This window comes from Phoenix dactylifera, unplaced genomic scaffold, assembly GCF_009389715.1.
Source record: "Phoenix dactylifera cultivar Barhee BC4 unplaced genomic scaffold, palm_55x_up_171113_PBpolish2nd_filt_p 000176F, whole genome shotgun sequence".
Lineage (NCBI taxonomy): Eukaryota > Viridiplantae > Streptophyta > Magnoliopsida > Arecales > Arecaceae > Phoenix > Phoenix dactylifera.
The window spans coordinates 386353-458441 of record NW_024067710.1 but is presented as its reverse complement, the minus strand read 5'-3'; the positions used below and the strand labels follow the sequence as shown (position 1 = coordinate 458441).

Below are 72089 nucleotides of genomic sequence, written 5' to 3'. Positions count from 1 at the left end.
CTATTCATGAGTGCCCCTCAGCACCCCAATTTTCCGAACTCGTGCAAGAACACATCAATACTGCTCAAACACAACCAGACCGGGTAATGACCCATTTTTCAATACATATAACCCGGGATGGCGGAATCATCCAAATTTTTCTTGGAGGCAGCAAGCTTTGAATACTACCCAACCCTACTTCCAAAATTTTCAAAATCCTCAGAATTTTCATCTCTACCATCCCTCAACTCAATTTCAATACCCTCCTCCGCCAACCTAAAGAAATACAGCCTTTGAGGAGAAAGTGTTAACTGCCCTTCAAGGTTTGGAGGCAAACACAAAACTATTGCACTCTCACACGCAATCAATTGCTAAGCTAGAATCCCAAATGGGTCAACTAGCTAATGCATTAAACAAGCGAGAGGAAGGCAAGCTTCCAAGTCAACCAATGAGTAATCCAAGGGGACAATATGTGGCTCAAGAAACTCGACTAAATCATGAGCAAGCCAATGCTTTGACTACCCTTAGGAGTGAACGTGTAATAGATAATAAGGTTGGAGAGGGTAACAAATGTAGGGTTTTAGCATGTTATAATGCGCAGCGAAAGCTAGAAATTTTAAAAAATTTCTTAATAAAGTCCCTATGCATGAAATCCTTTTAAGCCTAGATCACTTAATGATTACAATCAAATGATATAAAATAAATGCAGAATTAGTAGAATACCTCAAACGCTAATCCAAAGTGTACAATCTCCACGAGGCGTCCAAGTGGTCCGCCCTCCAATGGTGATCCACACGAAAACTTGATCAAGACTTTAGCTCCAAAGACTTTTGATCCTTAATGCAGAATTCTTCTAAAGAACTCTAATGGCTTGCTTTCCTTCCTTTCTATTTTCCTTTAGCCTTCTAAAATCACTTCTAATCCTTTTGTCCTAAAGAAGACCACCTTGTCTTGACTTAGGACACACTAGAAGCAATGCTAGAAAGAAAGAAACTAATGTAAGAAAGAAAGAAAAGAGGAGTGGGGTGGAATTGGAATGATGAAACCCATGGAGTGCTAACCTATTTATAATAGGTGTAGGGATGCATCTCCAAGGGATGCATCCCATCCACACATCCTCTCATGAAAGGGCATCATCTAAAGGGCCATATCAAATAAGAGGAGGTGCAGATCAAGTGAGGAGGTGTATCAAATGATATGTCCTTTCATGTGGTGCCATATTTTGACCAAGTCAACATCACATGCTAATCACATGTCCATCACGCCTCACCTCTTGATCTTTCATGATGATGATCCAAGGGCTCCAATGCAAGGCGCCATTCACTTGACCCATTATGTCTTCATCCAATGGTGGGATTAAGATCCAATGGTCAATTATGGTAGCCATCCTCTAACCCAATCCAATTGGGTTAAACCAACTCTCCATTATGTCTTCATCCAACGGTAGATCAAGATCTAACGGTCTAGATTGAATGATTTATTAAATCTAATCCAATTAGACTCAAACCAAGCCAATTAGGTGCCAACTCTTGGCTAACCCATATTAGAATATGATCTAATCAAATTAGATCAATTAAGAATCAGATTCGAATCCAATTCGAATCAGATTCGAATCCAATTCGAATTAGGAGCTAAGGTTTGCAACACCTGCTAGGATGTTTATCTTGCAAACATGATCTAATCCAATTAGACCCTTGATAAGTTTTCTTGTGTGTGACCCAGCAATAGGTGTGAGTGCGAGTTGACCCAACTTGATTAGAACTCTTCTAATCGATTTAAGTCCAAACTACGCGAACCCGAACTTAACAATTAGAATCCTTTCTAATTGGTGATCGAATTAACTCTTTAATTTGATCAAACCTATAAAACAAGATTGACGTCTAGCAACGTGTCATGTCTACCCGAAAAATATGGAATTTGGTGGAAATACCAAAAATACCCTTCAGTGGCAAGTTACCATGCAATTCAATCCTTTAATCAAACTGCATCCCAAAAATGCATATGAGTATGAATATATGTCAATCTCAATTTCATATTCATATTTTTCTCAATCTTTTAATGATAATTCAAATAATGAAACATTAGAAACTCTTTCTAATTTTCATTCTACTTTGATCAAAGGTTTCCTGAATTATCATATGATTAGAATAAATAGGATGCTATCTTCTCTTACTAGAAGTGATTAATTCCTTGTTGACCTACTCATAATCTTCGTACACAATTCACCATATCCAGAAGACCTCGTACATAACTTATTGTCATGAATGAGTGTAAACCAAATTATGGATTCATGTGCACAAGATACCATGGTGATCTCAGGTCATAGGATCAGTTGCACAACTCCCACTAAGAGAATCATCTTTTGACATGTAAGTAAGACTTCATAAGATTTCTCTTTGCAGGTCAATTCAGTGAACTCATTCCTCTAATGAGCACCCACATCTTTGTATTAGTGTCTCCACACAAATGATTGTGAGATCAATCATCCTCTGCATCGAGCATACATAAGACATGCCAGTCTTTCCGGTAATCATTGATCCCCGACTCAATGTACCAATGACTGGGAATATTTAAGATTAGGATTTTAGGATTTTAAGTCTCACTAGTATGATCTCATCATAGTCTTAAAACCATTGCCCTAATCTAAGGAGTTTATCATAAATATAATCAACAGCATATAATAAAACATAACGCCTTTATTCATATTTAAATGTCATGTACATGATTTGGACAAATCAAAAGAAAAAAACCTTTCGCAATACATATTGCGATTGGCTTGTAGGGCATCTACTCTTTCAATCTCCCACTTGCACTAAAGCCAATCGCTCTTATATTTTATCCCCATACAATCGAGGTGGCGATCGAACTGCTGTTGTGGTAGAGCTTTAGTGAACGGGTCTGCTAAGTTGTTCTTTGTGTCTACTCGTTCAATGACTATGTCTTGTCTCTCAACGATCTCTCGAACGAGGTGGAAGCGTCTTAGAATGTGCTTGGATTTGTGATGAGATCTTGGTTCCTTTGCTTGAGCAACAGCTCTAGTGTTGTCACAATAAACTGAAACTGGTCCAGCAATCTCAGGAACTACTCCCAACTCAGCGATGAACTTCTTCATCCAGACAGCTTCCTTAGCGGCTTCACTTACAGCGATGTATTCTGCCTCAGTAGTTGAGTCAGCTACAGTTTGCTGCTTGGAACTCTTCCAACTCACTGCACCACCATTTAGGGTAAAGACATACCCTGAAGTGGACTTGCTATCATCTGGATCTGATTGAAAACTAGAATCAGAAAATTCTTCTAGTTTCAACTCAGATCCTCCATAAACTAGAAAAATATCTTTAGTCCTTCTTAAGTACTTAAGAATATTTTTCACAGCTATCCAATGATTTTCTCCTGGATCAGCCTGGAATCTGCTTGTTATGCCTAAGGCATAAGCAACATCAGGCCTAGTACATAGCATAGCATACATAATTGATCCTACTGCCGAAGCATAGGGAATAGAATTCATTCTATTCCTCTCTTCAGATGTCTTAGGAGACATCTTCTTAGAGAGACGTATGCCATGACTCATAGGTAAGTAACCTCTTTTACTTCCTTCCATGCTGAATCTTTTTAGCACACGATCTATGTACTTAGACTGGGACAAGCCTAGCATCCTTTTAGATCTATCCCTATAGATCTTTATACCAAGTATATAGGATGCTTCTCCCAAGTCTTTCATGGAAAAGCTTTTTGATAGCCAAGTCTTGACCGATTGTAACATTGGAATATCATTTCCAATGATTAGTATGTCATCTACATACAATATTAAGAAGACAACGGCACTCCCACTAGTCTTCTTGTACACACATGGTTCATCCACATTTTTGATAAAACCAAACTCTTTGACTGTTGTATCAAAACGGATGTTCCAACTCCTCGATGCTTGCTTTAATCCATAAATGGATCTCTTAAGCTTGCATACTTGATTTGCTCTCCCACTTGAGACAAATCCTTCTGGCTGTGTCATGTAAACCTCTTCTTCAAGATAACCATTAAGGAAGGCGGTTTTGACATCCATCTGCCAAATTTCATAATCATAGTATGCAGCTATTGCAAGCAAAATCTAAATAGATTTAAGCATGGCAACTGGTGAAAAAGTTTCATCATAGTCAATTCCTTGCTTTTGCCTGAAACCTTTTGCCACCAATCTAGCCTTGTAGGTTTCTACTTGGCCATCTGCTCCAATCTTCTTCTTATAGACCCATTTGCAACCTATAGGGTTAACACCTTCTGGTGCATCAACCAAAGTCCATACTTGGTTGGTATACATAGAGTCTATTTCGGATTTCATAGCTTCTAACCATTTGTTAGAGTCATTACTCATGATAACTTCCGAATAGGTCAGAGGATCATCATTTTCGATGATGTGGGCTTCATCATTCTCAATGATAAACCCATACCTCTTAGGTGCATTTCGCACTCTATCTGACCTTTGGAGAGGAGATGTGTGTTGTGGTTGTACTTCATCAATGGGTACATCTGGTTGAAGAATTTCTTGTGTTTCTATTTGTAGGTCTTGAACTTCATTAAGTTCAATTCTTCTTTCACTGCCCTTTTCTAAGATAAACTCTTTTTCTAAGAAAGTGGCATGCCTACTAACAAATACCTTTTGTTCAGTAGGGTGATAGAAGAGATATCCAATACTTTCTTTGGAATAACCTATAAATGTACATTTATCTGATTTAGCACTTAGCTTATGTCCAAAATTTCTTTTGACATATGCTTGGCAGCCCCAAATTTTAAAATATTTAAGATTGGGCTTTCTACCTCTCCATATCTCATATGGAGTACTAGATACAGATTTTGAAGGTATCCTGTTTAGCACATATGTAGCAGTTTCTAAGGCATAACCCCAGAAGGAAATAGGAAGATCTGTAAAGCACATCATGGACCTTACCATATCTAATAGAGTACGATTCCTCCGTTCAGCTACACCATTTAGTTGTGGCGTATACGGAGGTGTCCATTCAGAGAGAATGCCCTTTTCTTTAAGATGATTTAAAAATTCACTAGAAAGGTATTCACCTCCTCGATCAGATCGAAGGATTTTAATACACTTTCCGGTTTGTTTTTCAACCATACTTTGATACTCTTTAAACTTATCAAAGGCTTCGTATTTATGTTTCATAAGATACACAAATCCGAACCTTGATAAATCATCAGTGAATGTGATGAAGTAAGAGTATCCACCTCTAGCTGGAGTTGTCATAGGACCACATACATCTGTATGTATAAGTCCTAATAACTCACTTGCCCTTTCTCCATGTCCAGTGAATGGAGACTTGGTCATTTTTCCCATAAGACAAGATTCACAAGTTCCTAATGATTCATAATCATAAGGATCAAAGAACTCTTCTTTGTATAACTTGTTGATTCTTGATTCACTTATGTGACCAAGTCGGCAATGCCAAAGGAGGGTATTATTCACTTCCTCTCTCTTTCTTTTATTGCTTTTATTAATATGAAAGACATTGTCATTAAGTAATAAAACTAGAAGACCATTTTCCATAATGCCATTGCAAAGATGCTTATTAGAAAAATAAATAGAGCAACCATTGCCCTTTCCATTAATTTCAAAATCTTTCTTTAACAACAAAGGAATGGAAATTACATTTCTAATAATTTTGGGCATATAATAACAATCTTCTAATTGTAGGAGCTTTCCCGAAGGCAATTCCAAGTTGTAGGTTCCAACAGCTTCAGCCTGGATGGACTCTCCTCCAACGCCATACAGCTCGAAGTCACCTTTCTTCAAAATTTTAATTTTCTGTAGTCCATGCAAAGATTTGCAAATGTGAAAACCACAGCCGGTATCTAATACCCATGAATTTGAATTTGAAGAACTTAATGACAAGTTGGCATGTAACATAAACATACCTTTTGATGCAACTCTTGCATCGGTCTTCATACTTGCAAGAAAAGTCTTGCAATTCCTTTTCCAGTGGCCAGCTTTGCCGCAATGAAAACAGGTACTTGATCTGGAGTTTTTCTTTCCTTTTTTCTTTTTGATGCTACTCTTGGGGTTCAATCGTTTCTTAGAACCCTTATTTCCCGATTTCCTCATAGAGGTGCTATTTATAAGAAGGAGTGGACCTTTATCCTTCTTAATATGCCCTTCAGCTGTTTTGAGCATATTTAACAGCTCGGGCAGGGAGGTGTTTAGCTTGTTCATGTGAAAGTTCACAACAAACTGAGAGAATGAATCAGGCAGTGATTGCAGGATCAAATCCTGACTGAGCTCACTATCCATAGCAAAACCTAATTGACTTAATCTGGTGATCAAGTCTATAACCATAAGAACATGGTTTTGCACTGGAGTTCCTTCATTCATTCTAGCACGGAACAACTGCTTAGATATCTCATACCTAGCAGTCCTGCTTTGTTCTCCATACAACTCTTTTAAATTGAGAAGTATGGATTGAGTGTCCATGCCTTCATGTTGCCTCTATAATTCATTGTTCATAGAGGCAAGTATGATACATTTGACAGTCACACTGTCATTTTTCCACATCTTATGTGTGGCAACCTCCTCTTCTGTAGCATCATCCCCTAGATCTCCAAGATCAGGGGTTTCAAGTATATAGAAAATTTTCTCCTGAGTGAGTACTATCTTTAAATTCCTCAACCAGTCCACATAGTTTGGTCCGGTCAACTTGTTGGCATCTAAGATGCCTCTTAGTGAAAGTGAAGAAGCCATTTAATAATTCTACATATGCAAGAACAAAACTAATATAAGCAGACCAATCATGATGACATGTTTGCAACTAGATAAGGACTTTAATCTAATTTGTCTCCTACTATTTTATCGAATATCATAGCCCTCCCCTATGATAAACGTGAAAATATAATTTTTCTTAGTAGGGTTGAGATCCTAATTCATCATAAAAAGCCTTGTGTTTACACAACAAACTCTTATGAGTTCAAAGGTAGGAAACTCTTTCCAATTGCATCTCATGCAATTCTCAACTTTATCTTGTCCTCTTAAAATACTTATTGCCTTGTGTTAGCACAACAAACAATAATATTTTAGTTAAGTCAAACCCTTCATTTCCATATAGTCATATTCGAATAATATTGCCCTTGTGGTTGCACAACAAGGCAATATATTAAAATATGCCATAAGCATCTTAATGCACCAAGACAGTATAACATCAGTCCCCATTGCAAGTCTTGTGTTAGCACAACAAACTAGCATGGATCTTGACATAATAATATCGAGACATGAAGGAAGGCTATCAATAGTGTTATATCAATATTAAGCTTATCCATAATAGGCAATCAAACAATTGGCCAGGTAAGCAGGTGGGAGGCTCCCCTTACTCAGAGAGTAAGGTCCTAATTAAGTAACCACCTTTAGTGCTTTCCTTAGAGACCAATTAGATTAATTGTTCTAGAATGGGTTAGCTCAAAGTTTTTCAACACTATGACTTAATATAATTTTTATTGAGGGCTTACTAGTCTCTAGCACATTCTTTAATTGTAACATACATTTAACATGTCTAAAATAAACTATTATGCATCATGGCTATCTCATAGCATGTATAAATCATAAGCAATTAATTAACATGCTTCAACATATTTTCATATGGAAAATTTCATATCATGATATTTTATTACATAACATATCATATATTAATCATACATTTCAGCATTTCTCTAAGCATATGACATTACTATCTCATAGTAAATTAATAATCATACATCATACATAATTATTTGATTGAACCAATTAAGGATGGCTCTTAATGATTACAATGCGCAGCGAAAGCTAGGAATTTTAAAAATTTCTTAATAAAGTCCCTATGCATGACACCCTTTTAAGCCTAGATCACCTTAATGATTACAATCAAATGATATAAAATAAATGCAGAATTAGTAGAATACCTCAAACGCTAATCCAAAGTGTACAATCTCCACGAGGCGTCCAAGTGTCCGCCCTCCAATGGTGATCCACACGAAAACTTGATCAAGACTTTAGCTCCAAAGACTTTTGATCCTTAATGCAGAATTCTTCTAAAGAACTCTAATGGCTTGCTTTCCTTCCTTTCTATTTTCCTTTAGCCTTCTAAAATCACTTCTAATCCTTTTGTCCTAAAGAAGACCACCTTGTCTTGGCTTAGGACACACTAGAAGCAATGCTAGAAAGAAAGAAACTAATGTAAGAAAGAAAGAAAAGAGGAGTGGGGTGGAATTGGAATGATGAAACCCATGGAGTGCTAACCTATTTATAATAGGTGTAGGGATGCATCTCCAAGGGATGCATCCCATCCACACATCCTCTCATGAAAGGGCATCATCTAAAGGGCCATATCAAATAAGAGGAGGTGCAGATCAAGTGAGGAGGTGTATCAAATGATATGTCCTTTCATGTGGTGCCATATTTTGACCAAGTCAACATCACATGCTAATCACATGTCCATCACGCCTCACCTCTTGATCTTTCATGATGATGATCCAAGGGCTCCAATGCAAGGCGCCCATTCACTTGACCCATTATGTCTTCATCCAATGGTGGGATTAAGATCCAATGGTCAATTATGGTAGCCATCCTCTAACCCAATCCAATTGGGTTAAACCAACTCTCCATTATGTCTTCATCCAACGGTAGATCAAGATCTAACGGTCTAGATTGAATGATTTATTAAATCTAATCCAATTAGACTCAAACCAAGCCAATTAGGTGCCAACTCTTGGCTAACCCATATTAGAATATGATCTAATCAAATTAGATCAATTAAGAATCAGATTCGAATCCAATTCGAATCAGATTCGAATCCAATTCGAATTAGGAGCTAAGGTTTGCAACACCTGCTAGGATGTTTATCTTGCAAACATGATCTAATCCACTTAGACCCTTGATAAGTTTTCTTGTGTGTGACCCATTGAGTTCCATACTTAGCCAGCAATAGGTGTGAGTGCGAGTTGACCCAACTTGATTAGAACTCTTCTAATCGATTTAAGTCCAAACTGCGCGAACCCGAACTTAACAATTAGAATCCTTTCTAATTGGTGATCGAATTAACTCTTTAATTTGATCAAACCTATAAAACAAGATTGACGTCTAGCAACGTGTCATGTCTACCCGAAAAATATGGAATTTGGTAGAAATACCAAAAATACCCTTCAGTGGCAAGTTACCATGCAATTCAATCCTTTAATCAAACTGCATCCCAAAAATGCATATGAGTATGAATATATGTCAAACTCAATTTCATATTCATATTTTTCTCAATCTTTTAATGATAATTCAAATAATGAAACATTAGAAACTCTTTCTAATTTTCATTCTACTTTGATCAAAGATTTCCTGAATTATCATATGATTAGAATAAATAGGATGCTATCTTCTCTTACTAGAAGTGATTAATTTCTTGTTGACCTACTCATAATCTTCGTACACAATTCACCATATCCAGAAGACCTCGTACATAACTTATTGTCATGAATAAGTGTAAACCAAATTATGGGTTCATGTGCACAAGATACCATGGTGATCTCAGGTCATAGGATCAGTTGCACAACTCCCACTAAGAGAATCATCTTTTGACATGTAAGTAAGACTTCATAAGATTTCTCTTTGTAGGTCAATTCAGTGAACTCATTCCTCTAATGAGCACCCACATCTTTGTATTAGTGTCTCCACACAAATGATTGTGAGATCAATCATCCTCTGCATCGAGCATACATAAGACATGCCAGTCTTTCCGGTAATCATTGATCCCCGACTCAATGTACCAATGACTGGGAATATTTAAGATTAGGATTTTAGGATTTTAAGTCTCACTAGTATGATCTCATCATAGTCTTAAAACCATTGCCCTAATCTAAGGAGTTTATCATAAATATAATCAACAGCATATGATAAAACATAACGCCTTTATTCATATTTAAATGTCATGTACATGATTTGGACAAATCAAAAGAAAAAACCTTTCGCAATACATATTGCGATTGGCTTGTAGGGCATCTACTCTTTCAACAAAAAGGAAGGAGAAGAAGAGGAGAGGAATGTATCACATGAAAACCCAAAATTTTCTTCAGCTAGTCCACCATCTGCCACAACCCACATTCCAAAGGCCCCATTCCCTGAAGCACTTAATGCACCCACTCCCTTTGGCAAGAAGGGAACTTCACTAGAAGAGATGATGGAGGTTTTCAAACAAGTTAAAATCAACCTCCCACTCCTTGATGTCATCAAACAAGTTCCATCCTATGCCAGATTTCTCAAAGACCTTTGCACCCAAAAGCGAAAATCTAGGACTTATGTGCCTAAAAAGGTCCTCCTAACTGAGCAGGTAAGTTTCATTCTCCAACACAATACCCCTCCAAAATTCAAAGATCCTGGCGCTCCCACTATTTTCTATGTCATAGGAGATAACTCCATTGACCGAGCACTTTTAGATCTAGGGGCAAGTGTGAATCTTCTACCCTATTCAGTCTATGAGAAATTTGAGTTTGGTGAATTAAAACCCACCTCAGTATCTTTACAATTGGCTGATCGATCTGTGAAGATGCCATGGGGGATGATTGAAGATGTTCTTGTCAAGGTAGACAAATTCTATTTTTCAGTAGATTTTATCGTCCTTGATATGGAACATGTGCCCAAACTAAAAAAACAAATCCCTGTGATTCTTGGTCGTCCCTTTTTTGCGATAGCCAATGCATGTATCAACTGTAGAACTGGAGCAATGGACATATCATTTGGGAACATGAAAATTAAGTGGAATGTGTTTCATGCTGCTGACCAACATGTGAGGAAGACGAGTGTTGCCTGATTGATGAAATGGATGATCTTGTAGAGAAAGCCCTTCCCTATATCTTAGCGGATGACCCCCTAGAGGCATGCTTGGCCCATTTTGACATCGACAACTTTGATATAAATAAGGCCATAGAAGAAATCAACATCTTACTCGACAACCAATCTCCCATGAGTTTCCTTCCTTGGAAGATCCGACCTGAACCTCTTCCCCCCATTGCTAGCACACCACTTTGTCCTTTCATTGATTCTCCACCTAAACTTGAGTTGAAGCCACTTCCGACAACTCTTAAGTATGCTTTTCTAGGACCAGAAGATACTCTCCCTGTAATCATCGCGGCTAACTTATCTACGGAACAGAAAGTTAAACTTTTAAGGGTGCTTGAAGAGAATAAACATGCCATAGGATAATCTGTAGCCGATTTGAAAGGGGTTGACCCCTCCATTTGCATGCATCGAATTCACCTCGAAGATGATGTTTGCCCACCCGAGAAATGCAAAGAAGACTCAATCCTAACATGAAGGAGGTAGTCAAGAAAGAAGTGGTGAAGTTATTAGATGCCGGAATCATTTATCCAATTTCTGATAGTAAGTGGGTAAGTCCGACACAAGTGGTACCCAAAAAATCAGGTATCACTGTGGTTGAAAATACGGAAGGAGAATTGATACAAACACGCACAACCACGGGTTGGCGCGTGTGCATTGACTACAGAAAACTCAACTCAATGACTAGGAAGGACCATTTTCCTCTATCTTTCATAGATCAAATTTTGGAACAGTTGGCTGGTCAAGGTTTCTACTGCTTCTTAGATGGTTATTCTGGGTATAATCAAGTACCTGTCTATCAGGACGATCAAGAGAAAACCACCTTTACCTGTCCATTTGGGATATTTGCATATAGGAGGATGCCTTTTGGACTATGCAATGCACCCGCAACTTTTCAACGATGTATGATGGTCATTTTTTTAGATATGGTGGAAAACTTTCTAGAAGTATTCATTGATGATTTCTCCGTTTCTAGCTTATCTTTTGACAATTGTCTGGATAATTTAACTCTAGTTCTGAAAAGATGTAAGGAGACCAACCTAGTATTAAGTTGGAAAAAGAGCCATTTCATGGTTCAAGAAGGCATAGTCTTGGGACACGTCGTGTCCAAGAGGGGTATTGAAGTAGATAAAGCCAAAGTCGATCTTATTTCCAATCTCCCTCCACCCAAAACTATGAAACAAATCCGTTCATTCCTTGGCCATGCTGGTTTCTACCGTCGCTTCATTCAGAATTTCAGTAAGATTTCCAAACCCTTATGCAATCTTCTTGCCAAGGACACTCTCTTTGTCTTTGATGAAGCATGCGAGGAGGCATTTGAAAATCTTCGCTCGAAATTGACCACTGCACCTATCATACGGCCCCCTAATTGGACCCTTCCATTTGAACTGATATGTGACACATCCGACTATGCCATTGGGGCAGTTTTAGGGCAACGACTAGAAAAGGTACCTCATGTCATCTATTACGATAGTAAAGCACTCCCAGATGCACAATTGATCTACACCACCACTGAGAAAGAGTTACTAGCTGTAGTATTCGCGCTAGACAAGTTTCGATCTTACCTTTTAGGATCCAAGGTTACCGTATTCACTGATCATGCTGTCCTTCGACACCTTCTTGCAAAGAAAGACACCAAACCCCGTCTTATTCGATGGATTCTTTTACTACAAGAATTTGACCTAGAAATTCGTGACAGAAAAGGTACTGCAAATGTCGTAGCGGACCACTTATCTAGAATTCTTCTTGAGCCCTCTCAAAATACCTCACCCTTACACAATTCTTTTCCAGATGAACAATTATTTGAGGTACAAAGAATAAAAACGCCATGATTTGCAAACATAGTGAATTACCTTGCCATAGGACGAATTCCTGATGATTGGTCAACTCAAGACAAGAACCGATTCTTTTCACAAGTGAAGTTCTATTATTGGGATGATCCCGATTTATTCAAGTATTGTCCCGATCAAGTAATCTGTCGATGTGTCCCCGAATGCAAATTTCAAAGTATTCTTTCATTCTACCATTCACAAGCTTGTGGGGGATATTTTGGGGGTAGAAAAACTGCAGCAAAAGTTTTATAGAGTGGATTTTATTGGCCCACACTTTTCAAAGATGCTCATAACTTTTGCCAAACTTGTGAACAGTGCCAACAGATGGGAACCATCTTCCGTAGAGATATGATGCCTCTCAATCCTATTTTAATTGTAGAAATCTTTGATGTCTGGGGTATTGACTGTTCGTCCTTTCCTACCTACCTAAAAATACGCTAGACAGATCGTTGTTAGAACCGACGAACAAAGTTTAAATTTAAATTTACTCTTACCTGTTCTACTCGAAGAATAGTGGTCGTAAGAGGTCGATCCACAGGGAGGCGATTGGAGTTGCTTAAAAATAAAAATGTTCACTCGGATTCAAAAGCGATTTTTGAATATCAAAAGAAAAACATTACGTCGGGGATGTTGATAGATTCTCTAGTCTACCGGAGAATGATTTTTAATTAAAATTAACTAGAAGATATGTACTTAGATTCAAAAAGCATTTATATATTTAATGGAAAAGAAGAGTTTTTTTGCATAAATTAAAATGGATGACAACAGTGCTTAGGGAGATTGAAGCCTGGAACATAGACTGCATGAAAGAAGATTTCATAAATTGCAACTAAAACGAGAATTTTTGAATGCATAAAACAAACTGTAGGAATTAAACTTAACCTAAAACATGAATTGCATAAAAGAAAAATTAATGGATTGCATTAAAAGATTTCATAAAAAGAAAACAGAAATTAACTTGAACCTAGAACAGGGTTTGCATGAAAGAAATTTTGCTAGATTTCATAAAAATAAATTGATTACAAAGGTAGAAATGAAGATTGGTGGCTTGATGCTGCCTTTCTTCTGCAAATAAAATAAAAAAAAGAAATAACAAAAAATCAAAAAGAACACTTCTCCCTTTCTCTCCCACGGTGGAACAACATAAAATATTATTTTTTTTTTCTTTCTTTCTTCTCCAAAAGAACAGAGCAATGCTCTGTTTCTTTTTTCTTTCTTCTCTCCCACCGAGCTCTCTTTTGGTTCCCACCCCCACAACCGAGCACTCCCCCTGCCAATGGCCTCTCTCCCCTTCTTATAGCCCTTGGAGACGTGGAAGAGGCGGGATCAGTGGGATAGGCTGGGCGGATTGCGGAAGGTGGAATGCTGGCTGCGTGATGCTGGGGATCCGACGGGAGCTGGCACGGTGGCTGGCACGGAAGATATCTTGGAAGCTTCACGGCTGGCCACGGGATCAACAGGAGGACGTGGAAGAGACGCTGGGATGGAGCGGAAGAGGGGCTGCTGGCACGGGCTGAAACGCATGGATGGAAGGTTCACCGCGTGATACACTAGGGATCTGATCGCAAGATCCTTGGGAAATAGCTGCCGGTTGATTCGGTTGGGACGCGCTGGTGGCGGAATATCCGGGGAAGATGCTGGGATGCTGCGATTGCGGAGGATCTTCTCTGCTTCGGCTGGGCGATGCTGGGATGGAAGTTACATGTATGGAACGTGGGATGCTTGGCTGCATCGCTGTTTGAATCTCCATGCATGCGGGCTGAAATGGTGGGACTCTGCTGATGGCAAAATATCCGGAATGGCTGAAGGAAGAAGAGGCGTTGGGATTGACGGCTTAAGATGAAGACACTGATTTGGAAGGTGCAAGCGGACAGGATTGGAAGGAGTTGGGAATCCGGAAGAGGAACACGGATGGGATGAATCCTTTCTTCTCCCCTTCTTTCGCACGGGATGAAGCTGGGCGCTGTGCTATTGAGGTGCGCTGATTGCGCATTGGGGACGAGCTGGCGGCGACGCGGATGGAAGGTGGGGACGCGGGCTGAAGAGGAAGGATGTGGCCTTGCTTGGATTACGGGAAGGAAGGAGACCCGGGCGTTGCGGACGAAGCAGGGACGCGGGAAGGCTGATCCGGCGGGAACACTGCGGGCGGCTGGAGTGGAAGATGAATCGAGAGCTGGAAGACACCAAGTTCCGTCCAATTAGTCATATATAAAAAAATAGTATGATATGAAATTTGGCTTGTAGACGGGTCATCTATTCTGGCTCGAGGTCAAGTGCAATTCTTTCAAGTCATGGGTCACCCAGCACCTTATAGTTATAATATAGCCAATTTAGATTTTGCCCAAAATTAATTTCCAAAAGCACAAAAGAAATGGACCCGATTTGGACCCAAACCCGACTCGGATCCGAACCCGACTCGGACCCGATTTGAAGTTAAATTTGTACTCAATGTGCATTTTATCTCTAATTTATACTAATCTATGTTAAACCTAAATATAATATTAATCCAATGAATTTATTATTATCGGTTAACAATAACACTAATTTTAGTAACATATAGGTCGCACTTTTGTGCTCTCATCACAACCCCCAACTAGCTTATTGCTAGTCTCTAGCAATTCAGTGCGAAAATGATAAAATGAGAGAGCAAAAGTGTTATTTATTATATAAATATCCTAAGATAAATACTCACTTTCGTAGAGCATTACGATTGCACTTAGCATGTGCAACAAGCCGTTAAACCCCTAGGTTACCCTAGTGGACGAGTGTTGTCTCGTGAGGATTTGTAGTGAAGTTACCCACAAACTTCAATCCCAAAATAAAAGTTGGTTTGTGGAATTAAAGTCTTATTTCAAGTACATAACTGATAATTTCAAAAGCACACAAGGTTTTAATTACTAAGTAGCCCAAATTCTAGGTTAGTATGCAATTTAAGTTGAAGTCATTAAGTTTTCCGTTAGGGAGTTGTAAAACTTATTTATACTTGAGTGCTCAGTGAAGTTTGGACCATGCACAAGCTAAGGTTTTGGATCTCCAAAATATCGCTAATATTAGTAGTTTCCAAGAATTGGTCGGACAAGACCTATTTGCTGATTCAAAATCATCTTTTCTGCAGGATTTCGAGAGTTGTGGATGTTTACTTTAATACCTCATGGGCTTTATCTGTAATATTCCAGTTTACTCGAATTTTTACAACGACGGCTTTCACACTATTGTCTTTCTTAAGGTCAATATACTTTTTTTTTCTTTTTTTTTTCTTTTTTTTTTTGTTAAAGAGAAATGATAATGTATATATTGTGCACTTTTACTCCTGTGATGATTCCTCCATGTAGCGAGCAATTAGTCGACAATTCTCACACTAGTTGGCATGAGGTGTCGGGCATCAAGACTCCCCTATGGACCTATGCTCGGGTTCCTCATCACAAGCCTGCTGACCTTTGACAATAGGTAGCCCTTTTCGATGTACCTGACTAAATCCACCATTTTTTTTATTTTATTTTTTTTAACTTTTTTTTTTGGATCAGAAAAAGATGGTTCTTTAGGATTCGAGGTTGCTACCATATTCTCAACACAATGTCGAACCTATACCTTAGAAAATGCAGGCCAGATGTGTTGTGAAATTCAAAGCACTAATTAGCTTACAACTCACTAAAAGGAACTTAATAAAAAGAACTCACTTTGCACTACTTCCAACTAGTCATTGGGCTCTTAGATTTTATATACCTTGTGTGTTGTATATTTTTTTTTTCAAAAATTTTAACTCAAAAATTTTAACTAAAAACTTTTTTTTTTTAATAAAATTTCAAATTCAAATGCGTAAAAATACCCCCAAACCTAAATCTAACATTGTCCTCAATGTTAAAGAAAATTTAAAGCAGTAAGAGGACAGAGGAGAAGTATCTGATATGGGTGGGTTAATTGAAAGTTGGGGCAAAATCCCCCAAACCTGCATGTTAGTATATTTTTTTTTTATAGAAGATATTTATATGTTGGGTTGCCTCCCAAGAGCGCTAAGTTTTATGTCTTCAGCCAGACAATTCTAATTCATTCATGATAAACAGGGTCGGTCAGAAGTGTCTCCTCAACTTCTGGACTCAGATACTCAAGGTATGGTTTTAAACGATGTCCATTGACTTGAAAGGACCTACCATCCTTGGTATTGCATATTACTACTGCACCATGCGGGTGCACTTTCTCTACTGTGTATGGGCCAGTCCAGCGAGATTTAAGTTTTTCAGGGAATAGATGTAATCGAGAATCATATAAGAGAACTTTTTGTCCTTGGTAAAACTCTTTACGAGTAATCATTTTATCATGCATGACTTTCATGCGATCCTTGTACTTCTTAACACACTCGTAAGCATCGTTCCTAATTTCTTCAAGCTCGTCAAGCTGAAGCTTTCTATGTTCTCCCGCCTTGTCGAGATCGAAATTTAAGCGTTTGATTGCCCAATAGGCCTTGTGTTCTAACTCGACAGGTAAATGGCAAGCCTTGCCATAGACAATCCTGTATGGGGACATTCCAATTGGTGTTTTGTAGGCCGTACGATATGCCCACAATGCATCTGTTAACCTAAGGGACCAATCCTTTCGAGATGGATTGACAGTTTTCTCAAGGATGGTCTTGATTTCTCTGTTGGAAATCTCAACTTGTCCACTCGTTTGTGGATGATATGGTGTACCGACCTTATGGGTGATGTTGTACTTCCTAGCAAGGGCTTTAAAAATTCTATTGCAAAAATGTTCCCCCCATCACTAATGATAGCACGAGGGGTGCCAAAGCGAGCGAAGACAGACTCCTTAAGAAACTTGATCACTACTTTGTGATCATTGGTCTTACACGCGATAGCCTCAATCCACTTAGATACATAGTCAACAGCTAGGAGTATGTACTGGTGCCCAAATGACATAGGAAAAGGACCCATAAAATCAATACCCCAAACATCAAAGATTTCTATAATTAAGATTGGGTTTAGGGGCATCTCATTTTTTTCTTGAAATTTTTCCTAGTCTTTGACATCGGTCACATGCTTTGCAATACTCGTGTGAGTCATGAAATAGTGTGGGCCAATAGAATCCGCACTGCAAAACCTTTGCAGCCGTCTTTTTACCACTGAAATGACCACCACAAGCGTGGTCATGACAAAAGAAAAGGACATTCCTTTGATCGTGTTCAGGGATGCATCGTCTGATGATTTGATCAGGACAGTATTTGAACAGGTATGGTTCATCCCAAAAATACCATTTTACACGAGCTAGGAAGCGAAATTTCTCTTGTTTGGTCCAAGAGCTGGGCATTTGTTCAGTAACAAGGTAGTTGACTACATCAGCATACCATGGAACATTAGTATGGAAAATCATCATTAATTGTTCATCAGGGAAGGTCTCGGACACAGGCATGGATTCTCCAGATGATTCAATAATTAGTCTGGACAAGTGGTCAGCTACTACATTTTCAGATCCCTTTTTGTCTCGAATTTCGATATCAAATTCCTGGAGCAATAGGATCCAACGAATGAGCCTTGCCTTAGCATCCTTCTTTGTGAGAAGGTACTTAAGGGCGGCATGATCAGAATAAATAAGAACCTTAGATCCTATCAGGTAGGGGCGGAATTTATCTAGAGCAAAAACAACTGCCAACAATTCTTTTTCAGTGGTGGAATAGTTGAGTTGGGCGTCATTTAGAGTTTTGCTTGCATAATGAATAACATGGGGAAGCTTCTCTACTCGCTGACCTAAGACAGCACCTATGGCATAATCAGATGCATCACACATGATTTCAAAAGGACGACTCCAATCAGGACTCCTTATGATGGGTGCTGAAGTTAGTTCAGACTTTAGTCTTTCGAAAGCAGTTATACAAATTGGCGAAAAATTAAAAGTAGCATCTTTCGCCAACAAATCGCATAAGGGTTTCGACAATTTACTGAAATCCTTGATAAAGCGGCGGTAAAAACCCGCATGCCCTAAAAAGGATCTGACTTCCCTAACAGTTTTGGGAGGTGGCAATTTAGCAATTAATTCTACTTTGGCCTTATCCACCTCAATTCCCCTTTGTGACACAATGTGTCCTAAAACAATACCTGATTCTACCATGAAATGACACTTCTCCCAGTTAAGAACTAAGTTTTTCTGTTTGCAGCGTTCTACCACAAGTGTCAAGTGGTGTAGACATTCCTCAAAATTGGATCCAAATACAGAAAAATCATCCATGAAAACTTCTAAAAATTTCTCTACCATGTCGGAGAAAATACTCATCATACACCGTTGGAATGTAGCTGGTGCATTGCATAGCCCAAAAGGCATGCGACGATAAGCAAAAGTGCCATAAGGACAGGTGAATGTGGTTTTCTCTTGATCCTCACGTGCGATAGGGACTTGGTTATATCCAGAATAACCATCGAGGAAACAGTAATGGGAGTGGCCAGCTAGACGTTCTAACATTTGGTCAATGAAGGGTAGTGGGAAGTGGTCTTTCCTAGTCATGGCGTTCAGCTTTCTGTAGTCGATGCACACTCGCCATCCAGTTTGGATTCGAGTTGGGACTAACTCATTTTGGTCATTCTTGATCACAGTAACTCCAGATTTCTTGGGTACGACTTGAACTGGGCTCACCCACTGGCTATCAGAAATAGGATATATAATCCCTGCATCTAAGAGTTTAATGATTTCAGCTAGAACCACATTCTTCATGACTGGGTTAAGTCGCCTTTGTGGTTCTCTAGAGGTTTTTGCATTCTCTTCTAAATGGATTTTATGTTGGACCACAGAAGGGCTAATCCCCTTAATATCAGCTATAGACCAGCCGATTGCTTCTTCATTTTTCTGAAGGATATTTAACAACTTCTTTTCCTGTTCTTCAGTTAAATTTGATGCAATAATAACAGGTAAGGTGTTGTTGTCCCCTAGAAATGCATATTTTAAGTTTTCGGGTAGATCTTTAAGTTCAAGCTGGGGAGGTTTGACACTTGAAGGTACTAGCTGGGATTCAGGTATAGGTAATGATTCAAATTTGGTAGCCCATCTGCTAGTATCCATTACAGGAATGGAATCTAATAATGCATTAACTTCCTGATTCGACTCTTCTTTCTCACAATCTTGACTGAATTGGGCCAAACATCTTTCTAGTGGATCAGAATAACTTGATTCCTCGAAGGATTTACTGATTATGTTTTCAATCATGTGAATTTCTTCTAAATCGTCCATCTCAGATGGTTGATTACTACTGTGAAAGACATTGAGTTGGATGGTCAAGTTTCCAAATGCTAAGGTCATTATCCCATTTCGGCAACTGATCACAGCATTTGAAGTGGCCAAAAATGGTCTACCAAGGATTACCGGGATGTGACTACCTGGGTTTTTCACTGGTTCAGTTTCGAGGACTACAAAATCCACAGGGTAATAAAACTCATTTACCTTTACAATTACATCCTCTACAATTCCCTTAGGATACTTCACAGTCCTATCTGCTAATGACAAAGTAATGTTTGTGGGCTTTAATTCCCCCAAACCTAGTTCGGTGTAGACAGAATAGGGTAATAGGTTCACACTTGCTCCTAAGTCTAATAGGGCTCTCCGAATGATGGTTTCTCCTATTTTAATTTCAACAGTGGGGCAACCAGGGTCCTTGTATTTTGGGGCAATCTGTTGTTGAATAAGAGATGAGGCTTGTGCAGCCATCACAGCTTGCCTAGGAATACTGGTTTTTCTTTTCACCGTGGTTAAGTCTTTTAAGAATTTTGTATAGGAGGGGATCTGTCTGATGGCATCTAGGAAGGGTAAATTTATTTGGACATTTTTAAAGACTTCCATGATTTCATCGTACTGAGATTTTTTCTTTGAGTCTTGTAGTCTACTAGGAAAGGGAGCCTTAGGTGTGTAAGTTTCTATTGGTTTCTCCTCCATTCCTTGTGTTCCCTGTTCTTGTGTCTTTTTCTGGGTAGGGTTTGGCTCATGCTTTTCTTCTTTTTCTTGCACAGGAAGTTGGACCTTGTTGTCCACTTGCTTGCCAGACCGTAAAGTGGTAATTGCCTGAACTTCATGGGTAGGGTTTCCATTAGAATCAATATGAAACTGGCCTCTCGGCCCTTGATTCTGTTGCCTACTAGGGTTAGGCACTGGCTGACTGGGCAATTCACCTTTCTTCCTATCCCCTAGAGAGTTGGCTATTTGGCTCAGACTAACCTCAAGTTTTGCAATCGCTTGCGCATGGAATTGATTAGTCTGGGTTTGAGCCATGTTGGTCTGTTGTTGTTGTTGGATGAAGTCTTGTTGCTGCTTCATCATGTTAGCCATCATGGCTTCCAATGATGTAGTTTGCTGAGGGATAGGGGCACTATAAGTAGGAATAGGTAGAGCCAATGATTGGTTTATTTGTGATGGACCTATCCTGGAAAAATTCTTCTGAAAACCTGGTGGACCACCTTGATGCTGAATAGGTTCATTTTGCTTGTATGAGAAATTTGGGTGGAACCTATTATCAGGGTGGTAGACTGGGCTGAATGAATTGGGAGTGGGCTTCTTGAAGGCACTATATGAGTTTAGAGCATTTGCCTGCTCAGCCTTAATGTTGGGTAAACTAGGACAATACTCCACTAGATGCTCAGAACTATTACACAAGATACATAAACTATGTGGCTCGTGATCCACTTTCATGATGGGATTTAACTCTTTGTATGAACTCGAGCTTGTAGAAACAGTGAAAGCATCAAACTTTTTGCTTAAGTTGTTCATTCCAGTCACCAGATTGGACATGACATTTTTGAGTTCTGGGTCTGCCTTCATTTCATAATTACCTGGTTTTCTAGACCCAAACTCATCTCTATTTACTTCCTCACCATAGCTACTCCAATTTTGGGCGTTCTCGGCTAAGTCAACAAAAAATTCATAGGCTTGATCCGGGGTTTGGTTCATGAACCTACCCTTATGCATGGACTCAATCATGTTTCTATGTGCTGGAGGTAGTCCTTTGTAAAAGAAATGTACTAGATCAGCCTTGTCAAGCCCATGGTGCGGGCACTTGACCAAAAGATCATGGAATCTTTCCCAAAGTTGAGAAAATTCCTCCTTAGATTTTCCTCTAAAAGTTCTGATGGCATCCTTAATTTTTTCAGTCTTCACCATGGGATAGAACTTAGCCATGAACTTCCTAGATAGTTGTTCCCATGATGTGATGAAATTTGAAGCTAGGGAATACAGCCATGCAGCAGCACGATCCTCTAAAGTCATGGGAAATAACCTTAATTTAATACCCTCTTCATCTAAATTTTGATTTCTAAACGTTTGACAGATTGTCAAAAATTTGTTTAGATGAATGTAGGGTTGTTCACTCTCGAACCCATGAAACTTGGGTAACATGTTTATTGTTGCAGCCCGAATCTCGAATTGGGCTGCATTATTAATTGGTAATACTATGCAAGTAGGGGGACTAGCGGATGCGGGTGCAAACAATTCATTCAGGGTTCTAATATGTTCACCCATTGTAGAGATCGACGGTTGGTTTACAGTTCGCAGGTTATGATGAAAAGTTCTGTCAATCTCAGGATCAAATGGGGTTAGCTTATCCCTTAATGACCTTCTACCATGCATACATTATCAACACTTCATTATATTTGACTCCTAAAATGAACGAAATCCTAAGAGAAGAGAAGGGCTAGACACAGATGACCACAACCAACACCACACAACAATTTGACCCTATTAGTCTTAGAACTAAGTGAGGTTTAGCAGCTTCTTAAATCTAGTTGCATAGAGATGTATCAGGTTAAAAAGTTCCTGAAATTCTCTCCTAGATTAGACAGCTCCTAATCTCCCTTTCAGATTAAGCTTGAGCTTACCAGTTAAGCAATCCAGTAATCAGTGACCAGAAAAGTCCCGGGGTGTGTGGTGGTGCCAGAAGGGATACACCGATACCACAATACCCGTAACAGTTCTCACTGTTGTAAAACTTTCCTAGACATCACCAATTACTAAATTCTCACTGGAGTGGCTTTCAGCCGCTTCTTTCCAAGAGCCTAATTGAGCTCGAAAACCCTAAGGCCAACGTCTAATTTGATTTTAATTTAATTTGGCTTAGGATAAGTATGCAAGGTGGTGATTTTTGGGCTAAGGACAGGTAATGACTTCCCGACCTTATCTTTTTAATGGGTTTTGCCCTTAATTACTTTATGCAAATGCTTAATACTAAATGCAGCAAATAATCAATATTTTTTTTTTTTAAAGTTTATGCAATGTCATTAGGTTGTACTGATTAAATGAGCAAGCAATTTTTTTATTTTTTTTATTTTTTTAAATTTTATGTTGTTTTTTTTAATTTTAATTTTTTTTTTAATTTTTTTTTATAGCAATAACTTGAATGTAAACTAAACACAATCCTTATGCGTCAGTCAATCTCCGAATGCCCGTTGAATAAGCTCTGGAGATTACTCCGTGAGGAGTCCCAATAGAGGTATGATCACCTCGGGGGATTGCACCCTATCAATTACTAGCAAAAATAATATATATATATATATATATATATATTTTTGAATTTTTTTTTTAATTAATTTTTTTTTAACTTTTTTTTTAAATTTAAATTTCAAATTTCGAATCACAGAATTCAAATTTTGAATTTAAATTTTTGAATTTTTGAATTTTGGAAATTTTTTTCAATTTTTTTTTACTTTCTTAGAAAACTTTAAATTTCGAATTTCAAATTTCAGAATAACTAATAAAAAAAACTTATAATAACTAATAATAACTACAAAATTACTAACTAAAAATAATCAAAATAAGAAAAATTAATAAAAATAAAAACTTACTACCGGAGTGCGTTCACTCCGGGTATCCAAAATCCGATTTGATCTTCGTGATCGTTCTTGCTTCTCGATTTGCCTCCCCGGCAACGGCGCCAAAATTCTGTTCGTCCTTTCCTGCCTACCTAAAAATACGCTAGACAGATCGTTGTTAGAACCGACGAACAAAGTTTAAATTTAAATTTACTCTTACCTGTTCTACTCGAAGAATAGTGGTCGTAAGAGGTCGATCCACAGGGAGGCGATTGGAGTTGCTTAAAAATAAAAATGTTCACTCGGATTCAAAAGCGATTTTTGAATATCAAAAGAAAAACATTACGTCGGGGATGTTGATAGATTCTCTAGTCTACCGGAGAATGATTTTTAATTAAAATTAACTAGAAGATATGTACTTAGATTCAAAAAGCATTTATATATTTAATGGAAAAGAAGAGTTTTTTTGCATAAATTAAAATGGATGACAACAGTGCTTAGGGAGATTGAAGCCTGGAACATAGACTGCATGAAAGAAGATTTCATAAATTGCAACTAAAACGAGAATTTTTGAATGCATAAAACAAACTGCAGGAATTAAACTTAACCTAAAACATGAATTGCATAAAAGAAAAATTAATGGATTGCATTAAAAGATTTCATAAAAAGAAAACAGAAATTAACTTGAACCTAGAACAGGGATTGCATGAAAGAAATTTTGCTAGATTTCATAAAAATAAATTGATTACAAAGGTAGAAATGAAGATTGGTGGCTTGATGCTGCCTTTCTTCTGCAAATAAAATAAAAAAAAGAAATAACAAAAAATCAAAAAGAACACTTCTCCCTTTCTCTCCCACGGTGGAACAACATAAAATATAATTTTTTTCTTTCTTTCTTTCTTCTCCAAAAGAACAGAGCAATGCTCTGTTTCTTTTTTCTTTCTTCTCTCCCACCGAGCTCTCTTTTGGTTCCCACCCCCACAACCGAGCACTCCCCCTGCCAATGGCCTCTCTCCCCTTCTTATAGCCCTTGGAGACGTGGAAGAGGCGGGATCAGTGGGATAGGCTGGGCGGATTGCGGAAGGTGGGCTGTTGGCTGCGTGATGCTGGGGATCCGACGGGAGCTGGCACGGTGGCTGGCACGGAAGATATCTTGGAAGCTTCACGGCTGGCCACGGGATCAACGGGAGGACGTGGAAGAGACGCTGGGATGGAGCGGAAGAGGGGCTGCTGGCACGGGCTGAAACGCATGGATGGAAGGTTCACCGCGTGATACACTAGGGATCTGATCGCAAGATCCTTGGGAAATAGCTGCCGGTTGATTCGGTTGGGACGCGCTGGTGGCGGAATATCCGGGGAAGATGCTGGGATGCTGCGATTGCGGAGGATCTTCTCTGCTTCGGCTGGGCGATGCTGGGATGGAAGTTACATGTATGGAACGTGGGATGCTTGGCTGCATCGCTGTTTGAATCTCCATGCATGCGGGTTGAAATGGTGGGACTCTGCTGATGGCAAAATATCTGGAATGGCTGAAGGAAGAAGAGGCGTTGGGATTGACGGCTTAAGATGAAGACACTGATTTGGAAGGTGCAAGCGGACAGGATTGGAAGGAGTTGGGAATCCGGAAGAGGAACACGGATGGGATGAATCCTTTCTTCTCCCCTTCTTTCGCACGGGATGAAGCTGGGCGCTGTGCTATTGAGGTGCGCTGATTGCGCGTTGGGGACGAGCTAGCGGCGACGCGGATGGAAGGTGGGGACGCGGGCTGAAGAGGAAGGATGTGGCCTTGCTTGGATTACGGGAAGGAAGGAGACGCGGGCGTTGCGGACGAAGCAGGGACGCGGGAAGGCTGATCCGGCGGGAACACTGCGGGCGGCTGGAGTGGAAGATGAATCGGGAGCTGGAAGACACCAAGTTCCGTCCAATTAGTCATATATAAAAAAATAGTATGATATGAAATTTGGCTTGTAGACGGGTCATCTATTCTGGCTCGAGGTCAAGTGCAATTCTTTCAAGTCATGGGTCACCCAGCACCTTATAGTTATAATATAGCCAATTTAGATTTTGCCCAAAATTAATTTCCAAAAGCACAAAAGAAATGGACCCGATTTGGACCCAAACCCGACTCGGATCCGAACCCGACTCGGACCCGATTTGAAGTTAAATTTGTACTCAATGTGCATTTTATCTCTAATTTATACTAATCTATGTTAAACCCAAATATAATATTAATCCAATGAATTTATTATTATCGGTTAACAATAACACTAATTTTAGTAGCATATAGGTCGCACTTTTGTGCTCTCATCATTGACTTTATGGGCCCTTTCCCACCATCTTTTGGTTTCGAATATATTCTGGTAGGGGTTGATAATGTTTCAAAATGGGTAGAAGCTGTCGCTACTAAAACTAATGACCACAAGGTTGTGGTTAAATTTTTACATGTAAATATTTTTTGTCGTTTTGGCACACCCCGAGCCATCATCAGTGATGGGGGATCTCATTTTTGCAACCGATCTTTCGAGACTTTGGCTCGCAAATATAACATCACCCACAAAGTTGCTACCCCATACCATCCCCAAACGAGTGGACAAGTTGAGGTGTCCAATAGGGAGTTAAAACACATCTTAGAGAAAACGGTACGTTCCGATAGGAAAGATTGGTCTCAAAGAATAAATGATGCTCTCTGAGCCTACCGTACTGCCTACAAAACTCCTATTGGCATGTCTCCCTACCGATTAGTTTTTGGAAAAGCTTGTCACTTACTAGTAGAACTTGAAACATAGAGCTTTCTGGGCTATCAAAAAGTTTAACTTAGACATGGCAGCAGCTGGTCCTAACCGAAAACTCGAAGTAAGTAAACTTGAAGAGTTGCGCAATGAGGCCTATGAAAATGCTAAAATTTATAAAGCAAGGACTAAAGCTTTTCCTGATAAAACCATTAACCGTAAGTCCTTCGAACCTAGTAAACTTCGTTCTAGGTGGGATGGACCATTCGTAGTGAAAAAGGTTTCTCCTTATGGTGCAATAGAGATCCAACACCTCAATGGTGGACATGTTTTAAAAGTCAATGGCCAAAGGTTAAAACCTTATGTGGACTGTGTTGCCGACGGACAATTGATCGAATCCCTTAATTTGACGAACTCTGTTTATCAAAATAATTAAGGATCCACTGTGTCTGGCTGAAGACAATAAACTTAACGCTTGTTGAAAGGCAACCCAATTCTCTTAGATTTCTTTAACATTGAGGACAATGTTAGGTTTAGGTTTGGAGGTATTTTTAAGTATGTTTAAGCATTTTTATTTTGTTTGCATCTCTTGCATTCGTTCTCACTTCACAATGTCAGGTTTAGGTTTGGGGGTCTTCATCTGAATTTTCATTGCATTCGTTCTTACTTCACAATGTCAGGTTTAGGTTTGGAGGTCTTCATCTGGATTTTCATCATTAAAAAAAAAATTGTGTTCATTTTCATAAATTAAATAAAAAAAGATAATAATAAAAAAAAGAAGGGGGTTTTAAAACCTAATTTCTATACATTAATGCGAGAATGATAAACACACAAGGTATATAAAATCTAAAAAGCCCAATGACTAGTCAAAAGTAATGCAAAATTGAGTTCTTTTTATTAAGTCTCTCTTAGTGAGTTGTAAGCTAATTTCATTACACACTGGCCGACACTTCTAAGGTCTAGGCTCGACATTATACTGATAGTATAGTAGCAACCTTGGACCCTGATGAATCATACTTATCTAATCCCAAAAAAAAAAAATATTCATCAATAAAAATGAATTTAGCCAGGAACATCGAAAAGGGCTATTGTCAAAGGTCAAGTGGGTTTGTGATGAGGACTCCGAGCATAAGTCCGTAGGGGAGTCTTAATGCCTGACACCTTATGCCAACTGGTGTGAGAGTTGTCGACTGATTGCTCGTTACACGGAGAAATCACCACAAGAGTAAAAGTGCACAATTTATACATATTTTATTAATTAAAAAAAAAATCTGTATTGATCTTGAAAAAGACAATAGTGTGAAAGCCGTCGTTGTAAAAATTCAAGTAAACTAGAATATTACAGATAAAGCCTGTGAGGTACTAAAGTAAACATCCACGACTCTCGAAATCTTGCAGATAAGATGATTTTGAATCAGTAAGTAGGTCCCTTTCGACCAATCCTTGGAAACTACTAATCTTAGCAATATTTTAGAGATCCGAACCCTTAGCTTGTGTACAGTCCAGATTTCACCGAGCACTCTAGTATAAATAAGTCTTACAACTCCCTAACGGAAACTTAATGATCTCAACTTGAATTGCATTTTGATCTAGGATTTGGGCTGACTTAGTAATTAAAACATTGTGTGCTTTTGAAATTCTTGGCACTGATGCATTTGAAATTAGATTTTATAAAATAATAATAATAATAATAATAATATAAAAAAAATTTGGGTAGAGACAGCAGTTTGTAGGTATCTAATCCGGAAACCCTCACAAGACAAAACTCGTCCACTAGGGCCATCTAGGGGTTTAAAGCCATATTGCATACGGTAAATGCAATCGCGATACCTGCGAAAGTGAGTTAATTTCTTTTTTCTATTTAATTTTGCTCGAGGACTAGCAAAATGCAGGTTTGGGGGTGTGATAAGTGCTAAATAATGTATAAATTAATCTATTTTACATAGCACTTATTCTTATTTTATGAACACATTCTAAATTTAAACATGAGAAATATGTTCACCCTCATCAATGCATTTTAATTCGATTTTGATTATTGATTGAGCCTAATGTATGCAGGTCGAGTCAAGCTCAATTAAATAAAGCCTAAACCTATACTGCATCATTTCACAACTCCACATCCTCCAGAGCCGACTCCAAGAACTCTCCTCCAAAAACTCTATGCTTTTTATTAATTCCTGTCTCTTCACAAGTTCACCTAATTCTCCTCCCATACTTTCCAATCATTTGTTTCTAAGACATCAAAGTATATCAGAAAATTCTAGTCATTGGCCTCTTCCCAGCCGATTAGGATTAATTCCTCTGCTTCAATTCGTTCGTAACCACCCTTATCCCGTGGCCAACCAAGTTCCAGCACCCCCCAACAAAGAACAAACCACTGATCCTCATCTTCTTCAAGATTCTCCCCAGATTTCCTCTCAGCCAACGGCAGCATCCCCAAACTCCCGGATTGATCCCAGCCAAGCCAAATCAAATGCCAAATCCCCTGTTCCAGAACAAGAGCCGAGATCCTCTCTTTTCTTCTCTGAATCTCCCAGCGTCCGCGAGTCAAGCACCGTCTTCCCAAGGATTTCCTCAAAGCCGATTCTAGAATCCATCCTCTCCATGGATTGCATCCCAACATCCTCGTTCCCTCCTTCCTTGATCCTCCCAGATCCTCTTGTTCCCTCCCTCCACGAATAACTCCCAGCTCACGGATCAAATCTACATGTTTTCCCCCTGCTTCAAAACAGAGAGATTTTCTGCATCAGGCGATCCGAAGCAGGGGAAAGATCCCTTCTCCCAGCGTATCACACGGTGAACCAGCCCGCCTTCCGTGCATCTAGCCATTTTCCAGATCCCCCCAGATCTCCTCTCATCCTGCGATGCAGCCAGCGAATCAGGCATTCATCCGAGGCATCTTCAGCGCGTCTTCAACGCGTCCATGGCACGATTCAAGTCAGCAGCGCATCTCCAGCCATTCGAATTTCCTTCCGTTTCAAACACAGCCGAGGCGTCCCAGATTTCAGCTCCCAATCGCGACCAGATCAGCAGAGATCGTGCCAGCTATCTGCGAAGCATCTTTCTAGATTCCGCATCAGCGTGCCAGCCAGCCCATCCGCCATCAGATCTGCCTTTTTTTTAAAGCAACGCCAACAGCCTGCAAAAGAGGGAAAAGTTTGATTTATTCCTTGCTGAACCGGGCTCCTGGAGGATTATAAAGGCTGAGGATTTTTCAGAGGAAGGGGAGTCTTTGGGGAGGGGGGAGAAGGAGAGCTCTGTTCAAAGAAAGGGCCAAGAGAAAGCCAAGAACAGGGGAGACTCTGTTCTTGGAAAGAAGAATAAAAAAAGGAGGGGGGAGAGAATATTTTGGGATATTTTGGGAATAGAGGGAGCGGAACGGGAGCAGAAGATTTTCATATGAAGATGGGAGGTCGTCCGGAAGCTATGCACGGCTGAACATCTAGTCTAGGGCTGGATGAAGCCCTAGCAATGTAACAGGGCATTTGTTGTTCTCACTCTTTTAATTTTTTTGGAGCTTGTTTAAATTCTTATTATCAATGAAAAACTCCTTTACGATGTTTAAACTTTGAGTATGTTATTTACTATTCATGTTTGCTAAAGTAGTCTAAGATGATCCATGCCTAGGAAGATAAGGTGTACTGCACTCTAGGTTAGCATAATTAGATAGACACTTTTTGCTATATCTAAGATGGATCTTCCTAAAACTCTTTATGCGTTTATTTTAAAAGGCTTGTAGCCAATTTGCATGCCTCTTGATGCAAAAATAAAATTGTTCTCCCAAGTGCAGGAGAATCGTACAAGTAGTAAAATCTCGGGAGTCCGAGGTCGAATCCTCAGAAAACGAAATATTTATAAGATTATTTAGTATAATTTTAGATTAATTAATTTAATAAATTTGTGGATTAAGATGATGTTTTGATTTTCATAAATTAAAAGCAAAGAATAATAGATTAATAAACAAAGTTCAATGAAATAAAAATGGTTAGGGATCCGGAATCCCCCTTGACAATATTGCGTTCAAGAAATAAACTCGGTAATTCTCGATCAAGGATCATTAAAATAGTTCCAATCATGAAATATATCTTTTGAATATATGAACTCAATGTCTAAGCATTCATCGTGCCAGTTATGTCTACGACAAATATATATTGATGCATGGATTGTTTCAATGCTTGATTTGTTGTAGACGTAACCGGCACGATAAATACTTGGATGTTAAATTCATGTTCTCAAATTGTATACTCCATGATTAGAACTACTCTATCATATTAATCCTTAATCAAGAATCGCCGAGTTTATTTATTGAAAGTAATATTGTCAAGGAGGATTCCGGATCCCTAGCCTTCTCTATATTCTTGAACGTTGTTTAATTACCTATTATTCTCTGCTTTTAATTTCTGAAGATCAACTAAAAATTACATCTAAAAATTACGCTAATAATCTATAGATCGTTCCCTGAGGAATCGACCTCGGACTTCCGAGTTATACTACTTGTGCGATTCTCCTGCACTTGGGAGAGCATTTCTGTGACGCATCAATAGGCCAAGCATCCTTTTAAATCTATCTCTATAGACCTTAATTTCCAAAATATAGGATGCTTCCCCAAGGTCTTTCATAGAAAATTCTTTTGACAACCAGACCTTGACCGAGGTTAGCATGGAAATATTATTCCCAATCAAGAGTATGTCGTCCACGTACAATACGAGAAAGACAACAGCACTCCTACTAACCTTCTTGTAAACGCATGGTTCCTCTTCGATCTTGATGAAATCAAATGATTTGAGCACATCATTGAAACGAGTGTTCCAACTCCGAGATGCTTGCTTTAGTCCATAAATGGACCTTTGCAGCTTGCAGACCTTGTGATCTCCATCACTGGAAGTGAAACCCAAAGGCTGCTCCATATAGATATCTTCATCAAGATATCCATTTAGGAAAGTAGTTTTCACATCCATCTGTCAGATTTCATAATCATGAAATGCTGCAATGGCAAGCAATATTCGAATGAATTTCAGCATCGCTATTGGTAAAAAGGTCTCCTGATAGTCAATGCCTTTGCACTGACTATACCCTTTCGCCATTAGTAGAGTTGGGCAACGGGCCGTGCCGGGCCGGCCCGGCCGAGGCCCCCCGGGCCCAAATTCTAAGCGGGCCGTGCCTGGCACGGCCCGTGAGGCACGGAAGGCCAGCCCGGCCCGGCCCCGGGCCCCTCTATTGGTGGGCCGGGCCGGGCACGGCACGGCACGGGCCGTGCCAGGCACGGCCCGTAACGGGCGCAAACGGGCCTGCCAGGCACGGCCCGCAACGTCTCTAAACGGGCCGTGCCTGGCACGGCCCGTAACGGCTCCAGACGGGCCGTGCCTGGCACGGCCCGTCTGGAGAGGGGGAGGGAAAATAGCCGTTTCCAACGGCTATTTTCGGGAAAAAGTCGATTTTACCCCTCCCAACAGTCCAATAACGGCTGAATGGAGGGGTATTTTGGGAAAAAAAAATTTTTGGGCTTCTATAAATAGCCCATTCCTCCCTCATTCTCACCACACCAAACCTCTCATTCTCTCCTTCTCTACTGCTATTATTTCTCTCCTCTAAAGTGCTCTTCTAGCAATTTAATTTTTAGTTTGTTCAAGTGCTACACAAGAGGAGGTTCCTGTTGAGAAGAGAAGGTCGCTTCTGTTGAGAGCACAAGAGGAAGCTCGGAATCTCGGCTCTGCCTCTGCCCTCCGACCCTCTACTCAATTCCTCCTTGCGGTTAGTTTTTATTTTTTGAATTAATCATAGATATGTCATCTTTTGAGGAAAGTCAGTTTGGCATTCCTGTTTCTGAGGGAGAAGAAACTAATCCCCAACCCCCTGTTCCTAGTTCCTCTAGAACTGGTGAACCGAGTGAAGGTCAAACCTCTTCTCGTAAAAGGACTAGTACTGTATGGAATGAATTTGATAGAGTTATGGTTGAGGGAGTCTGGAAAGCTAAATGTAAAAAATGTGCCAAACTTTATAGTTGTAGTAGTAGTGGGGGAACAGGGCATTTAAAAAGACATCAAGAGAGTCATAGGATGCATGATTCTCATGCTCAAACTCAAAGTAGCCTTAATATACAAGGAGGATTACTTGTAGGTAATTTTGCATATAATCATGAAAATCAAAGAAAAGCACTTGTAAAATGGATAGTTAAGGATGAATTACCTTTTAGTTTATGTGAATCTTTTAATTTTGAAGAATATGTTCAATTAAACCTACAACCTGCTTACAAAAGAACTAGTAGGCGTACATTTAGAAGAGTAGCTATGACCAATTTTTTAGCAATGAAACAAAATTTAATTGAAACACTTTCTACTTTAAATGTAAAAATTTCATTAACTTCTGATATTTGGTCAGCATCTGTAGGTAGTAATTGTTTTATTGCCATTACTGCTCATTATATTGATAATGATTGGCAATTAAATAAACGTATTCTTGCTTTTCGTGCTTTTGATTTTCCACATTCTGGGCAACAAATTTCAAATATAATTTATCAAACTGCATGTTCATATAATATTAATGATAAAATTATGTCTATTACTTTTGATAATGCATCTAATAATAATTCTGCTGTTGTATTATTAAAAGACTCATTGCATCCCATATTAGATGGAAATTTACTGCATATTAGATGTGCATGTCATATCTTAAATCTTTCTGTTCAAGCTGGCATGGGCATGATTCAAGATGTGATTTCAAAAATTAGAAATGCAGTTTCTTTTATTCATGCTTCTAGATCAAGACTTCAAGAATTTAAGGAATTATGCATAAATCATGGTAAACGTTTTAAAAAATTTAAACTTGATGTAATTACTCGTTGGAACTCCACATATAGCATGATACATGATGCATACCCATATAAAAATTTATTAAGTGCATATATTAATGATCGTGGATTAGGATTTACATTGACTGAAACTGATTGGAATAAAGGAAAAATTTTGGAAGATTTTTTGCTTAGTTTTTATAATGCTACCAATGTTCTTTCTGGTATTTATTACCCTACTTCATGTTCATTTTTACAACAAGCATATATAATTAGTCAAAAATTTGCAGAACATAGATATGATGATGTTTTAATGCCTATTATTCACCTAATGGAATCTAAATGGAATGAGTATTGGGACAGGATATGTCCTATGCATAACTTAGCTGCTGTATTTGATCCTAGAGTTAAATTAAATGGCGTGCTAATTTTACTTGATGCATACGCTGAAAATATGAATCAAGATGCTGAATCTGCTAAAGATGAGGTAAGACAACTTCTTTATGATATTTATGCTATATATGATGAAACAATTCGTGGATCTAGAACACAAATACAAACCTCTATTCCTCCTTCTAGTAGTTCTCGTTCGTCATCTATTTTTTCATTCATTGCACAGAGAAGACACACACATGCTTCAAGTTCCTCTTCATCTTCTTCATCTTTAAGTAGTGAACTAGAATTTTATTTACGAAATGATCTTCAGTCTGCATATGATGAAAATCAAATAGAGAATCTAGATGTATTATCTTGGTGGAAGAGTGTTAGAAATCAATATCCTGTTATGTCTGCAATTGCACGCGATATTTTAGCTGTGCCGATGTCCACGGTAGCATCGGAATCCGCTTTTAGTGCAGGTCGGCGTGTTCTTGACGAAAAGAGAAGTAGAATGACGGGCGAAACGGTGGAGATGCTTCTCTGCTTCAAGGATTGGCTGGATGCTGAGGCAAGACTTCAAGATAAAGGTGGACATAATACAACATCCTCTGATGATGATGATACAAACACTACTGAAGACTGAAGACTGAAGACTGAAGACTGAAGACTGAAGAGTGAATACTGATTCACTGAATCACTGATGATTAGTAAGATTTCTTAATTTTTTATAATTGTACATTTTTATTGTATTCTGGAGGTCAGACCAAGGTCCAAACCTCGGCCCTTTCTTAGTTTCTTATTGTATTCTAGAATCTAGAGGTCAGACCAAGGTCCAAACCTCCCTTCATGTACCATTTTGATTTAAATTAATAAACTGGTAGGGGTCTATGCCAAACCCCCCACCATTAAGGTGGCTTTATATTCATAAATCAAGATTTCTTAGTGTTCAATATTTATTAATTTATTAAAAAAAATTTATCGGGCCGAGCCGGGCCCAGGCCCGGACCGTGCCAGGCTCGCGTGCCAGCCCGGCCCAGGCCCTTATGGGCCGTGCCGTGCTGGCCCGCGGGCCGTGCCGTGCTTGGCCCGCGGGCCTAGACCGGGCCGTGCCGGCCCAGGCCCGAAGCGGGCCGTGCCTGGCACGGCCCGCTGGCCAGGAACCTCTAGCCCAGCACGGCCCTATCAAAGGGGCCGTGCCAGGCACGGCCCGGCACTGTAGCTGGCGGGCCGTGCCAGGCACGGCCCGCTTCGTGCCGTGCCGTGCCGGGCCGTGGGCGGCCCGGCCCAGTGCCCATCTCTAGCCATTAGCCTTGCCTTATAGGTCTCTACTTGTCCATCCGAACCTATCTTTCTTTTGTAGATCCATTTACAACCAATAGATACAATACCTTCTGGTGGATTCACTAAGGTTCAGACTTGGTTGGAATGCATGGAGTCTATCTTTGACTTCATAGCTTCCAGCCTTTTCTCGGAATCGCTATCTAACATCATCTCATTGTAGATATTGGGATCCTGTACATGTTCACTATCTCCCATGAGGAGCATTTCCTCGGTATCCTCTATAAGCATACCTACGTATTTATCAAGTGGATGGAAGACCCTACTAGATCTACGAGGTGGAGGAGGTACTACATGTACTGGCTCTATATGAATAGGTGTTGTAGGTTCCATGACTCATTGCTTTTAGAGACTCTCTCTTCAAGCTCAATTTTCCTCCTCCTGCCTCTATCAAGGATAAACTGTTTTTACAAGAAGATAGCATGTCGGCTCACAAAAACATTGGGATCCTCTGGGATGTAAAAATGTATCCTAATGACTCTTTAGGATATCCAATAAAACAAGCACATATGGTCCAAGCCTCTAACTTGTCCGCCTAAAATCGCTTGACATGGGCCGGACATCCCCAAATCTTGAGATGACCAAGACTCGGTTTCTTAGCATGCCATATCTTATACGGTGTGGTAAGAACAGATTTAGAGGGAACTTTATTCAACAAGTAAGTAAATCGCGGAAAGTAAAACATCTTCCCAAAGAAACAAGGATAAATCAGTGAAGCTCATCATGGACCAGACCATATCCAATAGAGTCCAATTCCTCCTCTCCGACACTCCGTTGAGTTGAGGTGTACCAGGAGGTGTCCATTGTGAGACTATGTCATTTTTCTTGAGATAGTTCCGAAATTTCCCACTAAGGCATTTCCCTCCTCGATCTAATCGAAGAGCCTAAGGGGTGTTCCAGTTTGTTTTTCTACTTCATTTCTGAACTCTTTGAACTTTTCAAAAGCTTCAGATTTGTATCTCATAAGATACACTCAATAAAAAGATTTCTCCATTAAAATATCGACAAATTCTCTCTGACTTAAGCATCGGAGGCCCTTCGCCGGATCCCTCGGCCTGGGCTTCTTGCAGGTTTGCCAAAGACAGCCATCTGCCACCGCTTGCGGCGAAAGCTCCTCCTCCTAGTTCGCGATCACCCTTGGGTCCATTTCTAATAATAATAGTACTATTTAGTGATTATGATTCATATTGATATATAGATTTATGGTACAACTCCTATACAATTTGCAATCGAAGATATATATCATTGTAGGCACTATTTTTATCAAAAGAAAAATCCACTATTCTTGAGGTAATAATTTCACTATTCGCCAAATATTAAAAAGTACATACTAATAATTTTATTTTTCAATTTTAGGCATCTCATAAGTATTAAAATAATTGATTATACTGGAGATTTTTTTGGCTATTTTTGATAGAAATGCTGAAGTTCTCATGGAAAAATCTGTTAACGAACTCTACAATATATACTTAGAGGTATTTCAACCATTACTTATTTTAATTAAATAACATTTTGTGGTAATAATTATATTAATATATTATTTGTATCTATATTATAGGAGGTTGAACCAATAAAGCTGGAAGATTTATCAAGAAAATACATGAGAATGCTACATCGTTGTTTTAACAATAAAAACAACTCATTATCTACAAGATCTAATTAGGTTGTATATGTTATATTTTAAATGGATCCTCTTGAGGAAAATCATCCTCTTTTACAGCTTATTACTCAATATGATCATTCTTAAAAAAAATTATAATTATATTATTTTTCTATTTATTTATTTAAATCCTATACATATTATTATTTTTTTATTTTCTATTTTTTTAGGTTGAAACAATCATAAAATAAATATTCTAACCAAAACAAAAACAACTGCTCAAAAAGAAGGAATCAAGATCTTCTGCATCAAATTAAAAAGGAATGGATGCCATAATATAAGCACACATTTTTTTAGCCTATTATAAGCATTTATCTATTATGTTTAATAATTTTTTTCCATTATTGTTGATTTTTTTGGTGAGTTTGTGGTAACATTATCAATAATTATTGAATATATGTTATTTATAATATTATATATTTATTTTTTAATTAACATCAAATTATATTTTAATTTTTATTATGCAACGCGCGGGTATCGTTCTCGCATCTTGATTATAAAAATTTTGCTATCAAAATTTCCAAACACTTGAGCGGTAAATTTGCCCGTAGGTGACATTTCTTTTCAAAACCGTGTTCGAATAACAACGAGAGATCTGTATCCCCCAAAAAATAAAAAACGGTGAGAGATAACGATAAAATGTTCCCCCTCCCCCGCTTGCCTAGTCCTCTTCAGATATTATTTTAAACATTTTTAATAAATATTTTAAAAAGGAAAAGAAATAAATACTCGCCGCTCACCAGAACGGCACAAGGAGCTATGCCCACGTAAGGAGTTTGGTTTTGTACGACTGCCGAAGTGGGAAGACAAAGATCGCCTGCCAAAAAATTAACCAATCCTCGCAGGAATCCTCTCTCATCTTTCTCGTCGGTTGCCACTCCTCGTTGGTGCTCGGAGGCCGAAGAGTTCTGCCCTTAGGGTTTGTATCGTTTTTATACTTTTTTCCCTTGGGTTTGATTTGTTCTGTTGTTCGCTATCATCTTTTGTTAGTTTGATTTTGTTTGAATTTTTTGATACTTTTCATAGGATTTTATTCTTGGTTTGGGAATTCTGTCAGATTTCTTCTCCTTGTTTTTTTTTTTTAAATGGCGGTGGAGGAGTGAGATGGTTCGGCGGATCAGAACCCTAGGAACAGGAAGCCTATTTGTGAGCAATCCAAATGAAAAGAGCAATCTGAAGCCCCCAAACCATGGTATTTGAGCAAAACCATTTCACTAATTTTGATCCTCTTTCTTCCTTTTTGGCTAAAATCGAAGAAATAACTCGAGAGAGTATGCTGTGATAGTTTTCGACGAATTTAGGTACGGAGAAATGAAGCATTTTGAACATTTCTGGGTAGTTTTCAATGAAGGCACCATTTTTATTGCTTTGTGCTTTCTCCTGCTCTAGTTTTTTCTTATTTTATTTTTGTGGCTCTGAGAAGTGGTCTACTGTGATAGCTAGTTTTTTCTGCTCAATACTATAAAATTAACTTGACCAAGATATTTTTGCCGTGGTCCTAGTGCAGGTATAGCATGTCGATGAACAGAGTTGATGAAGTTGACTACATGACTGATGAGAGTGAGATGGGAAATGCCATGGATGATGAGATGGAAGGGGACTTCTTTGATGGAGATAGAGGTCGAGGTGAAGCTGATGATGAGTATGATCTGGTTAGTTTCCTTTTCATTGTATTCTTGCCATTTGGATGTGATAGTTTCAATGAATTATTTGTAGCTTGTTTGAATGGTGTCGTAATATATACTACTTTTTTTCTTCAACTCAAAGTTCCTTATATTCTAGCATAAAATTTACCCATTTCTAGTTTATAATATTCAAATAGAAAGTGCTTATCCTGACAAACCACCATGAATTGAGGGCAGCTCACCAGAGTGACTGACACATCTTCGGCTCAAGCCAGGAGCGGTAGGGATATCCAGGGCATCCCATGGGATAGGCTACAAATAACGAGGCAGAATTACAGACAGACTCGTATACAACAATACAAGAATTATGAGAATATTCCTTCATCTGGAGAGCTTATGAACAAGGTTTCTGCTTATTGCCATTTTGTATTGGGTGTAACTATAGGTTGATTGTGCCACTGTGTTTGCAGTTTGCTTACTCAAGATTTTCCATTTTGTTTAGAAATGCAAGCAAGTGGAGAAAGGTGGCAATTATTATGAATTTCAGTATAATACGAGATTGGTCAAGCCCACAATTCTTCATTTTCAGGTCTGTGAATGTTTTTTTTTGTCTGTGGTAGTTATGCATTTAAATGCTTTATCCATTCATCTGTTTCTTGTTATCTTTGAACCAGTCCTATTTATGTGCATATCTTTCCTCTTGCTTTTTACGCATTCTTCCTGATAGATGAATCGATGCATGGGGCATTGACTTTAGGTATTACAGTTGGTTGACGGACAATGTACAATGACTTCTCTAGATATTCGTGACTTCCATCTTGCAATTTATTCTATCTTGGGAACATATCATGAATACATTGTATGGTCCTTTTCTTCGTCTCTTTCCATGTGTCCATTTTGGGCTTGTTGGACCTCCATCATTACAGAATTTTGACCCAAATCTAAGGCAGTCTTCTTATTGAGGTGGCTTTAGAGTGCATGCAATGGCCAAATACTAAATCACATGCACCAAAGATCAAATCCCCAGTAGATGAGTTGTCATGTGACATGGAAGTCACACACGTCAAACTATTGCATCATTCTAGATCCATGTGAAGTTTGAGAGTTCCTTTAACACTTGATGATTCCTTTAAGCTTTAGGTATTAAAAGGAAAATTAGGTCCAATAGTTCTAGAGGTAAATCAACCAAGATAAGTTTTCTTAGATTTTACATGATTAGGTTCTTGCTGGTTTTGGAAGTAGTCGACACGATGTTGCATTGGGTTTTTCTCTTAGGTCATGGCATATTTGGTCATAAATGATTTAGTTAGCTTTTATATTTAGAAGATTTTGTATTTTATGTTCTTTAGATTTGGAAGATAGTTTAGCAAATAATGGCATTGGAACCAAAGATTTTTTTTTTCTTTTGAAATATAGGAAGTAGTGATAGTTAGAGGGTGGGCCTTGGTGCAATTGTAAGGTTTGCTCTATTGTGACCTACGTGTCATAGGTTCGAAACAGAGAGATAGCCTTTGCATGTGGGGAATAAGGTTGTGTACATTTAATCCTTTCCATATTCCATAGTGGTGGGAGCTTTTTGCACTATGATGCTTTTCTTAGGAAGCAATGATAGTTTACATGGTGCAATATTAGAATACAAAATTCTTGAAATTCACATTCCTTTTCGTCTAATACATTATAATTGAAACTTTTGGGAGTTCAACTTTTCCCCTAGTTTGACTCCACTTTTTTCTTGGGGTGTGCCTCTCTCTCTTCAACTGCCATCTCTCAACAAGAGCCCTTCTCTTGTCAAAAAAATTTCTCTTAGGGGTTAGAACTTTCTATGAATCCTTATTTTTATCTTGATCACATCCATAGCACGTGAAGTATTCTAGTTTGGTATGTTGTTGTGATATTAGAGGGCCACGGCCTTGGGTGATGGTGTCAGAGTTTTGCTTATTGGCTCACTTTGTTATTTAGAAACTAAATAAGTGAGGTCTTGCTTAGAGATTTGCTTTATGTCCTTTATGCCTAGACACTTTCCAAGTATTAGGAACTTTTGCAGGTTGTTCCTTGATATCATGAGCTTAAACTACATAAGCATAAAGCCATGAAAGTTGACCTGCCAACAGGCCCTCCAGGTTTGATTATATACCTTATCAAATAAATGAGAATACTATTTGTATACCTATGTGGGGAAGTAGATCTCTCTCTCTCTCTCTGTCTTCTCTCTTAAAAGGAAGCACCTAGGAAATGGGCATTTGAGCAGCTTTCTATAGAGAGGATAATGTTCGTGTACCTGTGTGGGGAAGCGAATTTCTCGTTTTCTCTTTCGTAAATGGAAGCACCTAGCAAATGGGCATTTGAGCAGCTTTAGAGAGAGAGAGATTTTGAGGTGGGTGCAACATCCTAAAATAGAAAATTTTGTTGCTGTATAGTAGACCCTTCATTTGCTTAAAGATTCCTTGCTAGGAAACCACTGTCTTAAATGGTTGACAGCCGTGCTACTTGGACCCTTCAATTTTTGCAAATTTCAAGGTGTCCATACTTTAGGATGCTTGGACAAGGCAATGATGTGGCACAACCCTCCATGACACCCAAAAGATGGAATATCTTGCTTAGATCAGCTAGAAGTGTTAGCACTTGGAACCTTCTTTTTGTTAATATGGAGCGGCCTATCAAAGAATACCTTATTGCAATTGATTGTACTCGAATTCTTAAATTTTTTACTGTTCTGTAATATTAGTTTGAAGTGTGTAGACTCTTATGTTGAAGTGTTACACCTTAGGTTGAAGTATTCTAGTTTGGTATATTGTTGTGATATTCGAGGACCCCGGCCTTGGGTGATGGTGCCAGAATTTTGCTTAATGGCTTACTTTGTTCTTTAGAAATTAAATTGTAACACCCAGTAGAATTGGGCCTGGTCCACTTGACCGGCCCAGATAAAAGGATTTCGGCTTGGGAAAGAGAAAAAAGAGTTGGCACGCACGAGAAGGGAAGATGACTCCGATGAGAGACTTCTTCCTTCCGAGTTGGTCGAACAAAATCCGACCTTGGGGTAGATTCCGGCCTCGAGCGAGCTTTATTTAGAGCTCCTCCCAGCCTCCTTTCCACCCCATCGGAGTCCCAACCTCTTGATCGGAGTTCGTCGCTAGATCTTCTCAGTTTTCTTCCTTGACTGTTGGCCGTAGCTAATCAACGACGGAAGCCAGGTAAAGACCCGACATCTCTAGATCTACCTTTTCTTCCTTCTTCTGGGTCTTTGGAGCTCCAGTTCCGCCTGATGATCTTTGGATTTTGGCTAAGAAGGGTGATGCCTTGTTTTCTTTGTTTTGGTAGTTAGCCCCCTTTTCTCTTGTTTTTGGTTGGTTTCTCCGCTGATGCTCGTCATAGGGCTCGTCCTTCGGTCCCTCGTGGTGTCTTGAAGCCATGACCGAAACTTCGGCTGTCGAGATGCCGTGGATTCCATGATTTAAAGAAAAGAAGCTCTGTTTTGGTCGGTTTTGCACTGTCAGCCACTTGTTGCCATCGGCCACCGCTCGCCTATTGGTTAGCTGTAGGTCCCCTGAACCCAGTCCCCCACCAGCATCCACCCTCTCCTCCACTTAGAGAGAGAAGTTTTGTTCTCCCTCTCTTCTCTCTTCCCCATTCTTTTTCTTGTTTCTCTCTACTTGGACTTTCTCTTTCTACTCTCTCTAGAGATGTTGTATTCGGTAAAGAACTCTTCGTAGTGATTTTGGATTGACCCTGGTCAAGGAGGCCCTGATCCATGGCTGTCGGGCAGCGTGCCAGGCCCCATCTTGGCCCTTGCCAGACACTGTTGGATTTGGTCACCCCCGATTTCTATCTAATCATCTACACCCTAGTTCAACCATGATCAGATAAAATTCGTCTTGATCGGACCGACCAGAGTGTGGGGCACTCTTGCTTGATCAACCTTACGGGGATGTTGAAATTTAAGATTTTTATTTTCAAAATAATTATGATAAAATTTTGATGAGAATATAATTTTTAAATATCAGGCTCTGAGAAGAATTTTTTTTTCAAAATTGATTGGACTTGTAGTTTGGTTTCGCTCCCAAGGTAAGTGTTGTTTCACTTTTTCTAGATTAATCGGCAAAGTTATAAATTATTATATTAATAACTTTTGAATTGTACTATTCATGATTCATGAATTTGATGAATAGTATTTTGTTATCGAATATGTTTTATTTTGAAATATTATGAAGATGCATGAGCTTAATATGGATTATTCTTGATCGATTTTGATACTTTATGATTTTTGGTATGTTTATCGAAGTGAAATATGAAATCTTATAATTATTTTGAAATTTTGATTTGACTATGTTAAGGACCCGCCAATAGGGGCTAATACGTTGGCACTTGATTAGTTCTAAAGATTATGTTGCAAGAAGATGCACGACATACCGCAAGCAGATATGCGGTCCTGAAGGACTTTGTTGCAAGTTGATGCGCGGCACACTGTAAGAAGATGCGTGGTATCATATGATCCTGTCACAGAAAAAATATGGTTATAGCTCATGGTTGACAAATTGAACTGAATAGAAAGAATCAGAATTCATGAATCGAATTTTAATTTCAAGAAAGATTTGATTCACATGACTGTATTGCATATTTGCTTATTCTTTGTAAACTATTATTTATTTATTTACTTGATTTAATTAGTTAAATTGATCATTGCTTATTGGGCTATCTAGCTCATCATACGATTTCTTACTATTTTTACAGATCCGAAGAACTAGCTAGACACGGGGTTTTTGTTATGGGAGAGTGACTAGAGACGAAATTTTGGCAACCATTATTTTAGATTAGGGTATATTAAACTTGATGCAATACTTGAGAATATTGTTGGTTTTCTGAAACATTTAAATTTTAAATTAGTTATTTAAAAAATAAAGTTTGAATATTATTATCGAAATTTATTTTGCTACTTGTTTATGATATCATGTTGAGATGCCTTGCATGCTTGTGGAGAGAGTTTTTATGAGTATGTGGCGGTTGCCGCGACTCTTGGCTCGTGTCTCGAGTCGGGGGCTTGACATAAATAAATATGGTCTTGCTTAGGATTTGCTTTATGTCCTCTATGTCTAGACACTTTCCAAGCATATAGGAACTTTTGTAGGTTGTTCCTTGATATCATGAGTTTAAACTACATAAGATAAAGCCATGAAAGTTGACTTGCCAACAAGCCCTCTAGGTTTGATTATATACCTTATCAAATAAATGAGGATAATGTTTGTATACCTATGTGGGGAAGCAGATCTCTCTGTCTCTCTCTCTCTCTCTCTTAAAAGGAAGCACCTAGGAATTGGGCATTTGAGCAGCTTTTTAGATAGAGGATAATGTTCGCGTGCCTATATGGGAAAGTGAATCTCTTTCTCTCTCTTAAATGGAAGCACCTAGGAAATGGGAGTTTGAGCAACTTACTAGAGAGATTTTAAAGTTGATGCAACATCCTAAAATAAAAATTTTTGTTGCTGTACAGTAGAACCTTCGCTTGCTTAAAGATTGCTTTCCGGGAAACTGGTCTTAAATGGTTGACAGCTGTGCTACTGGGGCACTTCAGTTTTTGGGAATTTCAAGGTGTCCATACTTTAGGATGCTTGGACAAGACAAGGATGTGACACAACCCTCGGAATGTCTCGCTTAGATCAGCTAGAAGTGCCAGCACTTGGAACCTTCATTTTGTTAATATGAAGCAACCTATCAAAGAACACCTTACTGCAATTGATTGCACTTGAATTCTTAAATATATTACCATTTGAGTAATATTAGTTTGAAGTGTGTAGACTCTTACGTTGAAGTGTAACACCTTTTTTTTTGCCTCTGATGTTCTTAAGGAATCTATAATTAAAAGTGCTATGGACTAATCAACTTTCACTAGTCACCAATATATTTTTTCCTAGATGCCTTTTTTTTTATAGAAGTTGTCTTGTATGGAAGTGTCAATATTGGGATTTGTGGAGGTAAAAATTTATAGCACTAGGAACATTTGGATCCATGGCAATCATGCTGATTGTCTACATAACGTTAGCTGATGTAGGTCAATTTGTAGAGCATTCTTAAGGCCAAAATGGATATTAGTTAGTGTTGAGGTTATTCAAATTAGAATTTTTTCAAATTATTTGGATTTAATCATATCTTTCCGTATAACTGCAATAGTTTTTTGAGAGCTAAGATGGGAGGAATCCTGGCTGAAAATGGGCAAGGGCAATATTCTAACCTAGGCTTTCAGTATCAACTCTAAATGGCTTTACAAACTGGGCCAATATGCACCCATATATAACCTTAATAGTTTGTTATTAAAATACATGAGCTAGACTATGTGAGGCCTGACTTCTAGCCTAGTCCAGTATATTAAGAATTTATGCGAATCGAGCCAACATTGAAAATTAGAACAACCATAAGTTAATGTGTACCGAAGAGAAAAGCAACTTCATTGATTGATCAAATTAGGGTATGGGAGGGTATATATAGGCTCTGGGGTCCCTTATAATGATAAGGATGAGCAGGCACCCTTAGAGTCCAAAAAGAACAAGAAAATAGAATACTAAGTCAAACAAACAAAGCAAACTTGCCATGGGGCAAAGTTCTAGAAGCAAAATGGATCTAACAATGAACCTAGTGCCATCATGTCTGTTTGGACAACAGTTAGTTTACCAGTAGATGGGATTTGATGGTGACTAGGGTGTTGTAAGATCCTGTCGCCTTTGTGTCTGGCTGGGGGTTGGTTCCCAAATATCCAGATCGTGAAATTCTGTTTTCTGATACCTTTGGATGGTGACCTTGGTACCTTGGATTTGGTAGTTTCTAGCTCTGGCTTGGCTTTGTTGCTGGACTTCTAAAAGGCCTTTGCTGTCAGCTTGTTTTGACAGTGAGCTATCTTTTGATCGCAAGCATTATACCATCGGATGCCTTCTGATGGCACTATGCTTGCTGTCAGATCATTTTGGGCTTCTTTGATCCTGCCTTCGGCCAGGACTGGGTTTGGGATGCATGAACTTGTCCTGAAACATGGAATAGAAAGATAGAATCTTATGTCTCCACCCTTTTAGACAACAATAACAACATTCGTGATGTCCCCCATGTTAGATACATCTCATATGCACTTGTCATGGTTTCTTTTTGTTTTCAAAGAGGTGCAACTTGGTTGGGCTAGCCCAGATGAAGGCAATCCTTGTCCCATCTCAACCAAAATATCTAGTTTGATATGACCAACATGACAATATAACTGATATGCAAACTGAAATTTAAGCTCACTATGCCAGCAAATTTTGAAATCTAAACGGAATTTGGTTGAAGTTAGGTTAGATTGGCTAGGTCAGGTTAGTCTGGGTCATGTTGTTAGTATAATTTTGATTATAAAAATACACTCTAATTCAGTCCTCATTTAGGTTAGGTCAGGTTCACAGCCCAGTTACAGAAATAGAGGCAGCTATGATATAGGCTGACTTGGAAGTCCTAGCACACAAATTTGGCTTCGGCTAATCTGACTTGATATAGGTTTTCAACCCTAGCCTTACCAGAATTGGGCAAATGTTCACTAAGTTTAGATGACCAGCCTAATTAAGTCTCACTCTAATTGCTTGCTTTCCTCTCAATTCGTTCAAAGGGTATTGTCAAAGATTGATGGTACTATGGGTTCATTTCTTTTATCCATGATGGCAGTAGCAAAGATTCTTTTAGTAGTATAATACATGCCCAATTCATAATCAATGAGCCCAGACAACTGATATCCAATTAACTAAATAAGGATATGATCAAGCTCAAAATTTTGACAATGGTGCTGCCGTGCTATATCCTCACATGGATCTTACTCTTAGCAAACCTTCGATATCTTTCTTGGAGTAAACATTTTGATTTAGTTTTAAACAAAATACACAACATGCAAAATAAACAACACTTCCCCTTTCTTTAACTACTACAGTTTTTTTGGACCACTGTTTTCATGACACATCAGAACTTGTTCCTAGTTTTGGCTACTCATGTTTAATCAGTTATGCTTATACAAGCATGCTTTGCCGTATTGGCCCAAACCGGGTGGTACAGGGCGTACCGTATTGTACTGGTATCCGGTACGGGCGGCGTATCGACACTCGGTACGCCAAAAAAATTCTGTATTGTACTGTACCGACATCGTGCTAGCGTGGCAACGGTACGGGGTCCGTTATTGAGACGACGAACCTTACATACAAGTCTTTTGTTAGTCTTGCATGATATGTTTGTGTTGTCGTGAGGCACCACTCTTTGACTCCTGACAACCTTGACAGGTTGTGCTTATGAAAGGTTGCAGCTTAATTATTTGCATTTCATCTGAGTCAGTAATTGAGAGGTCACTTCGAAAGTCAAGCTTGCTTTTATTATTAATTGCAAAAGAAGGTAGCCCATGACATTGTTCATATGTTGTTTTGTGGGAAAGTCTGTTCAGGGTGGGCTCAACCATGAATTTTCCATAGAGGACACCTGGAACTCGAGTTAAGAAATATCAAGCAATTCTGTGTGCTTGGTTCCCGTACGGGCTACTTTCAGCCAGGCAATCTTTCTCTGGTTAATCCTTTTAAGCATTGAGGTCAAGGTCGTGTTCAAATGCTTCTTGCTAATCCCAGCATCCATTTCCATCTTCCATCCATGTTAAGAGTGGTGTCAGCATGGTAGTGTTGCAGCATCTGAATAGGCTATTGGTGGTACATAGAAGACAAGTTAAATGATGTAGTAGGCAAAATTTGTCTACTAGGAACAAAAGGAGTTAGGGAGCGAAAAATGAGCTATGAGATAGGCATTACACACATTATATTGTGGCCATAGTATGTTGAACCGGCCCGTACCGGCCGGTTCAGCCCGTACCGGATCGGTCCAGTCCCTGACTGGTTCGATTCGGCTATGAAAAATGAATCCGCCCCCTATGGGGCCCGAATCGAGCAGTTTCTGCTGCGTACCAGTGCGAACCGCCTGCGCGGTGCCCTGCGCACGGTGCCCCGCGCGGGAGGATATTTAATGCCACTCTGGCATATAACGTAGGGCACGCGCGCGAAAGATTTACGTGCGCTTTTTTTTTTACCTCTCTTCCGGTTCTGTACCGGTTTAAACCGGTCCCACCAAAATTGTATCAGTCCGGTAGGTGACCGGTACGCCTACTGGTACTGGTAAGGCGTACCCTGATTGTGACAATGCCTCTTTATCTAGCATGATGATAATGGAGTATGGTATGTGAATAAAGGGCGGCCTGTGACCTCTAGGTCACAATGGAGCAATCTTACCATTGCACCAAGGTTCATCCTCGTAGTATAGAATGTGAATATTTCTCTGTATGGTAGAAAACAATGTATGCCGAACCTACGGTTACCGGACTGGTTCGGGCTGTACCGAACCGATACCATTGGTTCGGCCGGGTTTCGGCTACCGCGCAGTCAAAAAGGCCACAGCGCGTGGCGCTGTGGCAAACTGAAGGCATACTGGTCCACACGCTGTGGCAAACTGAAGGCATAGCAAATTGAAGGCATACCGGTCCACGCGCTGTGGCAAACTGAAGACATACCGGTGCGAACCGGTCCAGTTCGCATCGGTACAAGGCGCTACCGGCTTGTATCGGTACGAACAGCTTCGGTTCGCACCAGTATGCCCTGCATATTGCTTGTTTCGGGCCCATATGGGCCGGAATTGTTTTCCACTGCGGTACCGAACTGGTCCGGTATGTGCTGAACTGGCTGTTACATGCTAAATCTGTTGCCCTGCATACCATGGTAGAAAATATGGTAGCCAGATGTATTTTCATCTTCTAGATTTATATAAATATTGAACAGGTTATGGGGCCGAAACCGTTGTCTACCTCGGTACCGAATCGATCAGGGACCAAACTGGTCCCACTATGTACTGAACCGGCCGGTATGGGCCGGTTCATGATACTATGGTAGAAAATATGATAGCCAGATATATTTTCATCTTCTAGATTTATATCAATATTGAACAGGAAGGGTTGGGCATTTGTTCCAAAGCCAATGTCCAAAATGCACAAAAAACAAAAAAAATATGAAACTAAAACAAAAACTATAAACTTGCATATTTCAGAGCTCATGTTGCACCAATAACTTTCTTGTTTATATAACTGACTGTCTTATAGATATACCATATAAAATATCTGAAAGAATTAAATTCATGCTAATGACAATCTTAGCAACTTAAAATTAGATTCTGTTTGTGATGGCCCCAAAGCAACTTCTCAAAAAGTGTTTTTCTAAAGTTTAAAGAAACAAACAGGGAGCAACATGGTGTACACATGACCTATATCTGAAGATCTGATTTTCTTGCGTGCTTGATTTTATACTATCATACTAATATCTGGCAAATGCTGGTTGTGTGACTTTTGTTATATCTTATTCTTCAACTTTTACTATTTTATTATTCCCTTCAAAAATTTATTTAGAGAATGCTTGTTCACATTTATTTAATATGTTTTTGCATCTCTTCATTGTTTGATGTCTTTTTTGCAACTGTTTCATGTCTTTCTACCCTGGATGACAACTGAATGAGCTTTTTGCCTGCAGCTGAGGAACTTGGTCTGGGCGACTTCCAAACATGATGTCTACTTTATGTCAAATTCTTCAGTCATGCATTGGTCATCAATATCTAGCAGTTTGTCAGAGGTCCTGGATTTCTCCGGACATGTGGCTCCTGGGGAGGTTTTCCCTATACTTCTTTGCTTATTACTCATTAGCATAATTCTGTCTTGCAAATTATGAAAGATTCAAGGATTGCTTCGTTCATTTCTCTTAGATTTTGTTGCTTTTTTTTTTGCCGAATAATTTACCTTAATGAACATTCTTATTAGATATGTCTCTTGAGCAGTTGAAGAATATCCTGCTTGTTGGTTTTCAGAAATACCCTGGAAGTTTGCTAGATGGATTTGCACGAACTCAAATCAGTACACTTGCAGTAAAAGATGGTTTGATGGTTGTAGGAGGTTTCCAAGGAGAACTAACTTGCAAGGTAAGTTTGTCACTGCTTCCAGTAAATTGCAAAACTGCTTGTTTTTTTTTTAATATCAATTCTTGCCGATATAAGCATGAATCTAACCTTAAATGCTGCACCTTGCATAACATCAAGCTATACTAAATAATTTACTTATTTTCAGAACATTTATTCTAGACCATGTCACAAGTCTGCAATTAAACTCCCTCTTAAAGTTTAGTCACGTAAGTGTTTATTATTATGAATATATACATCACAATGTGAAAAAGGTATGAAGATGTAGTTATAAGGAGAGCTATACATTGTACCTACAGGATAAATCTTTTAGGTTTCCGTCTGCATTTTCTACTTCTTAAATTCTCTCATATTATCGGAAAAATGATTCTGGGTTTTGTGGAGTGATGATGCTTCTTATGTTAAGAAATTTGTAAGTATCTCTAAATCACTGAATGCTTGATTCAGAAAGTCATATTTTCACTCTCCTGATATGTGGTTCTCTTTGAACTTATATACGAGCCTTTTTCATTGATTGGTATTATTAGTCACACTGTTGGTACAATGTATGCTGCTGACTCATAAGTGTATTAATTTTATTTTGCTTCGATAATTGAAAAAATACCCATACGTAAAAATACTTGCATAGTCCCTTTAATCTCATGACTCTATTTTTTCTCAATGATTTATTGCATTTGAGAATGTTTCTTGTGAATAATGGAAGATGGTGTTACTCAGACAAGGCACTTTTCAAACTTCTTGCTGTGTCGCCACGTGGACATGACATGACTGTATCACAGGTGGGATATGCAGTAGACATGGCTGGGTCACAATTTTTGTGTTCTGTCCTAGCCAATGATGGGGAAAAAGGAAAAGAAAACTGATCAAATGTCAAAAAGAAAAGGAGGACAACCAACACCCCCCGCCCCTCTCTCTCTCTGTGTCTCTTATAAGAGACACTTATATAACACCCACAAACAAATCCGTGTTTATACACACTTGTACATATTAACACATAAAAAATCTAGTAGACCTGTCTACATGTCTTAGTTTTCAGTGATTTCCCATGTGTCATTTTTCGACGATTACTGCATTGGGTTCTTCAAGACACTTGAACACTTGAAACCCGCATCCAGTGTGTGTGTGGCACTGGTAGATAGTAAAAGGTGAAATTGATAATGATTATGCCATTTAAGACTTCAGGTTCATGCAATAGAAGATTTATTTTAATATTTAAGGTACTTGGTGAGAATGGGATGACTATTATGAAGGCCTACCTTGATGGTTTGCTATAGGAAAAGCCATTTGAAAGGACTGGAAAGGGGTTAAAGTGCAAAAGATGAAGATCTTAGTATAAGCCATGCTAGAAAGAGTTGTAAATGGTGGCCATCATGGAAAGCACATGTTGAACTGTGCATTGTTATACTACCTATTGGCATCATCTAATAAGATTTTAGGAGTTCAGGGAAAATGGAGGAGCATGGAACATGATGCATTTTGTGAAGGCCTGGCGGTGAGCACATGAAAGGATTTTGAGTACAAGATCAACAAAACCAAATGCAATCAAAGAGAGCTTTGATGCATAACTCGAAGACTTTGGGTTAGGTCTGATGTTCATGAGACCACTTGATGGTCCGGGAAGTCAGGTTGTTGGATCAAACATTGAAACTTTAAGATGCGCAAAATGTGATTGATGAAATTAACTTGCTGTTACTCAAGCCTGATGTCAGGTAAACACATTAAAAAACCTTTGATGTCCACCACATCATCTTCCCCTAGTACAATGTTGTTGCATTATATTGCATCGTTGCTGTTGCCTACTCCACCTTCTCCGCTGTGTCTTTTAGCTGATCCTAGTCGTCGATTGCTACTAATACCTCTGGCCTGTCCCTTCCCCACCCTTGCGAGCATGTGTATCGTGTCTTTGCCCCTTTGGCCATTATTCCTGTCAGCATCAACACCACTTGCTTCTACGCACAAATTGCCTCAAGGAGCAGCATGAGATGCACCTTTGTCGCCTTCCAACAGCCAGGTCGTGGAGGATGTTCACTGCCTTAGCCTTCACCACCAGAGGACAAGACCTACTGCACAGGGAGGAATCCATAACAAGGGAATACTCTAGGAGTCAGAGGGTGGGAAGATGGGTGCCTCATCCAAAGCTGAGCTCGACCATGCAAAGTTGATAAAAGGAGCAGTAATTTCTGGTGGTCAGGTTTCTTGCTTGGAGTCAAGTCAAAGGTCCATGGCAGGTGGTGGAGGAAGTGGTGGGGGAGAAGCAGAGGTCATTGGAGAGGGTAAGGAGCAGCACTCTTGCTCGACTAGAAAAACTTAATTAAAAGTTTGCTGTCTTGGTATTGGACCCTATACTGGTAGCATACTGGTATAGTATCGGTACACCCAGTATGAGAGTCCGTTCGGTTTACCTAGACGCAATATGCTCCCCAAACCAAGTCTTTGTTTGATTTCAGTATGGTATAGTATGGCCGGCATGGGGCGGTACGCAACAGTATAGCGAACCTTTATATCAGTTGTATTTCCTTGGGGAGGCTATTCATGGTTCAAAGCTATATGTTATAATTCAATGTATTTGACATCTAATGATTCTGCCAATTGCAATACGTATTTATCAGAATAAACTGTTTTATGATTTTCATTGTCTCTAGGTAGCGAGTGCGATACTATGTGCCATGTTGCATTTTGATTGATTGCATTTTGCTGAGATTTATTAAAAATGGTATTTTGCAAATTATTTTGTGAATTGCCACATGGAGATGGAATATGCATGTATTTTTATAGATTTCTGCATAGTTAAAATATAAAAAAATATTGATAATTTTGCTTTCCTTGACTGTATGATACAGCTGTTGGACCGACAAGGAGTTAGCTTCTGTACGAGGACAACATTTGATGATAATGCAATAACAAATGCTATAGACATATATAAAGATATGAGGTATCATAATATTTAATTGACTCCCTATAGGGTTGTATTTGAGAAAAAAATACTTGATATATGATAATGTTCTTGTAGTGGCGGCATTCATTTCATGGCATCCAATAATGATTGCGGTGTACGAGAATATGATGTGGAGACATTTCAGCTCTTGAATCACTTCCAGTTTCCTTGGTCAGTCAATGTGAGTATTCTTTTAGCACTGGCTTGAAATCCAAGTTCGTTGGTACAATTAAAACAAATATATGCAGGTCAATTACTTAAAGGGCTTAACTGTGCCTATAATTTTGTTCTGATGGGCATATCTGATATTTTTGCCTTTGGTTATGGTTAATGATAGCACACATCAATAAGCCCGGATGGGAAGCTTGTTGTGGTCGTGGGAGATGACTGTGATGGATCGCTTGTTGATTCACGAAATGGAAAGGTATTTAAACATTGCCAATATTTATATCTCACAATCTAGTCTTGCATTATGTAAACTCGAATCAAAATTTTAGAAATGCACTGTTGCATAGTGGGAATAATGTTATAGAATAACCAAACAAAGCCAAACTATCACATGCAGGTCTTGTTCTCATTAGTAGGCCATTTAGATTATTCATTTGCTTCAGCATGGCATCCAGATGGCCAGACATTTGCCACTGGGAATCAGGATAAGACTTGCCGTGTTTGGGACATTAGGAACCTTTCATCCTCGGTAACCGTCTTAAAGGGAAATTTGGGTGCAGTTCGGTCCATCCGTTACTCCTCCGATGGGCAGTTCCTGTTGTTTGCAGAGCCTGCTGACTTCGTTCACATCTATAGCACCAGGGCTCACTACAAGAAGCGGCAAGAGCTGGACTTTTTTGGGGAGATATCAGGTGTTTCTTTGAGCCCGGATGACGAGTCTCTCTATATAGGTGTATGGGACCGGGTCTATGCCAGCTTGCTTCACTATAGCAAGAGGCATATGTACAGTTATCTGGACTCATATGTGTGACGGTGTCGTTAGCTCAAGGCAAGTTCAACTGTGATAGAGCTTGAGATAATTTTGCTAGTGGCAACTTGTGTTCATCTTCGATAATATAGCTGTCCTTGGTTACCATTAGTGCTGTGTCAGTCAAATAATGCCCAGAAGTGTGAGATCTCCTGCAGATATCTGTACAAGGCAAGACTTAGAAGCTATGTATTCAGTGGAGTCTTTTTTGGGAAAACGATTTGGTTGCATGGCAAGAAGTTTGTTACCTTTGTTTTCATCTCGCGGTCATAGTTTGGTGATTGATAACATTATAATTTGATAATCTCTCTCATGCTTCTTTGCCATGAAAAGCTACAGACTTGGGGACGTATGACTGGCATGAAGCCTTTCAGACCATCATGCTAACCTTTGTTTCTCGTGGTTTTTATTTTTCTACAATTTTTAACAAAGCTGAAAACATATTGGATATGGATAAAGATAATACTATATTCTATTTGGCAGGTACAAGTATTGCTATGAATTTTTGTCGGATGCTAAAATTTTTATCCGTGTCTATTTTAAATGGACCTCAGAATTAAATATAAAAACTTTAACATAAATTACGTAGTTAAGTTCGTTGAATGACATTATTCCACTTCCTATTTTATTAATTCAGAAGTATACGAGCCTCAAACTTTAGTGTTGTTATTTCTTTGAAGGTTTGATCGTACAAAAAGCAATAGAGAAGTTACTGTATTCTGCCCAGCTTAATGATTCTTTGGTGTTATAACAATATCGCTAACCCATTTTAAGATAAAAAGCTCAATGTTAAGGATACAATTTTACTAACTAAATGATATCACCTCATAGAAAATTAAATCTAAAATTTGTTGGTATTTGTTGCTGTCAAAACCTGGTCTGATGATGGTGAAGGTGTGGAGAGGGCCGGTTTAATTGCACATGGGGAAAGAAGGGAAAAGGAGATTGTTGGAGTCGATCTGACCGGAAAGTAGTCTCGATGCTTAAGTCAAATAAGACTTGCAATTATTTGCAGTGGAAATTGCAAGCTTCTTTTTTTTTTTTTTTTGGGGTACAACGGCAGTTCATGTCAACCTAGCATGAATACTACCCTCAGCATCACGAGAAAAAAGGCCACATAAAGGTGAGGGGACAGAGTCGGGCTCAGTTCAAAGAACCTCTTCGGAATGGTGAGCAGCAAAGGAGGCGACCCAGTCTGCAGCCCTATTCGGCTTCCGAAACATATGGGCAACCTGAATCGAATGACAACCTGCCACTAACCTCTAGATGTCCCTGAGAATAGGATGGCTATCTCTCCGGTGCCTGACATCCTGAATTCACTGTTGAGTTACGCTCCGCGCAATGCGACAATCGCAGTGGAATGCCGCACGGGGCATCGTTCATCATATGAACGTGCCAAGAATCGTAGAGTTCAAAAATTGTTTTGGATCCAAATCCAGAAGATCTTTGAACTCAAGAGGGAGAGAGATTAGGATCTAAAGGAGGTTGATTAACATTCATGTAAATAGAAACAGAATTCAGAGATAACGATTTGAAGATCCCATCTTCAAACCTTGTGCGATTTTATGAACACTGCAGCCTGATGATCTTTCTAGGTTCCTAATTAAGCCGCACACGTGTCCGGTCTCTACAGGTATCTACACGAGGATCTAATCATCTGAGAATAGATCTCATCGGAGTGCTAGCTCCTTGCAAAGACCTCTCATGACTATCATAAGTTAGAATAAGAATCTGCAACTTACCTTCTTGAAGAAGAACCCTTTCTTCTTCAACTTTGCTTACAGTGGAGAAAGAGGAAGGAGGATACTTTGCACGTGGACCTTCCTTGCCTTGCTACCGTGGAAGAAGAGGAGATTAAAGACCCCTTGCTGCCGTGGAGAAGGAGGAAGAAGAAGGGCTTATGGCGTGAGGAAGAACTCCTTCTTCCTTGCCGCATAGACTCTCTTCCTTTAGATCTTCTTCTTCAATTTCCAACGCCTTGGAAGAAGAGGAAGAAGGGCTTCCTTGCTGCCATGGGACAAGAGGAGGATGGCTCCCCTTGCTGCTGTGAAGAAGGAAGAAAGAGAGGGAGAGAGGAGGCGTGGAGAGGAAGAGTAGAACCATACCTATAATGCCTCAAGGGTCCTTTAAATAGATTTGGGTTTAGGATTTTTTCCAAAGTCTATCATGAGTAGGAGACAAACTTCTCGAAATAACCCATCCTTGGATTAATGCCAAGTATCCAATCTATGTGCCCATGATGCCATCAAATCAATGCATGACATGTGTCCACTTAATCAATTGATTAGAGCCTAATCCAATTAGGTCTAATCCCTATGGCGCCATGATCAAGTCCTAATCCAATTAGGTCTTGATCAATTCCAATTGACCCAAACATAAACCCAAATCAATTTGGGTCGAGCTCAATTTAATTTAGCTCATTTAAACAGCCCAATTGCAATCCAATTGCAATCAATTCTACTTAATTTTTCTTCCATTAACTCACTAACACTTAGTGGGTTAATTCAATCTCTAATCATATTGATGATTGATTTCTTTTGTGATTCTAAATCATAATTATGATAGTCTGACTAATTAAATCCTCTATGTGTGTGACCCCATAGGTTCTATTTTGACTGGTAGTAAGACATATTGATATCTCTATCTCAATATCACTGAAACTCCTTTCAGTGGACTGAAACGATTTCAGGTCTACTCTCAGGGTTCACTGATCACCAAGTGAATGCCTTCGAGTCTCACAATCCACTAGTGACACCTAACAGTATGTGGTGGCAACCCAGCAGAATGGAATGTCTGAACCTCTAGGTGCAGTTAGCGTATGATACAGTCCCTCTATCATGGATTCGACGTGACGAAGGTTATAGATAACTCGTCAAACTCCATCGTCTATCATATGTTAAATTTATTTGACTTCCAGTTCGAGATATGAAAAACTTTTTTTCCAAAATACCTGGTCAGGAATTTATCGAACTCAATCTTATAAATCACATAGAATCACTCCTAATCTATCAAGGTCGATAGATCTCATCTAGATGTATCCCTATTCCAAAATGAATTTACTGCAGCTAATTCGCACTATAAGGATCCGAATGGCTAGGGCCCAAGTTCACATGTTCGTCAAACTACAGCAACCTCATAGTGAATAGCTGAGGCATTGCAGGTCAATGGACCAGTCATACAACTGCAGCATAAGTAGTCACTGACGAGTGGATAGACATCCATGTGACTACTTTCTTTGGTCACGCTCAGTACCTTGTTCTCTAACAAGTATTCGCATAATCACTCCAGTGTCTCTACACTATGGACTCGAGACTCGTCCATCTGACTAAGTGATCTGTGCACTAATCTTAGCGGATCGATCACCGTCCCTCGTGATGGATCCATCGATCAGGAGTATTTAGAAATTAATCCCTAATAACACATGCCTCAAATTCTCAACTTCTTGAGAATATGTATCATCATCTATTAATTTCTTGGATGACTCATGGACACATACAAACATGAATGAAAAACAAATTATCCAATCTTATTTATTAATAAGAGTCAGATTACAAATTTATGTTCCAGATTACAAATATGCATAAGCCACATTGGCTTATAGAGTATATTTCTAACACTCTCCCACTTGCACTAAAGCCAATCAGACATATATCTCAATCCTATCTTCTCAAGATGGCCTTTCAACTTTCGCTGACTCTGCTGCTTAGTGAATGGGTCTGCCATATTGTCAGTGGAGTCTACTCTCTGCACCTCTACATATTTCTTGTCGAGATAGTCGCAAATTAGATGAAATCGCCGCTCTATGTGCTTGGACTTTTGGTGAGACCTCGGCTCCTTAGCCAGTGCTATGGCGTCGTTGTTGTTGCAGAAAAGGGTTATGGCATCTGATGACATGACTTTTAGCTCTTCGATAAACTTCTTGTACCAGAATGTTTCCTTCGCAGCATCCGATGCAGCAATGTACTCTGCTTCCATGGTAGAATCTGCAATAATCGATTGCTTGAAACTCTTCCAATTTACCGATCCTCCATTGCATAAGAATACATATCCTGATATAGACTTTCTATCATCAAGGTCAGTCATGAAGTCTGAATCAGTATATCCTTCTACCTTTAACTCTATGCCTCCCCCAAAGACCAAAAACATATCCTTAGTCCTTCTCAAGTATTTAAGAATATTTTTCACAGCTATCCAGTGCTCCTCGCCTGGATTTGACTGATATCTGCTCATGACGCTCATAGCATGTGCTATATCAGGTCGAGTACATAGCATGGCATACATGAGGCTCCCTATTGCCGAAGCATAGGGGATCCTGCTCATTCGCTGAATCTCTTCAGATGTTTTGGGGCACATCTTCTTGGAGAGATTTATCCCATGCCTTAGGGGTAACAATCCCCTTTTAGAGTTTTCCATGCTGAACCTCTTCAGCACTTCCTCTATGTACATTTTTTGTGATAGGCCAAGCATCCTCTTAGATCTATCTCTATAGACCTTAATCCTCAAAATATAAGATGCCTTATCTAGGTCTTTCATGGAAACTCCTTAGACAACCATAACTTGACCGATGTAAGTATGAGAATATCATTCCCAATCAGGAGTATATCATCCACGTACAATACGAGGAATACTATAGCCTTTCCACTAACCTTTTTGTATACACATGGTTCCTCTTCGTCCTTGATGAAATCAAACGATTTGATTACATCATTGAATCGAGTATTCCAACTTCGAGATGCTTGCTTTAGTCCATAAATGGATCTTTACAGCTTGCAGACCTTGTGATCACTATCACTGAAAGTGAAATCCTAAGGCTGCTCCATATAGATATCTTCCTTAAGATATCCATTAAGGAATGCAGTTTTCACATCCATCTGCCATATTCCATAATCATGATAAGCTGCAATAGCAAGCAATGTTCGAATGGACTTGAGCATGGCTACTGGTGAAAAAGTATTCTGATAGTCAATGCCTTCGCGTTGACTATAACCTTTTGCCACCAACCTTGCCTTAAAGGTTTCTATCTTGCCATCCGAACCTATTTTTCTTTTATAAATCTATTTACACCCAATAGGTATTATACCTTCAGGTGGATCTACTAAGTTCCATACTTGGTTGGAATGCATGGAGTCTATCTCTGACTTTATCGCATCCATGAAGATGACATGTCGGCTCACAAACACTTTGTGATCTTCTGCGATGTAAAAATTGTATCCTAATGACTCTATAGGATATCCAATGAAACGAGCACCAATTGTCCTAGACTCTAACTTGTCTGCCTGTTGTCGCTTGACTTAGGCTGGACATTCCCAAATCTTAAGATAACCAAGACTCAGTTTCTTACCATGCCCTATCTCATACGGGGTGGTAGGAACGGATTTAGAGGGAACTCTATTTAATATGTAGATAGCTGTAAGTAGGGTGTCTCCCCACAGAAATAAGGGTAAGTCAGTGAAGCTCATCATGGACCTGACCATATCCAATAGGGTCCGATTCCTCCTTTCTGATACTCCGTTGAGTTGGGGTGTTTCAGGAGGTGTCCATTGTGAAACTATACCATTTTTTTTTGAGATAATCGCGAAACTCTTTACTAAGGTATTCTCCTCCTCGATATGATCGAAGAACCTTTATTTGCAGCATGGGAGCTGATTACCAAAAAAATCCCTAGGAAAAAAGAAAAGATATCTCAGTAACGAAAACCATAGGAGGCTGTATTAGCGAGATCCAATGGTGGACAGTTGCCCAAAAGAAAAACCGCCTGGAAGTCCGACCTGTCTGTTTTTCTACTTCAAATCTGAATTTTTTGAACCTTTCAAATGCTTCAGATTTATGTCTCATATGATAGACATAACCATACCGTGAGTAATCATCGGTAAAAATAATAAAGTAGAAAAATTGTCCCCTAGCCTGCACATCGAATGGGCCACACATGTCAGTGTGTACTCGGGCAAGTATTTCGGTGGACCTTTCCCCGTGTCCTATAAAGGGTAATTTGACCATTTTTTCTTGAAGGCAGGATTCACAAATCGGATATGACTTAGAAGTCAATAAACTTAAAAGCCCATGTTTCTCCAATTTGTTAATTCTGTCTTCTCCTATATGACCAAGTTTGAGGTGCCACAAATACTTTTAATTTATCTCATCTCTAGATCTTTTTGATCCTATGGTACTCACTGTACTTAAAAGCCCATGTTTCTCCAATAAACTTAAAAGCCCATGTTTCTCCAATTTGTTAATTCTGTCTTCTCCTATATGACCAAGTTTGAGGTGCCACAAATACTTTTAATTTATCTCATCTCTAGATCTTTTTGATCCTATGGTACTCACTGTATGCTCAGATAAGATACATCCATATGTAAGTGATAGAGACCGTCAATCATAAAACCACGTCCAAACAGTTTATTTCGCAAATGAATGGAAACGTAGTCTTTATTGAAATTGAATTTATAATGTTCCTATGGTAGACAAGATACAGAAATAAGATTTCTGCTAACACTAGGTACAAAATAACAATCTCTAAGTATTAAACTAAATTCTGACGGTAAGTGCAAAGAAAATGTGCCCACAGCAACAACAGCAATTCTTGCTCTATTGCCAACCCGTAGGGTTACTGCACCTTCCGTAAGCCTTCTACTTTTTTTTAGACCCTGCATGGTAGTGCACAAGTGAATACTAGAAGCAGAGTCTATAACCCAACTGGAAATAGAAGAAACCGTTAGATTAGTTTCAATAATGAGCATATTAGACATACTTTCAAAAGGCGTGTCACCCATCTTGCTCTTTATGTTTTTCATGTAGATAGGATAGTTCTTTTTCCAATGGCCGTCTTCATTGCAATGGAAACATTTTTCTTTGGGTTCGGCCTTCTTCTTAGGAGCTTCCTTCTTCGGCCTTTTCTCGGTCTTCTGCTTCTTCTTCCCAGTAGACTTTCTCTTGGAAGTAGAAGCTAGCTCAGCAACGAGAACTGTGCCCCTTGAACCTTTCAAGGCTTCCTCAGTTGTCACCAACATATTCAACAATTCAAGCTTGGTGCATTCAATTTTATTCATATGGTAGTTTACAATAAACTGCCCATATAATGATGGCAACGATTGTAGGATCAAATTTGTTTGCAAATCCTTGTGCATGGTCATGCCAAGCTTCTCAAGCTCCTCAAGATCCTTGATCATGGTCAAACTATGTTCATGGACGGACTGCTCATCACGCATCTTGGCTTTGAAGAGTCGCTTGGATACTTCAAACCTCACTGCGTGACTTTGTTCACCATACAACTCTTGTAGGTGATCAAGTATGTTCTTGGCAGTCTTCATGCTCTCATGCTGGCATTGCAATTTGTTGGACATGGATGCCAAAATGTAGCACCTAACCTTATTGTCGTCATCTAACCATTTTGCATGCGTCTCACGCTGCTCATTGGTTGCACGGGCTGGTGACACCAAGAGTTTATGGTCAAGTACATAAGCTATCTTTTCACAACTCAAGACGATCTTCAAGTTGCAGATCCAATCTTTGTAGTTTGGTCCGGTCAATCTATTGTTATCTAGGATTCAAACAATAGGGTTGGAAGCCACTGACATCTGTAGAGAGTAAAAATTCTAATTAGAAATTTGTATTTGACATTAATTTATTTTAGGAACTTCTAAAACAATATTGGATCAAATTCTCCTACTATTTTTCGGATCTTCACACTCCCCTGGTAAAGATACGGAAACCTGCGACTTAGGGTTTCGAGTGGGGTGCTGCGGTCCCACCAATCTACATGTCACCTCACCTAACAGTTATTGGAGACACATAGACGATGAGTGTATAACTCTTGTACAATGCTTCGTAAGCATATTGAGCTAACCTGGTCTCCAAGTCATAAGAACCTCACCTAATAGTTATTGGACTCGTTTCTTGGTTAAGTCAGACCCACCGTATATCCCACGAAAATAAAGCTGTGATTGGGTCCTCACCTAACAGTTATTGGATCCCAACCCCACCTTTACCCCACAACATCTCATGTTAATAAAGAGGTCCAATCCTCCGATGCAACTAGCCCATTGTATCCAGTCGAGACTAATCAACACCGGAAAGATCTTAGCAACTCTACTATGGTGGAAGACCAATCGACTTAATAATGGATAATCAGATCTTAGTGATTCCAACTTTGAGCTTTCCATAGGAGGTAATCGATCAATTGGCCAGGTAAGCAGGTAGGAGGCTCTCCTTACTCAGAGAGTAAGGTCCTAATTAAGTAACCATCTTTGAGCTTTTCTAGACACTAATTAGATCAATTAATCAAATATGGCTAGCTCAATGTATCGTTCACTCTCGATTGATTAGGAAGATTTTAGGTCTTTTGAGATTTACATATAATGTAACCATCCACCCCATGCTATATGTCATTTGATTTACATCTTATGTAAATGTCACATTGGTTTAAGTTTACATCCTATGTAATTATGAAACCCTTTCATATATTATGTGATTACATCTTATGTAAATGACATAATTGTTTCAGTTTACATCTTATGTAAATGTCCTGTTGTTTAAGGATTTTATTTACATCTCATGCAAATAAATTTTGTTTAACTAATACATACATCTCATGCATATATTATTTTAAACAAAACTTTAAATAGGGGTCGACTTGTGTGTTCTTGGGGTCGACTCGAGTTAACCTGGAGTCGACTCGAGTTGACATGGGGTCGACTCGGGTGGACTTCCAGTTAACCCGAGAGCTCCTGAGTCTCTTGGAGTCGACTCGAGTATACTTGGGGTCGACTCGAATAGGATTGGAGTCGACTTGAGTATGCTTGGAGTCGACTAGACTAGTCTTGGGGTCGACTCGAGTATGTTTCGGTCGACTCGGCTAGTCTTGGAGTCGACTCGAGTATGCTTGGGGTCGACTCGAATAGGATTGGAGTCGACTCGAGCATGCCTGTGTTAGAAGTATGCCCTAGAAGCCAATCTGGCTAACACATTATTAATTCTGGGACATAATTTTGTACTTGACTTTATTATTATTGATTAAAAAATGGGCATTCTTTTCATTCATATTGTTTATGTGTCTATGAATCGTCCAAGAAATTAATAAGATGATGATACATATTCTCAAGAGTTGAGAATTTGAGCCATGTATCATTGGTGATTAATTTCTAAATGCTCCTGATCAATGGATCATCACGAGGACGGTGATCGATCTGATCAGTGCACACATCGCTTTCTTTATGGATGGACGAGACTCGAGTCCACAGTGTAGGGACACTGAAGTGATAATGCAGGTGCTTGTTAGAGAACAAGGGTACTGAGCATGACCAAGACAAGAAGTCACTTGGATGTCTATCCACTCGTCAGTGACTTGCTTGATGTTGCAGTAGTGTGACTGGTCCTTTGACCTGCGGTGCTTCGGCTACTCACAGTAAGGTTATTGTAGTTTGACTGCACATACACATGGTCTCTAGTCATATGGGTCCTTGTAGTGTAGATTGGCTGCAGTAAGTTCACTGTAGGAGTAGGGTACGCATCTACAAGGAATCTATCGACCTTGATAGATGAGGAGTGATCCTATGTGATTTATTAGACTGAGTTCTAAGACCTTGGCCAGGGCAGTAATATTCAATGGAAAAAGAGTTTTTCCACTATCGAACTCAAGTTGAATAAATCTAGACATATGACAGACAACAAGGTTTGACGAGTTATCCATGACCTCCGGTCTGTAGGGATCCACGATAGAAGGACTGTATCACACGACAACTGCACCTAGTGGTTCATGATTCCATTCTGCTGGGTGGCCACTACATGCTGCTAGGTGTCACTGGTGGATGGTGAGACTCACAGGGTATATCTTGATGATCGATAAATCCTAATGAGTTGAGTTGGAACTGTTCCAATTCATTGAAAGGAGTTTTCAATGATATTGTGATAGAGATCACAATATATCTCACTACCAGTCAGAATAGAACCTATGGGGTCACACACACTAGAAGTATTGACCGATCCGATGGTTGAATAGTGATTATGAATCACGAGTAATCAATTCGATTGATAATCAGTTGAAGAAGGAACACTGGAAATTAATTAATTGGACTTAAAATACGAATCCTACTTGGAGTAGGATTCCTAGAGTCCTAATTGGATTAGGACTGGGAATCCTACTTGGACTAGGACTGGGAGTCCTACTTGGAGTAGGATTCCTACAATCCTAATTAGATTAGGATTTTGAATTCAATTTGGATTCCTACTTAGAATAGGATTCCTAAGAAGTCCTAATTGGATTAGGACTTCGGATTCAAAGTAGAGTCCTAATTGGATTAGGACTAAAATTAAATAAGTCCTAATTGGATTAGAATTTCTTAAGTCCTAATTAATTATTAATCTAATGAATTATGATGACTCCTAATTTGATTATGATTGAAAGGTTCAATTGAGTCATGATTCAATCAAATCCTAATTGGATTAGGATTTGAAGGGAAAACAAATAGGTGCACCTAATTCTCTTTGGAAGAGGACTAGACCACCTTGCATTAGACCCCACGCCCCACTTGATTGGATCAAGTAGGGCATGCGTGATGAGGAGAACCTCCTCCTTGGCCGAAATCAAAGAGAAGTGAAGAGGGGCGTGCGCCCCTCTTCTTGGCTCCAAAAGGAAAAACATAAAGCTCCTAAAATGTAGGAGCTTCATGTGTCTTTATAAGGAGGTAAAGGAACAAACCCTAGGTGAATTCTTTTCCCCCTCCTTTCAGCCGTGAGCCACCCTTTTCTCTTGGGTTTTCAGCCGCCATCAGCAAAGGAAAAAGAAGAGGAGCCGTGCACCTCCTCTTGGCCTTCATCCTTGGTTCCAACGCAGGGAAATCAAAAGGCTGCAACTAGCCTTTTGATTCTTCTCCCTGGAGTCTTCTTCTTCTTCATCCTCCCTCTGGCATTCAAGAGTTGATTGAGAAGGAGGTGATCAGCCATCAAAACAAATCTCTGCAAGGGAGCTAGCACCCCGGGGAGATTAGAGTGTTTGGATTGGTCCTCTGCTTCGTGTGGATACCCGTAGAGGCCAGACGCGTGTGCGGCTTCAAGCGAACCTTCTTCCAAAACCACGAACTTCAGTTTGCGGTGATCATCTACCTGCACAAGGTGAAGATCTGGTCTTCCTAATTGTTTTAAAAAGTTTTAATCCTAATCCATCTACGAACGGTTTTTGAAATAACGTTCATGAGATGAACGTATGACCCCGTGCATGCCTCTTCCGCTGCATCTGAAAAATTTTTTAATTTTCTGCGGCATGGGCGGGTTTCCAACAGTGGTATCAGAGCCTAGGCTTCGTAGATTACGATTAGGATTAAAAGGATCAAGGCATATTAGATCTGAAAATTAAAGGATTATGCCTGCTGATTTTTATGCATGCAGAATTTCAGGTTGCAGAATTTTTCTGCATGCTGAATTTTGGTATGCATTGATTAATGATTCTGTTATGTAATTAATATGATTACAATTATTTAAGAATCATCCCTTGCATGATCAGCGACTCATGAGATGAGGTAATCAATTAAGTTTCAGATCTGTAAATTAAAATTATGCATGTGATGCGAATGATGATGATCATGGATGACCCTTTTGTGAATGTGCTGAAATGTTCTGCAATGCCTGAAATGTTCTGTGATGTTATGTGATAACATGTAAATCATTTTTCCAGATGCCTGCGAGCATCTTAAATTCATGTATTAGAGACCTGCGTGTCTCATCGAAAAAGGATTGTAATTATTCTTTTATTTTGAATTTTATCTGGGATGTAATCTGTGATGTATGTTGCACGTCGATGGTTGATCGATGTATGCCTCCTACAAGCAAGCCTTGCGCGGATTGAGATCATAGGTTGATTGAAGATGGATCAAGGAGTTGATTAGAATTGAACCTAAGGGATCAAGATCGAGTCAAGAGTTGAAGACGATCAAACCAATTGACGTGCATGTGCTTGTACTATGACCCATCTTGGATCCATGATCATCACCAGTTACATTTACTTTCTTATATATATGCCTGGATGTTTAATGTTTATGCCTATGCATAGCGGGTAGATGGAAGTGTGCATAAGATGCGAGTTGCCAATCGAAAGAGACCTAAACTAAAACCTCCTCAATCAAGTCGAGAGTGAACCAACATGAGCGGGTCATATTAGATTAATTGATCTAATTGGTGTCTAGGAAAGCATGAAAGGTGGTTACTTAATTAGGACCTTACTCTCTGAGTAAGGGGAGCCTCCCACCTGCTTACCTGGCCAATTGTTCGATTACCTCTTATGAAGAGCTCAAGTTGCAAACACTAAGACCTGATTAACCAATATTAAGTCAATAGGTCTTCCACTGTAGTAGAGCTGCTAAGGTCTTTCTGATGTTGATTTGTCTCGGCTGGATACAGTGGGCAAGTTGCATCGGGGGGCTGGACCTCTCTATAGACATGAGATGTTGTAGGGTAAAGGTGGGGTTGGGCACCAATAACTGTTAGGTGAGGACCCAATGACGACTTTATTCCTACGGTTATACGGTGCGTCTGACTTAACTAAGAAATGGGACCAATAACTGTTAGGTGAGGTCTTCATGGCTTAGAGACCAAGTTGCACTGCAACATGCTTGAGAAGCATTGTACAAGAGCTGTATACTCATCCATTCATGTGTCACCAATAACTGTTAGGTGAGGCGGCATGTGAATCGGTGAGACCGCAGTACCCACTAGAAACCCTAGTCGCGTAGGATTTCCGTTTTCCTACCAGGGGAGTGTGAGGGATTCGAGAAAATAGTGGGAGGTACATTTGTTCTAAAAGACCCTAGAACAAATTAGGATCAAGTACAAAATTATAACTAGAATCTTTACTCTCTGAGGATTATAAAGTCAGCTTCTAGACTTTTAACTCATATCCTATAGAACAACCGTTTGACCAAACTCAATTATAAAGACTGGCTCAGCAAATTTCAAAAATAATTTTGAATTATGAAATTAGGGTATGTGCTAGACCATGGAATCCCCATGTTACCAATCTGTCCGATCACTGATCAGCGTAAGACGCATGCTAAAGTGGACGAACAATGACAATAAGGTTAGGTGCTGCACAATGGCATCCATGTCCAATGAATTACAATGCCAGCATGAGAACATGAAGACTGTCAGGAACATATTAAATCACTTGCAAGAGTTGTATGGCGATCAGAGTCGCGCAACATGTTTTGAAGTGTCCAAGAGGCTCTTCAAGGCAAAGATGCGCGATGGACAGTCTGTCCATGATCATGGTTTGACCATGATAAAGGACTTAGAGAAGCTTGAGAAGCTCGGCATGACCATGCACAAGGAATTGCAAACGGATTTGATCCCACAATCCCTTCTAGCTTCATATGAACAGTTTATAGTAAATTACCATATGAACAATATTGTATGCACCAAAACAGAATTGTTAAATAAATTGGTAACTACCTTAGGGGCCTTGAAGAGTTTAAGGGGCATCGTTCTCACTGTCGAGCTGGTTTCTACTTCCAAGAGAGAGTCTATTTGGAAGAAGAAAAAGCCTGCGAAGAAACAGAAGACCGAGAAAATGCCAAATAAGGAAGTTCTAAGAAAAAGGCCAATTGCAAGGAAAAATGTTTCCATTGCATCATGGACGGCCATTTGGAAGAGGAACTGTCCTACATACATGGAAAGCATAAAGAACATAAAGGGTGACAGACCTTCAGAAAGTATGTCAGATATGCTCAGGATACTTAGGGACTGTTACCTGTTGCTAGCAGAAATTTGATTTCTGTATCTTAGCACAGAAAGATCTTTTTAAGACTACTATTCTATTTATTTGAGAAATAAATTAGGTTCAATGTGGTTTTATGATTGACAGTCTCTATCACATACATATGGATGTATCTGTGAATGTATCTGAGCAAACAGTGAATACCATAGGATCTAAAAGATCCAGAAATAAGATAAATCTGAAGTATTTGTGGCACCTCAGGCTTGGCCATATAGGAGAAGACAGAATAAACAAATTGGAGAAACATGAGCTTCTGGGCTCATTAACTTTCGAGTCATATTCGATTTGTGGATTCTGCCTTTAAGGAAAGATGGCCAAGTTATCCTTTGTAGGACACAGGGAGGTCCACTGAAATACTTATCCTAATACACACTGATGTGTGTGGCCCATTCGATGTGCAGGCTAGGGGTTATAATTTTTTACTTCATTTACCGATGATTACTCACGATATGGATATGTGTATGATACACAAATCTGAAACTTTTGAAAGGTTCAAAGAGTTTAAATATGAAGTAGAAAAACATACAGAAAAACTCACTAAAGTTCTTTGATCAGATTGAAGAGGTAAATACCTTAGTGGAGAGTTCCGTGATTATCTCAAGGAGAATGGTATAGTTTTATAATGGACTCCTCCTGGTACACCTCAGTTCAACGGAGTGTCGGAGAGGAGGAATCGGACTCTATTGGATATGGTCCGATCCATGATGAGCTTCACTGATTTACCCTTGTTTCTTTAGATAGATGCTCTATTTTCAGCTATTTACTTATTGAATAGAATTTCCTCTAAAGTCCGTTCCTACCACACCATATGAGATATGACACGGTAAGAAGCCGAGTCTTGGTCATCTCAAGATTTGGGGATGTCTGGCCCACGTCAAGCGACAATAAGCGGACAAGTTAGAGGATAGGACAATTAATGCTCATTTTATTGAATATCCTGAAAGAGTTATTAGGATACGATTTTTTCATCCCAAAGGATCACAAAGTGTTTGTGAGATGCCATGCTATCTTCATGAAAATAGTTTATCCTTGATAGAGACAGTGGGAGGAAAAATGAGCTCTAAGAAAAAGTCTCTAAAGAGCAACGAGCCATTGTGCCTATAGAACCTATTCATATTAAGCCAGTACACGTAGTACCTACTCCACCTCGTAAATCTAGTAGGATCTTCCGTCCGCCTGAAAGGTACTTAGGTATGCTTACAGAGGATGTAGAGGAAGTATTCCTCATGGGAGATAGGGATCAAGGTAAGGATCTCAATACCTACAACGAGGCAATGTTAGACATCGATTCCGGGAGATGGCTGGAAGCGATAAAGTCAGTGATGGACTCCATGTATTCCAGCCAAATCTGGATCTTAGTGGATCCACCAGAAGGTATAGTACCTATTGGGTGTAAATGGATCTACAAGAGAACATTAAGTTTGGATGGCTAGGTAGAGACCTATAAAGTAAGGCTAGTGGCGAAAGGTTATAGTCAGTGCGAAGGCACTGATTATAAGGATACTTTTCACCTGTAGCATTGCAAAAGTCCATTCGAATATTGCTTGCTGTTGCAGCATATCATGATACGATGATGGTGATCACAAGGTCTGTAAGCTGCAAAGGTTCATCTGTGGACAAAAACAAGTATCTCGGAGTTGGAATACTCGTTTCAACGATATAATCAAATTGTTTGATTTCATCAAGAACGAAGAGGAACCATGTGTCTATAAGAAAGTTAGTGGGAGGACTATTGCATTCTTCGTATTGTACGTGGATGATATCCTTCAAATTGGCAATGATATTTCCATGCTAACTTAGGTCAAGTTTTGGTTGTGTAAGGAATTCTCCATGATAGACCTTGGAAAAGCATCCTATATTTTAAATTAAGGTCTATAAAGATAGATCTAAGAGGATGCTTGTCCTATCACAGCATATGTACATAGAGGGAGTGCTGAAGAGGTTCAGCATGAAAAACCTCTAAAAGGGGATTATTACCCCTTAGGCATGGGATAAATCACTCCAAGAAGATGTGCCCCAACACATCTGAAAAGATTCAACGGATGAGCAAGATCCCTTATGCTTCGGCTATAGGGAGCCTCACGTATACCATGCAATATACGTGATTTGATATAGTACATGCTGTGAGTGTCACGAGCATATATCAGTCAAATCTAGGCAAGAAGTGCAAGATAGCTGTGAAGAACAGTCTTAAGTACTTGAGAAGAACTAAGGACATATTCTTGGTCTTTGGGAGAAGATAAGAGTTGAAGGATGCACACATATTGATGATAGAAAGTCTAAATCAGAATATGTGCAATGGTGGTACAGTAAATTGGAAGAGTTTCAAATAACCAATCATTGTAGATTCTACCTTAGAAGCTGAATGTTAAGCCGTCTCTAAGGGTGCAGTGGAAATCTTTTGGTTTAAGAAGTTCATTGCAGAATTAGGTGTAATGTCATCAGATGTCATAAAACTCTACTGCGATAACAAAGGCACCATAGCACTAGCTAAGGAGCCAAAGGTCTCACCAGAAAACGAAGCATGTAGAGCGGCAATTTAACCTAATAAGCGACTACCTCGAAACGAAATAAGTAGAGGATCAGAGAGTAGACTCCACAGAAAATGTGGCGGACCCATTCACTAAGCAGCTAAGTCGGCAGAAAACTGAAGCGCATCTTGAGAAGATGGGGCTTAGGTTTATGGCTGATTGGCTTTAGTGCAAGTGGGAGATTGTTAGAAGTATGCCCTAGAAGCCAATCTGGCTAACACATTATTAATTCTGGGACATAATTTTGTACTTGACTTTATTATTATTGATTAAAAAATGGGCATTCTTTTCATTCATATTGTTTATGTGTCTATGAATCGTCCAAGAAATTAATAAGATGATGATACATATTCTCAAGAGTTGAGAATTTGAGCCATGTATCATTGGTGATTAATTTCTAAATGCTCCTGATCAATGGATCATCACGAGGACGGTGATCGATCTGATCAGTGCACACATCGCTTTCCTTATGGATGGACGACACTCGAGTCCACAGTGTAGGGACACTGAAGTGATAATGCAGGTGCTTGTTAGAGAACAAGGGTACTGAGCATGACCAAGACAAGAAGTCACTTGGATGTCTATCCACTCGTCAGTGACTTGCTTGATGTTGCAGTAGTGTGACTGGTCCTTTGACCTGCGGTGCTTCGGCTACTCACAGTAAGGTTATTGTAGTTTGACTGCACATACACATGGTCTCTAGTCATATGGGTCCTTGTAGTGTAGATTGGCTGCAGTAAGTTCACTGTAGGAGTAGGGTACGCATCTACAAGGAATCTATCGACCTTGATAGATGAGGAGTGATCCTATGTGATTTATTAGACTGAGTTCTAAGACCTTGGCCAGGGCAGTAATATTCAATGGAAAAAGAGTTTTTCCACTATCGAACTCAAGTTGAATAAATCTAGACATATGACAGACAACGAGGTTTGACGAGTTATCCATGACCTCCGGTCTGTAGGGATCCACGATAGAAGGACTGTATCACACGACAACTGCACCTAGAGGTTCATGATTCCATTCTGCTGGGTGGCCACTACATGCTGCTAGGTGTCACTGGTGGATGGTGAGACTCACAGGGTATATCTTGATGATCGATAAACCCTAATGAGTTGAGTTGGAACTGTTCCAACTCATCGAAAGGAGTTTTCAATGATATTGTGATAGAGATCACAATATATCTCACTACCAGTCAGAATAGAACCTATGGGGTCACACACACTAGAAGTATTGACCGATCCGATGGTTGAATAGTGATTATGAATCACGAGTAATCAATTCGATTGATAATCAGTTGAAGAAGGAACACTGGAAATTAATTAATTGGACTTAAAATACGAATCCTACTTGGAGTAGAATTTCTAGAGTCCTAATTGGATTAGGACTGGGAATCCTACTTGGACTAGGACTGGGAGTCCTACTTGGAGTAGGATTCCTACAATCCTAATTAAATTAGGATTTTGAATTCAATTTGGATTCCTACTTAGAATAGGATTCCTAAGAAGTCCTAATTGGATTAGGACTTCGGATTCAAAGTAGAGTCCTAATTGGATTAGGATTTCTTAAGTCCTAATTAATTATTAATCTAATGAATTATGATGACTCCTAATTTGATTATGATTGAAAGGTTCAATTGAGTCATGATTCAATCAAATCCTAATTGGATTAGGATTTGAAGGAAAAACAAATAGGTGCACCTAATCCTCTTTGGAAGAGGACTAGACCACCTTGCATTAGACCCCACGCCCCACTTGATTGGATCAAGTAGGGCATGCGTGATGAGGAGAACCTCCTCCTTGGCCGAAATCAAAGAGAAGTGAAGAGGGGCGTGCGCCCCTCTTCTTGGCTCCAAAAGGAAAAACATAAAGCTCCTAAAATGTAGGAGCTTCATGTGTCTTTATAAGGAGGTAAAGGAACAAACCCTAGGTGAATTCTTTTCCCCCTCCTTTCAGCCGTGAGCCACCCTTTTCTCTTGGGTTTTCAGCCGCCATCAGCAAAGGAAAAAGAAGAGGAGCCGTGCACCTCCTCTTGGCCTTCATCCTTGGTTCCAACGCAGGGAAATCAAAAGGCTGCAACTAGCCTTTTGATTCTTCTCCCTGGAGTCTTCTTCTTCTTCATCCTCCCTCTGGCATTCAAGAGTTGATTGAGAAGGAGGTGATCAGCCATCAAAACAAATCTCTGCAAGGGAGCTAGCACCCCGGGGAGATTAGAGTGTTTGGATTGGTCCTCTGCTTCGTGTGGATACCCGTAGAGGCCGGACGCGTGTGCGGCTTCAAGCGAACCTTCTTCCAAAACCACGAACTTCAGTTTGCGGTGATCATCTACCTGCACAAGGTGAAGATCTGGTCTTCCTAATTGTTTTAAAAAGTTTTAATCCTAATCCATCTACGAACGGTTTTTGAAATAACGTTCATGAGATGAACGTATGACCCCGTGCATGCCTCTTCCGCTACATCTGAAAATTTTTTTAATTTTCTGCGGCATGGGCGGGTTCCCAACAGCCTGGGGTCGAGTCTTCTCATGTGAATCCTGAATTTTGATTCTATTATGTTAACCCTAAAGGATGAATTTTGATGATTACAAAACACATGAGATCATGTTATGTACTAAAGACATTGGCTTAATTGTGAAGTTTTATAAGTCAAGAAAAATCAGAAGAAAATCTTAAGTTCTTCACAAATATCTCATTGGACATGTTCTAAAAGGAATTGATCTTAATCTAGTCCATGGAGATCAGAGAAGAAGTCTAAAGTTTTCTATTTGAAAGACTTGAGTCAACTTCTAAGCAAAAAGGACAAGTTTAAGTTGATTCTGATAAGTTTTATTCAAGAAACACAATCAAAGAGTCGACCCCCGCAAAACATGAGTCGACCCTTGTGTAGTTTAAAGTAAACAGAAAGTTTTTATCGCCTGAAAAAAGCTTGAAGAGTCGATCCTTGTTCAAAATGAGTCGACTTCCGAAATTGAAGAGTCG

General features: G+C 39.4%; 1 protein-coding gene across 7 annotated transcripts; it reads left to right on the top strand.

Moving 5' to 3' along the window:
* Nucleotides 1-37049: 37049 nt before the first annotated feature.
* LOC103696308 (uncharacterized WD repeat-containing protein C2A9.03-like) lies at nt 37050-53221 on the top strand. Of its 7 annotated transcripts, none has more exons than XM_008777887.4 (11): nt 37050-37228; nt 37407-37501; nt 37817-37961; nt 38172-38339; nt 38437-38523; nt 48476-48610; nt 48807-48917; nt 51755-51846; nt 51925-52030; nt 52187-52273; nt 52415-53221. In XM_008777887.4, the coding sequence occupies exons 3-11, from the start codon at nt 37824-37826 to the stop codon at nt 52826-52828; spliced, it is 1338 nt and encodes a 445-aa protein (XP_008776109.2). In that variant the 5' UTR covers nt 37050-37228; nt 37407-37501; nt 37817-37823; the 3' UTR covers nt 52829-53221. The 7 variants fall into 7 exon arrangements, with proteins under 7 accessions (XP_008776109.2, XP_008776107.2, XP_038972999.1 ...); XM_008777885.4 differs by having other exon boundaries at nt 37812-37961; XM_039117071.1 differs by having other exon boundaries at nt 37367-37501.
* Nucleotides 53222-72089: the final 18868 nt, after the last annotated feature.

Excerpts from the sequence above, each read along its gene's own strand:
- LOC103696308 (XM_008777885.4), top strand. Across the intron at positions 38,524-48,475 it reads CCACAATTCTTCATTTTCAG|CTGAGGAACTTGGTCTGGGC; the intron begins GTCTGTGAATGT and ends TTTTGCCTGCAG. Across the intron at positions 52,031-52,186 it reads AGTTTCCTTGGTCAGTCAAT|CACACATCAATAAGCCCGGA; the intron begins GTGAGTATTCTT and ends GGTTAATGATAG.